At 40.7% G+C, this 72089-nt stretch overlaps 2 protein-coding genes and 1 long non-coding RNA gene across 4 annotated transcripts in view; 1 reads left to right on the top strand and 2 right to left on the bottom strand.

The window, feature by feature from the left end:
- LOC125298650 overlaps positions 1–16031 on the bottom strand; it is a 16067-nt gene extending 36 nt beyond the window's left edge. The window contains exons 1-12 of one of the 2 annotated variants that reach the window (XM_048249488.1): positions 15955–16031; positions 14721–14997; positions 3179–3371; positions 2559–2673; positions 2279–2400; positions 1951–2007; positions 1636–1847; positions 1403–1460; positions 1082–1311; positions 399–555; positions 167–278; positions 1–58 (exon numbers count right to left, since the gene is read on the bottom strand). The exon at positions 1–58 is cut by the window's left edge and continues 36 nt beyond it. In XM_048249488.1, the coding sequence (XP_048105445.1) occupies positions 1244–1311; positions 1403–1460; positions 1636–1847; positions 1951–2007; positions 2279–2400; positions 2559–2673; positions 3179–3371 (825 nt within the window). In that variant the 5' untranslated portion in view covers positions 14721–14997; positions 15955–16031 and the 3' untranslated portion in view covers positions 1–58; positions 167–278; positions 399–555; positions 1082–1243. Of the gene's footprint in view, positions 59–166; positions 279–398; positions 556–1081; positions 1312–1402; positions 1461–1635; positions 1848–1950; positions 2008–2278; positions 2401–2558; positions 2674–3178; positions 3458–14720; positions 14998–15954 lie in introns of those variants that run through there. The other variant, XM_048249490.1, reaches the window with a different exon arrangement.
- A 6850-nt stretch (positions 16032–22881) lies between these two features.
- Positions 22882–40148, top strand: LOC125298276 (E3 ubiquitin-protein ligase TRIM35-like). The gene is made up of 6 exons (XM_048248980.1): positions 22882–23331; positions 28068–28151; positions 28647–28868; positions 37970–37998; positions 38117–38211; positions 39277–40148. Exons 1-6 carry the CDS (start codon positions 22882–22884, stop codon positions 39942–39944), a joined length of 1548 nt encoding a protein of 515 aa, XP_048104937.1. The 3' UTR covers positions 39945–40148.
- Positions 40149–42359: 2211 nt separating this feature from the next.
- Positions 42360–46077, bottom strand: LOC125298660. Its single transcript, XR_007194241.1, has 3 exons — positions 46029–46077; positions 43474–43595; positions 42360–43299 (listed from the first exon to the last, which is right to left on the bottom strand). It is a non-coding gene; the product is annotated as an uncharacterized LOC125298660 (long non-coding RNA).
- Positions 46078–72089: the final 26012 nt, after the last annotated feature.

Genomic DNA, 72089 nt, shown 5'->3' with positions numbered 1-72089 from the left:
TGTGTGTGTGTGAGTGGGCTTGTATGTGTGCAGGGCCATAGCACATATGAAGAGGACACTGTGGGAGAGAAGCAGAGACAACATGTCAGCACTCACGATGAAACATTTTGCAGAGCAACTTATGCAACAGCTATTTAGGAATATTAGGAATATCAAATTCACTTACATCTAATTTTTCTTTAAGCCTCCTCCACGTCAAGGGGCGTAACGTAGCCAGTTCTTCACAATGTCACTGAAGGCCTGCTGTGTGAGCTTCCTGTCACACTGCCGAGAAGCAACTGAAAGACATGAATCCAAAATGGTTGTTTAAGGAATGATAAGATACTCATTGCATCAGTTGGGTTGAAATAACTTGTTGCCAGTTGAAAACAGCACAAGGAATATTAAGTTAAACTCACCAAACATGCAGTCTTGCAGGCGAGTGTCCCTAAATGGCAGCTTGGCCTCACTGTGTTTGTATGCTTTCCCTGCCCAACTAAATTTACAGGCCAGGCCGTTTGTTAAGGCTGCTGCCAGCATCGAGCTGGTGCCTCCCACCATGGCCAAGCGGGCAATCTATTGAGATGTGAGGAAAAATGGATTTAAGTACAATTCCAGTTTGCCTGTTGATGTAACTCAATTGGAACACTGGTGTTAAAGGTCCGACCATGCGGAACATGGATAAAAAACAGTGAAATGTTGAAATGTTGGGAAATCCATTACAGGAACATGGCTCTCCATGAGCTAGGGGAAGGTGTAACATCTGTCTTTGCATGTTTAATAACATCTAGAGGACATAAGCTTTCAGAAAATGTTTGGTTTGAGTGGTATATTGGCTTTCCCTAAATAGTAGAGACCAAAATGTAAAGTCTTTCTACTTGATTCACAAGGCGATTCCCGATAATGACCTGCGTTCTATACATTATCCCTTACTTAACATTCTGATCAATGTTCAGCATGGTCAGACCTTTCAAAAACAATTGGTTTTGTTGGATTATGGGGTAGGGGGTGGGGTGCGCAGTAAGGCCCAGTAGCACCTGGTAAGGCCCCGCTTAATATGCAGAATGTCTCATTATGCAGCTCAGTTTATCAAACAAATTACCATCTTTTGTCGGACTGCCTCTGTTTTTAAGAGGGCTTCGGCCTCATTAAAGTCCTCCTCGTTTGTGATGGGCAGCTGGACGGGGAACGGCTCTTGGCTTGTGGCTGGTCCACTAGCTGGGGTTCTACCCTCGGCCATTTCCCCCATGATGAACTGCACATCTCACGAAAGTTCCTTCACCACCACTAGCACTTCGGCAAGCATCCCTGTCATCTTTTGGATGGCGAGGTCTTAAACAAGGGTAAAAACAAATTGTCATGAGATAAAAATGTACAAAATACTTCTGTGGTTACATAGCACAACATTTTCTAATAGACTTGCCTTTCAAAAGCTGCCCGTTTTCACCTTGTGGGGCACGAAATATGAAATATACTGGCACCTGCAAAACAAAGATATTAATTTATATATTGGGAAGCATCAACAAAACTTTGAGAGGGCAGATTGTGTTGTCAGCTACCAAAGGAGGTCATTTTATGTCATGCTATGTCAGTTTCATTGTGGAATTCTGTGTCCACGGCTGTACAAAAAGTGTTGCTGGAAGTATGGCATCATACCCTCTCTCTGTGGGACCTGCAGCTGGTGGTACGGCCCAGCGCCGCCCTCCTTCTGTGGGACCTGCAGCTGGTGGTACGGCCCAGCGCCGCCCTCCTTCTGTGGGACCTGCAGCTGGTGGTACGGCCCAGCGCCGGCCCAGCGCCGCCTTCCTTCTGTGGGACCTGCAGCTGGTGGTACGGCCCAGCGCCGCCAGTGGATGCTGCCATCATTTCTGACACACACAATAAGGAATGCAAAAGTCAGTGAATTAAATTATTTTACAAAAGACGCATACAGAGGCTTATGTGACTACTGGCCATTATTTGAGAGATTACCATGGTGAAATTGTTCATGTGCTGATGCATTTGATGCACTGGCACCTGCAAACATATCTGCAAAAGGGACAAAACAGTTGTGTGAAACATGATTAGTTTTTGCACAACTCTCAACCTAAAAGCATGATCTAATTCTACAATACATTCAATTCAATGGTGTTTAGAGCCACCTGGGTTGTATGTTACAAAGAGGTAGAGTCAGTTACAGGGCAGCAAGGTTTGTATACATGATAAATGAATAGGTTAGTTAGGTGTACAGAATAGAACATGGTGTTGTATGATACAAAGAGGTAGGGTCAGTTACAGGGCAGAAATACATGTGACCTACCATTTCTTGCCAGTTGTGACCAGGATTCTGGAACTCTGACATTAGGCAGGCATAAAACCCGTGGTTTCTTCACTTCGCCAGATGGCTCATCAGAGTCAGAATCCATATACAGTGGATTTGGCCTGAATAAAAATAAACACATCAGTCCATTTTATATCAAGCCAAAGTCAAGATAAAGTAATGCTGCTGTGACCTCCTTACTATTAATTATAATAAATAATAATAGATAACTAGTTCAATTGTGAGGGGACAGAAGTAACTTCCAGTGAACATCACTTACTTTGTTTTCCTTTTCTCCCGTTCTTCTTCTTTTTCCTCCTCTGACTCAATTTCAGCGGTTGCACACATGGTGGTGTTGTACTTGTGTTCTCCTCGTCTGGCTTCTTCATATGTTTCTGGAGAATGCAGAGGAAAGCAGCACCATTTTCCCACAGTTTTCCTTAAAACTCAAGTCACTAGTACTTGAGAAGTTTCCGGTCAGCGAGCCCATTTTTGATTTCTGTCGCAAGGCGCCTGACCCCTCACTGCTCCCCGAGCGCCGCTGTTGTTGCAGGCAGCTCACTGCGCCGGGATAAGTGTGTGCTTCACCTCACTGTGTGTTCACTGTGTGCTGAGTGTGTTTCACTAATTCACGGATTGGGATAAATGCAGAGACCAAATTTCCCTCACGGGATCAAAAGAGTATATATACTTATACTTATACTTACTTATACATCTGTCATATATCTAGCAAACATCATATAGATACATTTTGGCTGTAGCAAAACCTATACATCTTATACCATACCTAAATGTATGTATATTATGTATGACAGAAAATGGGCAACTTTCAAGAGTAAATTGTAGTGTGTATCAAGTTTTCCCATTAATTTGCATATGGGTTGCACAGATCATACTCACGACATGTAATTAGTTGGCAGACATCGCTGTAGGTGATCCATGTACTATCTGGCTCCATCCTTTGTTGCAAAGCCTTTGCAAGTGGAATTTTTTTGGGTGGCCATAGCAGTGTGTTATCTCTCAGCCAGCTCTGCAGAACTATGGCCGTCCCACCATTAGGGAATTGTACTACTGAGTACAGCACCTGATCCATCTTTAAAGAAAAAATAATAAATACCCTACTCCATGTCCTCTAACAACTGAAAAGGAACTAAATTAACTAAACTAAATGGAACTACAGTAGTTATCCCAACCCCCCCCCCCCCTCCGGCCTTGAGAACCCCTACTAATACATCATCCCATGATGAAGCAGTGGTATTGCTATGCCACCATCTCCATCTGGGAAAAAAAGAAATTTTCGCTTGATACAGCTTAGTTTGCCTATCCCTGCGTTGTCTTCAAGCCTACTGACCTTGTGTGTTCCAATGTACGTTGAATCACAGGGGTACATATAGTATGGCTGTTTGTTTGAACTCAGTCCTTCAAAACAATCGGGCCCCAATAAAGCATAAATGAACGGAACTCAGTGGCTTTCCACCGATCCAGTTCAGCTAGTGCCCTTGGTTTTCTATTAAATTCACAGGGCATGTGGGAGCGCAGCTTGAGGAGTTTCTCAGAAATTGTCCCTACAGTGTGTGACGGAAGCCTCGTTGTCTTCTTCCCCTTTAACCACATATTCAAAAGTTTTCGAGTTACCCCGAGACAGCTGAGATGCATGTAGTCTATTGGAAACATCGACACCATATTAACCACCTCAGATAAAGGATGTGATAATGTGGTGCTCTTCATCAACCCTATCCTTGAAACTGCCGTCTGTCCTTAGCCTCACTTTGGTTTCTGGATATGTCATTTTGTTTCGCCATACTCCCTCTTGAAAACACTTGTCACATCCTGCATATCCATTATGTCGCTTAATCTGTTTAACGAAGGCTCTGGCTGGAGCATCACAAATAAAAGAGGAAACCAGAACTTCAAACTGCTTGTCAAGATAGATAATGCCATAGAACATTCTTAAGATCTCCAACAAATTGTTCAAGGTACTGAGAAAGACTTTTTGGCTTGCCTTCACCACAAAAGATACCAACAAGAAAAGGGGACTTAGTGTAGTCACATTTCAGACACCCAAGTATGGGCCTAGTGGCAAGGGCCTGGGGCTACTGCCCCTTTTCCCAATGCCTCATTAATGTCTGGCTGCGGCCTGTGGGACATGGACATCCATATCCAAGTGCTTTTATGTTTGTTTTCGCAAATGAGGCATAAAGTTCTTAACTATGCACTAATTTGCATACAAGTATTTCAAGGAAAGAAAGGATAAGGAGGATGGATGGATGCAGGTCTAATAATAATAATGGTAAGGGTGGGATATGTCAGACCATGTTGGATCTCATCCTGAGGGTATATGCTTTCAGAAAAGATATGGCTTAGGTGGTATCTTATTATGATGATGATTATCATTAGCTGTAGGATTAGTATTATTAATATTAGATAGATAGATAGATTGATAGATAGATATCAGTTATTAATAATACTAATACTACGGCTAATGATAATCATCATCATAATAATCAGATACTAGTATAAATACTACTAATACTAGTAAATTGTATGAGTATGATAGGCCTACTACTAATAAAATTGATAACATTATCAATTATCATTATTATTATTATTGGCCTATTTTTGTCACTCTAGGGAAGACGAGTTGAGTTGGAGGTCTGTGGGAGTGCCTGTTACTCAGCAGCTGATAGCTGTTGTTTACAGCCAATCAAATTTGCTATGTTGAAACTTTGAAGCCTTGTCATGACCCGGAAGAATTTAATTTCCTATAGACCTGCAATCATTTTAGTTTACTGATTATTGTTGGAAAAGACAATAATTTTGCAGTAGCATTAGCCGCTTCTATTTCTGTTTATATATATATTCATTCTAGTATAGGCCTACTATTTGGTATATTTTGTAAGTTAAATAACCCAAACATCGATTTGACCCGGAAGTACTTGTGGGCACACCGGTGCGGAACAGAGCATAGCCACCAGAGTCGATCAACAATTGTTGTCCGCGCATGCACATGTTTATGGTTTCCATTCAACCAAAGATTGTTAAGGCGGACAATCTTTGATTCAACTGTCATTTTATACGACCAATCACTCTTGTGGCTGCCTGCACTTTCCCTGTCGTCACGGCTGCAACTTTCACACTCGTTTGTGCTTTTTAGCGGCGTGTTCATCAGGTCCCGGGACACCCGTCTGAGCCTCCATGGACATTGTCAACAATGAATGAAAATTTGCTTATTATCAATGAGTGTTATCAATTTGAGCGAGTATGCTACACATACATTTTTTTCTAAAGATACAGGACTGCTGCAGACAATGAGCTGACAACCACCATAATGTGGTCCAAGTGACAATAGGCTACTCAAGTGAATAAAGCAATTAGTCTAATAAATAAAATATTTGTCTCAGTACATATATCTCATAAATTGGTGAGCCATAGAATATCCCACCATCAAGATTATTATATTTCAAGATTCCAATCTATCCCACCTAAATATGAAAAGTTATTTCTACTGATATGCTTCCTGGTGCCATAAAAACACAAATGGTTTCCCGTTGATATAAAGGCTGACATAAGAGACATAGGCTATGCAAGATGGGTACAAATCCCAGATTGTTCTGAAAAATAAACAAAAACAAGATATAGGATGTATAGATACAATGACAAATTCAAGGTCTCAAAGGGTTAATGCTTCTTTCCAAAAAACTCACCTGAAGTCATTATTTAAGGGGTTATTTAAAAAAAAAAATTCTGGGGGAGCATGCCCCCAGACCACTCTAACTAAGCTGAGTTAACAACCTTTTGAAGTGGTAAGGGGTATTAATAGTAGGCTAGTATTTGACAATACCCCCTTTAGGAAGCACCAAGGCTTAATAACTTCCTTTCACCTTCATTACTGTATTTGGGTGAAGTATAATTCAGATGTTTGCGTTTTTGTAGTGCAATATTGAATGTTTATGAAACACATTTGAAAAAATGTATTGACTGTTACCACATACAGTGGGTCCCATTTAGAAGTGGCCACTTCATTCGCGTTTTCCGTGATTCATGCAGCTGCGTGAAATGTATTACAACTTATCGCCACAAGGTGGCAGTTTAAGTCCGCTGTAGCATTTATAAACAGGGCAGCGGATTGCATTCAAAGGCGTTGCAGTGGCAGTGAGAACGTTACTGTAAGCAGAACGAAACTTAAGATCACCTCGTTGAAGTCATACAGTAGACTAGGCTAAATCAGAGCCTACTTTTATTTTTATCAAGCTGGGGCCAGAGATGATGGCCTTTGGCGAACAGGTTAGGCCTACTCAAAATGAGTAAAACCAAATTTACCATGCGAGCCACCAATTATAGCTTGACGAGCCGCCCAATGAGTAACACTGGTCTATATTCATACATATCAAGTATACTATTTGGTATATTTCGTACAATTAAATAACCCAAACATCGATTTGACCCGGAAGTACTTGTGGGATAAACCGGAACAAAGCCACCATGGTAGATCACAACATAGACATAATATACATAGACGCCGCATTGGCTGCTGGAAACAAGAAATGCGGCCGCCATCTTGGACCTGTCATACTCCTCATTGCGTTGCAGCAGAAAACATAAGATGACAGCACTGTGCAGCATGTTCCTGCTCAAATCGGCGGACCATACTCGGGGGGATTTACTTTTCACAAGTAAGATTTAACATTACCGTACTATTGGTTGTATTTTGTATTTTCGAACAATGTGGCCTGTATCATAGCTACATGTATGATCAAAAAAAAACCGCGTGAAAATCTGTTCGGTATTCAGTGAGATATGATTAATTAAGTGTGCTGACAGCTCATTGCACCGGCCAAACAGATTACACTGAGTGGAGTGGATGACCGGTCCAAGATGGCGGCTCCAAATCTCGTCAGCGCTAGTAGGGAGCAGCGGTCGATGCGGCGTCTATGTATATTATGTCTATGGATCACAAAGCCCGTCTACGGCAAGGGGGCAGGCGAATTCCCGGAAGTAGAAGAATCGACGTAGGCTGGAGGGACCATCTCTCTGCTAACTCCCATAGAAGTCCATTCATTCTAGGATTTCTTTGAAATACCATAACTTCATATAACATATATCCTGTGCCGATATTGTAGCTTCTGTGTAATCCACATAAACACTACAAAGGCAAAACAGACTCCACTACCTCGTCCGTAACGTTGGTTACCCGTAAGAAGAATGGTTAGCTTGTTAGGTTGGAGGGAAGCTAGCTTTGACGTAATCTCTCTTTCGCGCCATAGGGAGATAACCGTATTGTTTGGATAAGAAGCTCAGTCCACCTAACTGTCTATGACGGTAACTCATAAGCAAAACCTAGCATACACGACCCTATGTTAAGGTAAAGCATTACACAGAGGCTTATAATAATAAAAAAGTAAACCTAATTTTTAAAAAAACGGCACTAATCATTTCAATGGTTTTCGATGGATTGACCGTAGGTCGGAAAAGTGGAAAGAAGATTAGCTTCAAGGCTATAACTTTTTTGTTTTGTTTTAGCATGACTGTTTTTGAAGATGATCATGTGTGGTAGCTTCAACATTAACACGACTTGGTGAGGATGATATTAATAATAATACATAAATAAATGTTTAACTTTGATGACTGTGAAGGCGAAGGAAGTGTGAGAAGAATTTCTGTGTATCTATCATATGAGTTACAAGATTCAGTTCGATGGCTAACGTCACGAAGTTAAGTGTGAGTCTGCGCAGTACTGGGGGGACCAACTGAAAAATCGTTCTATTTGACTCAGTGCCCTCCCATTGAAAACGACGGAGTCTGTTCGTCCATTTCTTTTACTGTCTATGGTCTACGGAGAGCCTGGCCACTCCGTATTAAGTCCCATTGTACCGAATTTTGGTTGCAGTTCCACCAGATTTCCACTGGGGGCGATTGCCATGAGTGCAGAATGAATGGGAGTCAATGGAGCTAGACGGCTAAATTTGTGTCTTTCACCTGATTGTCGTTGACAAATCTCAAATTTGATTGTAGATTGTATAACTTCAACATGGGTTATAGGTCAAAAAGTTGAATGAACGAGTACTTATGTCCTTTTGATTTCTTACAGTTTGGGTCATTGTTGCCCAAAACACGCTAGCATTGTGCTAATGAGCGACATCATTGACACGTTTGAAAGGCTTTTTAGAACAATTAAGTGCCTTTAAAAATATAATACTCCACCAAGTGTATTTTCTTTGCGTCCCCTTTCGAATACAATATTCAAATTACTTGAAAAAAAAAAATATCCCGAGAAAAGTGGATTTTGAGGGGTACAGCTCCATAGACCTCCATGCATTCTGCACTTTCGTGGGACGGCCCTCATGTGGAACCACAAAAGGAACTGCAACCAGTTCAGAAACCGGAAGTTTTCCGAGAGTGGCAGTTCTCCCCTTATTAGACATTCTCTGGCGCGACAAAGAAGCTGGCCGAGGCCAATCTTTATGCAAATGATTCCGTTGAACGCTACGCGGCTATCCAATAGGAGTAGAGCACAGGGGCAACGGTGGGAAGTAATTTCACTCGTCCTTTGTTCTAGACGCAGTACTACAAAAATGCTCATGAAACTTTAGTTCCTAGTGCTAATAAAATGGAGGAAAAGTTTATTGTGGCGGTAGCTGGCTTCCCCAATCTGAGGTATGTAAACACTCGAAAAACGCCGAAGAGCCCCGTATAAGAACCCCGGTGTGATAGGCTGGTTGCGGTCATGTGACACACGCAACCAACCACGTCAGCAACGCCAGTAACGTCAACGCTGGCGTCTGGAGCATGTGTACGTAGAGAGACGAAGTGACACGAACGAACGCCGAAGCGCTCAACTCAGAGAGGTTTTGTAATTATAAAAGTATAATTTTACGCAGGAAAACGGCTGGAAGTAAGTTGATACGTTTTTTTCCATTTGGTTGCTTTTTATGTTTTTTGTTTTGGGTGTTTTTTTATAGTTTCATCAGCCAGGGCTCTTATAATATAGGCCAGGGCTCTTGTTGCGCTCGGGGCTTTTACTTTAGGGGACTTTTGCCAGTGACTGCATACACATCTTTGCAATTGCAAAATTCATTCACCTAATATATTAATGTTTTTGTGTTTTTGTTGTTCTTGTTCTTTTGTTGTTCCATCAGCCAGGGCTCTTGGCTCTTATTGCACTTGGGGCTCTTACATTTAAGTGATTGCACATGTGTTTTTGTTTTTATAGATTCATCAGCCAGGGTTCTTATAATATAGGTTAGGGCTCTTATTAGTTAACACTCTTTTGTAGGTTATGAAGACCTTTGTAATCATACTTGCAGTGTAGCCTGAGTTATTAATGAGAGATTTTATTTGTGCATATTATTACATTTCTAAGGGCTCTATTCTGGGAATTTAGCCAGTGACTGTAGGCTATACAAATCTTTACAATTGCAATTGCAAAGTGCATTCACTTTTTTTATATATATATATATATATATATATATTATATCTAATATATATAATGGTCAGACCTTATATGACACAGGATTCCACACAACTTATTGTACTGGTGTAATTCACTGTTAATTGACCTGTTTGTGCTCCTATAGGGGCCAGAATAAAATTTAAATGTCAAATTCAGTGGTTCCTCGTTTGTGTCTAAAGATCTGTTATAAAGATCTAGATCTGGTGTCTAAAGATCTGGTTTAAAGATCGGCTCAGCATACTCTTAAGCATACACTTAATTAATGAAAGGGTTGTTTTCGTCTCTAAATCATAACCAAAACTATAATGAATATGATTTTTGTGTGGCTTTTATTCTGTTCCGCTTCATCTTTAATTAATTTATATTCAGCTCTATCTTTGCAACTATGATGCAATTAATAAAACAGTAAAGAGTAAACAGTTTAGTCTGAGAGCAGCAAGAGAAAAGGACCTGCGTTGAAGAAACCTGTCACTGAAGGAGGACAGCCCACTAGGTGGAGCCCAAGAGAGAGCAGCTTCAAGTAATGTTGGAGTACATATAGGCTATTTGAGGACTTGACCTGGGTTAATCACATCCAAGCTCAAGTAAACAATGTATCACTTAAGACTTAGGAGGGAGGGGGGCGAGGTGGGGTTGTGGTGCAGCATCCATGGCTGTATAGCGTCCATACCAGCTTTTGGGGGCTGTTATTGGGCAAGGTGGATGATATGTGCCTGACGACCCTTACATACTGAGTGTGGTTTGTCCTGAATCCAGTTGCATATGCTGGAGCTGTTGCAGGTGCTGAGTCCAACTTCATGTAATTTGCTACGGAGTTTGTTCGGCAAGATTGTATTTAAAGCTGAGCTAAAATCAGCAAAAAATAAGCCTTGCATGTGTGTTCCTGTGCTCTAGATGTTCTAGCAGAGGGTGTAACACAGTCTATGCCATCCTCTGTCAACCTGTATTACCATGCAGCAGACGAGCTGGCACAATGGGTGATTGTGAAATGCCTTTGGTTGACACTACAAATGTAAGTTGAGATGATGTCATAGCATGGAGCAAATGTCAATGTAACCCCTTTCTAAAAAAGTTACAACATTGTATAAAATGTAAATAAAGACAGAATGTATATACAGTATATTACAATTACATGTAACATAGGCCTAATTGTTACAACAGAAAAATTGTAGGCTACTTATTTGGGAAATATATATAGTAGGCCTACTGTATTTGTTGGCAATTTCAGCATACCAATTTCTTGGCAAGTTGATGTTGGAGTTATTTTTAAATCCTTTCATTTGTTTCACTGTTTCAACTAGACCAAAAAAAGAACGAGGAATTACTCTCATGAAAAGTCCCAAATTTTTTTTTAAAAGATTTTGTCCAAGGTGGGTGGTCATAATTTTCATATGTACACTATGGTTTTGAATACCTTTACCAGCATTTTTCTATGAAACAAGTTCAACTGTTTCCCTTCTCTGTTTTTATTTGTGCTTTTGTGTTAATGTTAATGTACTTTTGGTGAAAGGTTACCAAGATCGCTGAAGGACCATCATGCCCTTCGTTCATTTACATGTACATGGATAAGAAGTCCATCCATTGTGCTGGTAAGCTTTTGTTAATTCTCAGGTTGCATTTATTTGGGGTGGTTGAATTAGCCTTCCGTTGTAATATAATACCTTTATTTGTCCCCCAGTGGGGCAATTAGTTTTGCAGCAGTAGGAGCACACAAAGTTACAAAAAATCAATTCATACACATAGTATAATAAATAACATGATGCACATCCTGGTCATTGGTGGGGAAACTACCTTTTCCTCCTGGCGTTTAGAAGGGAGACAGCAGAAAGAACAACGGAGTGTTTGAATCTATTTATTTTAGCAAATGGGAGTCTGAGCAAGGAACCTGATGGTAGAAACTGAAACTGTTGATGCAGAGGGTGAGACCAGTCAGACAGGCTGAGTTTGCTTTCTTAAATAGCTGTTTATTGTAGAGATCCTGTTAAGTTTCTTGTCCAAACCCAATAATAAGGAGGACAAGCTTGATGTTTTGGTTCCAGTGCTATATTTTTCAGCGTCATTATTTCATTATTGAAGGAATGCACATCAAATCTGGAGTAAAATTTGTTTAGCTCTTGTGTCAGAACCACATCTGAGGTGAACCCATCTAGTGAGACCCTTTCCTTCACATTGTCAGTCAGGCCGACCAAAGACCTAACACTGTCCCATGCTGAACCCATATTATTGTTGCTAAGCTTGTCTTCTAGTTTTCTTTTATAGGATAATTTAGCTCTCCTAGTTTCCCGTTTAATTTCCTTATGTACACACATTAACTCAGCAGAATTTCCCTGTTTAAAAGCCTGATTCTTTTTATTTTATTTAAGGTATCTGCACACCCAAGGTTAAAGGCAGAGGCCAAACTATTTCTGTCTTGTAGGTCCAGGTCACATGAAACGATTTTTGATGGACCCAACAGTCCTGGCAGCATTCAAAGAGGCCTGTGGCCAACAGCCGACAAACTTGGCACCACGAGGTAAAGAAACCTGTTTGACTTCATGAGATTCATTGGACCATGTTTTTTAAATTGTTTCTGTGATATAGATGCAAGTAGTTTTGAAAACGGCTGAAAAATGTTGTGCAGGACAAACCAGAGAAAATGCAGAGAGTGAGGATGGCACTCTGAATCTACAGGGGATGGATCCTGAGGCCATACCTTACCATGGCCTTAAAAGCATAATTTCCTCACTTGCAAAAGGTAATTTAACTAATTTCCTGATTATGTCATATCTTTTGGCTTACATCCCACACAGCGTTACAATTACAAATAACCCAACATAAATTAAAATTCAAATTAAATTTGTATTCTCATCTGTTACAGGTACAAGGTATTTCTGGAAGGATGAAAACCACCTGCCCTGGTGGCCAGAAAACTTGCCCTTTATCTCACCTAGCCAAAACTAAGCCCTTTTAATTGTGTATTTCAGGTATTATCAATAAAATTGCAGTTCTGTTGTTTTGATTGAGTAAAGATAAGTCAAACAACAACACCAAATAACAGTCCTACTGAAATTAATGGAGGTTCTTCATATATTTCATATATTTTGGCATGTTTTCAAATTTGATTTTAACATATTGCGTTTTATCTTTCCAGATTTGTTTGTTGGGACTGGGAGACAGCGCAAGTTGTCACACCAAGAACTTTTAATAATTATGCGTGCATATCAACAGCATCTCAGCAGTGAACAATAAAAGCCTGTTTGTTCAGTCTATCCTGCTAGCTTCCTGTTTAATAAACATTCCTACAGCAGTACTGAATGTAAGTCAGGTAGTCAATAAGGCAAGATAATGTGGATCTTCTAGAGTTTCTTTTGCAGGGGCTGTGGCAACACTCTCATTAAGGTGACCGTGGGTCTGCTTCAGTGACAAAGTTGACAACCTGACAAAAGTTGACAACCTGGAAAGTCAGAATCAGAAAAGAATCAGAAATAATCAGCTGTACAATGCGTTTCTCGATCATTATGGGCCTATGTGCAACAAAGCCTTATGATGCACCAAAGTCAGTAGGAAGGTGGGACATGTCTTAATGTATATTAATTGACATCTAGAGGCTATAGGCTTTCAGAAAATATATGGTTTAGGTGGTCAATTCAGCTGTCCCTTAATAGTATAGCCCAAGATGTATCAGCTGTACAATGCGTTTCTCGATCTACATTATGGGCCTATGTACGCCTTATGATATGTCAAAGTCAGTAGGAAGGTGGGACATGTCTTAATGTATATTAATTGACATCTAGAGGCTATAGGCTTTCAGAAAATATATGGTTTAGGTGGTCAATTCAGCTGTCCCTTAATAGTATAGCCCAAGATGTGTCAGCTGTACAATGCGTTTCTCGATCTACATTATGGGCCTATGTACACCTTATGATGCACCAAAGTCAGTAGGAAGGTGGGGCATGTCTTAATGTATATTAATTGACATCTAGAGGCTATAGGCTTTAAGAAAATATATGGTTTAGGTGGTCAATTCAGCTGTCCCTTAATAGTATAGCCCAAAGATGTGTCAGCTGTACAATGCGTTCTCGATCTACATTATGGGCCTATGTACACCTTATGATGCACCAAAGTCAGTAGGAAGGTGGGGCATGTCTTAATGTATACTAATTGACATCTAGGCTATAGGCTTTATATATGGTTTAGGTGGTCAATTTCCCTTAATAGTATAGCCCAAGATGTGTCAGCTATACAATGGATTTTATGGGCCTATGTACGCCTTTATGATGCACCAAAAAGTCAGTAGGAAGGTGGGGCATGTAATGTATACTAATTGACATCTAGAGGCTATAGGCTTTCAGAAAATATCTGGTTTAGGTGGTCAATTCAGCTGTCCCTTAATAGTATAGCCTAAGATGTGTCAGCTGTACAATGCTAAACTCTATCTACATTATGGGCCTATGTACGCCTTATGATGCACCAAAGTCAGTAGGAAGGTGGGGCATGTCTTAATGTATATTAACTGACATCTAGAGGCTATAGGCTTTAAGAAAATATATGGTTTAGGTGGTCAATTCAGCTGTCCCTTAATAGTATAGCCCAAGATGTGTCAGCTGTACAATGCGTTTCTCGATCTACATTATGGGCCTATGTACGCCTTATGATGCACCAAAGTCAGTAGGAAGGTGGGGCATGTCTTAATGTATACTAATTGACATCTAGAGGCTATAGGCTTTCAGAAAATATCTGGTTTAGGTGGTCAATTCAGCTGTCCCTTAATAGTATAGCCCAAGATGTGTCAGCTGTACAATGCGTTTCTCGATCTACATTATGGGCCTATGTACTTTTATGATGCACCAAAGTCAGTAGGAAGGTGGGGCATGTCTTAATGTATATTAATTGACATCTAGAGGCTATAGGCTTTCAGAAAATATATGAAAGCCACAACCATAAACATAAACAAAGCGACAACCATATCTAGCAAAATCACAGTAAAAGTAATGTAAAAGTGACGTAAAATACCTGTCAACTGTCCTCTGTATCCACCACTGCAATATACCATGATGTGAGGATGCACTCCATAACACAGCTGTTAATGGAAGCAAGGACTGAGGTGTCAAGGCCAGCATGCTTCAGCCTCTTCAGGAAGTAGACAAATGAGTAGCCAAACAAGGACAATCAAGGCCTTGCTTGCATGCTGGCTGTCTTGTAGTTTGACACCACTCTCCTTTCTGTGAGTTTTCTGCTGGAGTCATATAATGAAATACAACCCATACATCAGGATATCAGGAGCAAGGATCTGTGAAAACATAAGTAGAGGGGGGGGACATAAAGATATGTCGAGAAAACATTGCAGGACCATCCCTAAACAACACATCAGGACACCTTTCTTTCCTTTTTCATTTGATCACTACTGCAATTCATAGACATATGTTGTATACAGGTGAGACAAGGGTAAAACTGATGTGGGCATTTATTCTATTATAGAATAGGCTACTAAAATATAACTCCACAACTTCAAGTGTCAACACTGTAGTTTTGGAGGAGTATTTGTAGTTCTTATGCAGGAAAATCCGTATCTACTTTGGACATTAAAAGCTGCATACACTACGTAGTACACACATGCGTACAATGCATTATTTTGGAGATAGAAATGTTGTTGTACTTCTTTGTTTTGCCTATAACAGAATTTTTTGTCACATGAATTACCCAGACCAAAGAAACCAAGCTTATTACGTGAAACTGACCTGCTTATAATTTAATGTCAAACACCATCTCAACTAATTGAAAAGCAGGATTGTATCACCATCGCACTCATTTCGATAATTTAACCATAACGTGTCGTGAACAATGATTTATTTGGCTAATTATTACGTATTTGTCCACGTCTTTTACCATTATAAGACATTGAATTGTACTAAGAAATTGCTAATTTCAATTACCCAGAGCCAAAGAAACAAATAGCTTATTACGTGAAACTGACCTCATTGATTGTATCATCATTGCATTCATTTTGATACTTTAACCATAACGTGTCGTGAACAATGATTTATTTAGCTAATTATCACGTATTTGTCCGTCTTTTACCCTTATAAGACATTGACTAAGAAATTGCACTAATTTCGCGTGATTCTAGTTGTTTTACAGCATGAAGGAGTTTTAGTCAGGATAAGTATCCCTATATTTTGTTCAAAACAACAACAAAAAAACAACATTATTATTATTATTTACTAAATTTACGTAGTTTTTAACTTACCTTACCCCACACAGCCAGCTCTCGCTCTACGATGCGTTTCCGCTTTCTTGTGGTGGCGTGTGTCACATGACAGCAACCAGCCTATCACACTGGGGCTCTTATACGGGGCTCTTCGGCGTTTTTCGAGCGTTTACATACCTCCCAATCTGTATGACCGTCCTTGTTGTCCTACAGGGACAACGACCAACGCAATTCTGCCTGGAGGAGGGTGGCAGAGATTGTTGGAGTCCCTGGTGTGTTTTTATGAGTTTGCACTGTGTAAATTAAAATGTTAAATAAACAGATGAGTTGTAATGGTAGCAGAAAGCACCCTGTGTGCATCTGCAGACATGTGTTCTCATAGGCTAGTAGTTCGAGGGAAATAACTCATGACAGATCTGACCATTGACATGAAGGTAAAAACAATAGCTTAAAACCAATAACTAGCAGTAGTTGCACAGGCATATTCACATATTCATAGCCTACATACATTTTCATATATATATATATATATATATATATATATATATATATATATATATATATATATATATATATGTGTGTGTGTGTGTGTGTGTGTGTGTGTGTGTTTATTATTAGAGGATGTGTGTCGCACCCGGTGGAAAAGTTTGAGGGACCAATATACCAGGGACAAGAGGAAGGAGGGGGAAAGGGCTGGGGCCTCATCAGCTCGGCCATGGAGGTATATGGCTGTGATGGGGTTCCTGGCCCCATTTCTGGAGGCCAGGCTAACCACCCCCAACCTGCCCCGTCAAGTCTACCCCAACACTACCCCTGCCACACTCCCCTCAGCTGCACCCACCCCCCTAGCCGCACCTACCCTGTTGGCTGCACCCACCCCCGCAGATGCACCTATCCTGCTGGCTGCACCCACCCCCCCAGATGCACCTACCCTGCTGGCTGCACCCACTCCACCAATCAGAGAGGTGGCTGGAGACCTGGAGGAGGCAGGCCCTTCCACCTCGGATTTCAGGCCTCAGATGCGCAAGAAGAGAGCTAAGGCCATGTCAGTCTTCGAGCGTGAGCTGTTGAACAGGCTGGAAGAGGCAGGCAATGAGCCATCACCACCTCCTACTCCTCCTCCTCCTCCAGCTGCTCTCTCCTCAGCTGATGAGGACAAAAAAATTTTTCTTGAGCCTCCTGCCAGCCATACGTCGGATGAGTGTAGCAAAGAGGGCGGAGGTCAAATTTAAAATATACAGCTTGGTTTACCAGGCCGATGTAGAGGGAAGGGAGTGATTCTTTTTACATTTTTTATTTATGTTCATGTTTGTGTTTATGTTCAGGTTTATATTTATGTTTTATTAACTCTTGAGTTTGTTAATTTTGTAACTTTGTTTATTTAATTTTGTTAAATAAATATTGGAGCTGTGTGCATGACTATCATTTTTATCGTTCTTTAGTCTATAGGGTTTATGCTTGCTGTGCACATTTGCTAACCCAAGATAGACAGGTAGATGGATTAGATAGCTTTATTGTAACTGTACAAGTACAATATAATGTTGTTTGGATGAATTCTGTTGACACCCACATGAGAAAGAGAAACTTCAGAGGTAATAACTTCAGTAATAACTACACAAAAGTAAGGGGAAAAAAGATAACTGACAAGATGTGTATTGTATATACACAGAATGAATAGTTTAATGACAAAGGTGGGTTAGAACAGATGAGTTGTCTGAAGGGGTGAGGGGAGGTGTGTAGTACTTTAACATCCCTGTGAAATGGTTTAGTTTGGTTGTTCAGGGTGAAAGGGCTCTATATGTTTTTACAAACAGTATAAGGGATGAAAATGCTGTGTGAAGGTGGAGTCTGGTGTATCATATCTATGCTTTACATTTCCATGTGTTATAATCATGGAACAAGGACCTTTGCTTTTAAAGAGCAGTGTATGTAATGCTTGTGCTACTTTGGAATTACGCTTTTAAAGGACAATGTGGGTAGCTCTTAAAAGAGCCGTTGTGTTATGCAGCTGCTGGATCTGTCTATGGCTGGACCTGCCAAGGAACAGCACCCTCTCCGCTGAAATAAGAGGAGAAGTTGCCTCTCACTCTCAAGGCCTCCCGTGTGGCGTTGTTCGCAGACATCCTGGAAACTCCCCGGAGGCAACTACCATCATCAGGCCTGCGGTAACAACCTGCCCTCTGCCTTCTCCTCAGGGTCATGACGCGCAGGTAGTTGTGGAGCACGCAAGTGGCTCTGACACACGCCTCAGCAGTAGTGGGGCTGACAGCCATCATTCTTATGTACATCCTCCACTGCGAAGACAGAATGCCAAAAGCACACTCGACTACAAGCCTGGCACGACTGAGGCGGTAGTTGTATACCCTCTGCTCTCCAGGGACATGGGGGCCAGGGAAAGGGCGCATGAGGTTACGGCGGAGGGGAAATGCCTCATCACCCACAAAAACAAATGGCATTGGACCACGATGCTCAGACCCAGGGATGACCGCATCTTCAGGGAGGTCCAGGGTGCCATCTCGGAGGCCCTCACCAAAAGCCGAGTTGTAGAGGGAGCCGCCATCACTCGTCCTGCCATATCCACCGACGTCGACTACCCTGAAGAGGTAGTCAGCATCTACCACAGCCAACAGCACAATGGAGTATGTGCCCTTGTAATTGTAGTAGAGGGAGCCGGAGTTGTCTGGGGCCTCGATGACCACATGCTTCCCATCCACCGAACCATGACAGTTGGGGAAGTTCCAGCGATGGCTGAACCCTTCTGCTATGGCACGCCAGTCCTCCATGCATGGTGCAGGCAGGTACTCAGGCAGCAGGGCATCCCAGATGGCAGCTGACACCTCTTTCACCACTCTTCCTACGGTGCAGCTGCCCACCCTGTAGTTGGTGGATATTGTCCTGAACGAATCCCCTGTTGAGAGGTATCTGTGAAGATATAAAGACATATTGAGTTACATTTGCATGCAGTTTATTCAGATAGTACACATTAACTGGTAACTGTTTTAGAAATCACACGGCAGCATATTGCCCTCATAAGAAAATTTGCAAACAAAAATATAGTGGTCCTTTGATCATACTACTCATTGCTATTCATGAAACAAAGTTGCTTTGAAATCATAGTGAACGTCCACTAGCTTCTACTCAATTAAAGAAGAGTTTAAAATAAAGGGATGTATTACGATAGTAAATCAACCTGCAATAACCATTCAATAACTGTAGCCTATTATCTAAGTGCAGTAGCCTACCGTAGACAAATAGCAAGGCGCTGAGCAGGACCAATTGCCTGACGAAAACGGGTGTTCATCTTGGCAATTCGTGGTCCCACTCGCGCCAGCAAGTCGTCGAACAGCTCCTTGGACAGCCTGAAATGTTCCCTGAACATGTCATCGTCCAGCCGGAGCTCCATCACAAGGCGGTGGTACTCCCCACTCCGGATGGGGTGAACCCAGTGGCGACGTGGCTTCTTCCTCCGGAGGTAAAGCAGAGCAGCTACAACAATTCTCTGTTTTCGATTCATGGCTAAATGACTGCTGAACGAAATCCAAATTAATACACATCACTTCTCCCTCCAAATTTCAAAATTGAGAGGGAAGAAATCAGGTTGGTTTCGAGCTAATGTTTTAAAAACACAACATCCGTCGCTGGCTTAAAATCACTCCCATAGCGTAAACATGAGGAACGCCCACACACGACTGAACGTGGGGAGGCAGCGCGACATCTATGCGACACGACAAAAATGGGAAAACAAGCAGTGCTTACTTGTTGAGCCAGCGTACAAAAACAAATCTCTTTTTTTTGAAAACTGGTTCAACAATAACATTACACTTGTTAGTCAACTTTTTGATTTGAATGGTAAACTATACAAATACTCAGAATTCCTAAGAATTTATCAAATTCCAGTAACTGTAAAGGAATATGCTATTGTTTTTGATGCAATTCCCACTGGGATTATAATGTTGTTAAAGGGTAATACTCCCCCACAACCACTTACTCATCTAAACAATTTACTTGATACTACTGTGGGTCGCCTATGCTTCTCAGTAGAAAATCACAGTATCAATAGGAAGATCAGAGCGCTATTCCAGACTGAAATTGTTACTATTCCTATGTTATTCCATACTGGAATGGTATAGTAGAGAATATCCCTTGGAAGAAAGTGTGGTCCTTGCCTTTCAAATACATTGTCACTAATAAAGTGAGAGAGATTTCATTTAAACTAATACACAGGTTTTATCCAGCAAAATCCTTCCTTAAAAGATACAAGCAGGATATTGAGTCCAGCTGCTCATTTTGTAATAGCACTGATGAAAACGTGTCACATCTTTTTTGGAGTTGTACCCACACAGTGAAATTCTGGTCAGAATTCCTAAAGTTCATTCACACAGTATTAATCCCAGATTTTTCATTTTGTTTTAAGGATATTTTTTTTGGTATGTTTGACTTTGAAGCTGAATATGAAGGTAAACACTTCATTATAAATCTTTTATTTCTATATGCTAAATACCACATCCATAGGAGCAAATTCAGTGGTTCTAAACCATTTTTTTCTGTTTTTATGATTGAGTTTAGACATTACATTGATTCAATTAGGTACTCAAAAAATACTAAGGCCATGAGAACTCTGATTCTGTATGAGTCGTATGTGACCTCAAAGGGTTATTAATGTGTTTGTTTTGTTGTTTTTTTTTGTTTGTTTTTTTTTCTGCCTACCTGCCCGTCCTCCTTGGCCTAATGTGACTGTGGCTGTACCCCTGTATGTTGTGTATTTAATGTATTATTGTATGTCTTTTGTTCTGTCTATTTTGTGTTGTATTTGACTACAATGAAATAAGGAAATAAAAAAAAAAAAAAAAAATTTGTTGAGCCAGCGGTTTCACCTACACGCACACAAAGCTACCGGTATCCCACATCACTAACCAGGAAGTCCTTTCACTGACTGAACGACATACCTGCTATGCATACCTGTCAGTCGAGAGCCACTTCCTTAAATACCAATCCAGGGCACGCCCCCTAATCAATAACCTGTCAGTCAAGATGACTCAAGGGGGAAACCCATTTCACCACACAAAGGTCAGCTGTCAGTGACTTCTCCAAGCAAAAGCAGACTCTGGAAAGCTAGTGTGAAACTGCACAACCTGCTCCATCGACACGGATGCAAAAGCAGACAGCTCAGCGGACATCTCCGTTGGAAACAACGAGACAGAGTACGTACAAAAATAAAACAAAATATTATATATAGCCTATATTTGCCAGACGGAGCGGCGTGCCTACGAAGTTTAATTCTGTTCAGTTCAGAATTAGTAAAATTGTAAAGATAATGGGTTTGGTGTTGTTGTAGCACGTAAAATGCATACAAGTTACATAAGTGATCAGTGTCAAGACACAAGGTCCCCTTTGCGTTCTTTCACTTTTAATTTAGGGTGCGTTCAAACTGCCACTCTGACGCTCTGAACACTGTTCGAAATTCAGAGCGTGGATAATTATCGTGTGTAAACTTATAGACCTCTGAAGTTCGCCTACATAAAGGCCATCTTTATCCATAGGCATATACGGAGATCCGGGGGTTAATTGAAGCTACCTGCCTAAGTTGCATTGCAAGTTACAAAAGCAAGGTGTGTCGTCTTAACCAAAGGCCACAGTAGGCATATCCACTAAAAGGCAGAGGACAAAAGTGTGTAGCGCAAAACGTCTGCATTTCCGATTTATTTGTCCCCGAAAGAGAGATTTTTTCCCCAGGATGGCAAATGTTCATCACAAAAAAATTCCCCCAAACAGCTACCGCATTGGACTCCCGAACGTACGTAAATAGCGTTGCCATCTTGGTGGGGCCAACAATAACTGGAGGCCAATGGAGAAACACGTGACTCTGACTGGAAATCAAACAGGCGACAAGTGTTGCTGTCACTCCCCAATAGACAGTGAACGTGCTGACCCCAGCAATATCGCGCGGCCACGTTTACGTAGGCCACCTAATAGAACTCGTGCCCAATGGGTAGGCTACCTATCTAGCTTTCTAATATATGCCTTCACCTACCATCCTGGGAAAAAATATCGCTCACCGGATTTCCTTATGGGCAAAGATGGTAGCTTTTTCAACCTGTTCCTAATGGCCCCTAACCTGACCCTAGCCAGATGAATGTCGTTCCGCTTAGCTCCGCCTAGCTTCACTCACATCCATCTGGGACCTCTTCCATTGAGAGGGATTTCTCCAACCAACTTTATGGTTTAGCCAATCAGGACGCAGGGCGGGAGTTTCATAGATGTGACATAGTGTAGAAGCGACTGTGAGTCTGTTATTAGCGTCACGGGTTGGCTTTGATGTGAGTGGTTGAAGTAGCACGTCAATAGATGACGGACAAGTGGCTTATTCAATCATATGCAAGCATTTTTTGATTAGGCCCAGCCTTCTGAAGCAACACTTCAATGGATCGGTTCCAGATGGATGAGTGGAGCTAGGCGGAGCGAAATTCATCTGGCTATTGCCAGGTGAAATGGCCCACCCTCAGCTGTCCATAGGTTTCTGTTCTGTGAAAGTGGGAGTTGAAACACAAACTCGAGAACAGGCATTTAAGTTTGACAAGAATTTGAAATGTTTACTGGAGAAGTTAAACTGGTGATGTTTATCTCTTTTTAATCTCCTTACATTTCATATGCTTTCTTCTTTCTTCATTCTGTCATTGCATTTCTATCTAGATTTCTCCCTTTGTCATTTTAAACATCTATTTCTGAATGTGTAGTCTACTTTCTTTTTGTCTTTCTGCTCTGTAAATTTGTCTTGCCTTGTTTTCATTGATTATTTCACTTTTTCCACAATTCTGAGAGCTTCTTGCCTTCCTAGTCTCTCCATCAAATGCTTCTTTTCTCCACTGTCTCTGGGCTTCTTGGAACTTGTCTCCTCTCTCTCTCATTCTTGAGTTATCTTTCTCCTTTTGTTGTCTATCACTCTATCTCTCTTCTTGTCTGTCCCTTATGGCTGCCTCTGCCAAATCTCTGGAGGAGGACCTGTCGTGCAGCATATGCTGTGACGTCTTCCGGGAGCCCGTGCTGCTGGGCTGCGGTCACAGCTTCTGCCGGGAGTGCCTGAGCCGCCACTGGAGCTCCAGCCAGGGCCGCCGCTGCCCCGTCTGCCGACGTCCCTCGCCCCAGGAGCCCGTCCCCAACATCAGCCTGAGGAGCACCTGCGAGTCCTTCCAGCAGCAGCAGCAGCAGAAAGCCTCTGGGGAAGCCCATCAGAGGAGGCAAGGGAAAAAAGTGGAGGAAAAGGAGGAAGAGAAGGGGGAAAGGCTCTGTCTTCAGCATAACCAGAGGTTGAAATTTTACTGTGAGACAGAAGAGAAACTCATCTGCTTACAGTGTAAGAAGGGCGAGCACAGGGGTCATCTTGTGTTGTCTGTGCAAAAAGCAGTGAAGCAGCGCAAGGTCAGTGTGAGTTGTTTGACTGATTAACAGTTTTGAGTTTTGTGTGTGTGTGTGTGTGTGTTTTAATGTGTACAGAACAGTCCAAATGTTTTATCCTACATTAATTTCAAGGAATTTGCAAGTACACTGAAATGTGTAATTCTAAAACGGAGAGTTATGGCTCTTATAAATGTGCGGTGGTAGCGTTGCCTTGGATAAAAAGTCTGCTAAATTAATAAATGTAAATGTAATGAATCTCGATTAATGTCAATCACGTTGTGCCTAACAATGCCCCTTAGCTTAAATCACTGAAACCTATGGCCTCTTGGGGTTTATGTCAGACAGATTTACAGACAATATGTGAAGCATGAAAGCATGAGAAGCATTAAAAAAAATGAATATGACAGGAGTAGGATATGGATTGTATACAAGCCTTGTTGAGTTGTTGTTGATATCAGGGGCACGGTGGGAAATCATTTCAAAAGGAATCTAGCTGCAGTCTTATAAATACTGACCCTGCAAGATTCCCAGTCTTCATCAAATTCTTTTCAGAAACTCTTGTCTGATGTATGGGCAGCATTACTTTGAATGTTTTTCAACTTCCCTTCCCAACATTTCCATTATTCAAGTTGGATAATAGTACAAATTCTCCATTTTCCATTAAACAATAAACAACTGCAAATTAATGATACTTTAATTGAATTGTATAGCACAAAGACCACCCTAAACTTCAATGCATCAAAAGATAGGCCTACTAGTGCAGTGCCCATTCAAACATGCCATTCCTGAAGAACACCCGTAGCCAAATTACATGCCCACAGGTATGCCTGCTTTAGAAATAGGATGATGGGGAAACATCATTCCAGCTAAGCATTCAGTAATGAATACTGAATATTATAATATATTAGCCTATAATTAATGTGGCCTTTAATAAATGTGTAATAGCCTAAATTTAGGCATGGCTGCATGTGACATTTCTACACATCAGAATGACATAAGCCCAACAACTGTTTTGAGTTAAAGGAGAATTCTGATGTGATATTGACCTAAAGTGTGTTGAAACATGATACCGAGTGTGAACGTATGTCTCACGGATGGATTCCAGTTGCTGCTACTGGAAGAAACTGGAATCCATGCATTTCCACAGAAATATTTTTGGAATCTGATCCCTTATCATACCTGTTCATTCTTACTCGTCGCTCGACTTATCGTGACTAAATTCAAGATAGCTGCAAACGCTAAACTTCGTGAAGATACTGTCTGTATAAATTATCTTGTAAGTAAACTAGAAAAGTTCTCAATGTCTCGTTTTAAATGTCAGGGCCATAAGTGTCGTTGCTCAGTCTGCCACTTGTTATCTAGCTATGTGGCATTAGCCTATAGCACGTTTCAATTTGGGACCTTGCAGTCGGAATTGTCGTTTGTTTAGTCAAGTCTCAAGTCTCTGCTGCCTGGGCTATTTGAAGCGTCAGTTTATTGCACATACTTTTATACCCGTGTTTGTTGGCTATGCAAAATCCGCATAGGCTACTATCATCAAAGTGAGACCAGAGCCCGTCTACGGAGAGCCTCCCCCCTCTATTAATCCCATGTATACAGAATTTGGCTGCAGTTCACCAGAGTTCACCTAGATGGCGATCACGGGCGAGTCCAAAATACATGGGGTCCTATGAAGCTGATGGCTAAATTTATCGTTTTCACCTATTTAACGACTGAAACACTCAGATTTTATTTTATTTTTCACAAAATGGATATGAATTATCAATCAAAAGTGAAATAATCCGGGAGTCATGTCCTTTCGCTTTTTTACAGGTTGGGTCAGTGTTGCCCATAACACGCTAGCATTGTGCTAATGAATGACGTCATTGACACGTTTGAAAGGCTTTTTAGAACAATTAAGTGACTTTAAAAAATATAATACTCAACCAAGTGTATTTTCTTTGTCTCCCCTTTCGAATACAATATTCAAATTACTTGAAAAAACATTATATCCCGAGAAAAGTTAATTTTGAGGGGTACAGCTCCATAGACCTCCACTCATTCTGGACTATTAGACATTCTCTGGTGAGACCTACTGTAGCCACACAATAGACATGGCGTGGAGCTCCCCTGAAACTGGTCCCCTTGGAAACAGTGCAGTGCAGCGATAAACGTCCTACGTAACTAAGCATATTTTTAAATATGCATTCAAACATCTTCAAAATTGAGATTGCACACCTTTGTGCCACACGCGAGCCACATACGAAATCTTAGGTCAGTCTGACAAACGGTCAGCGAAATATATGCGTGCCACAGACATTAGGACCCACAGACACAGACGCTCTTGCTTTATAGATAGATACAAACATGCTATTCCTGTAGCCCAATTACATGCCTGCAGGTAGGCCTGCTTTAAAAATAGGATGATAGGGAAAAATATAATTCCAGGTAAGCATTCAATAATGAATACAGATAATATAATAATATAATAAATGTGAAGTGAGCAGAATTTAAGCATGGCTGCATGTGACATTTTTTACAAACCAAAATGGCCTAATCCTAACAGCTGTTTTGAGTCAAGGCTATATGCTTAGCCTATTGAATAACTTGATGATAGAGAAAACAAACCATTTTGTAGAATGATGCATCATCATATGAAATTTGCAACGGTGTGACTCAAAAACAGTCTCTGGTGGCCTATAAGTGACCTCACACTCTGTCTGCCACTCGTTGCTTGTCGCTGGTTATGCTTTGCATGTGTGGCATTCTGAGACGTTCTTTAATTCGGGACCATTATCGCTCGTTTCAATTTAGGTCAATCTAAATACAGTGCAAAATAGCCTGGGCTATTTGAAGTGTCCGTTTATTGCACATCGTTTTTTACGTCATTTTGAAGAGCCACTGCATACCTGTGTGTGTTGGCGTGTTGTTGCAAAATCCGCGGAGTCATTTTACGCAGGGCTCCAGACTAACTTTTTGCACTGGTTGCACTGGTGCGCCTTTTTTCTTAGGTGCACCAGCACAAAAGTTAGGTGCACCCAAATTTTCAACCACATCGCATTTAACACCGCAGCAGGTTCACTTTTTTCCTTAATTACTGTCCTATATAGGTTGTCCTATGACTTATGATTTACAATTCTACAAGAAATGTAACTTAATGAAGTGTTGGTGCTTTAAGTGCTTCACTGAGCTGAAATTTAAACTTAAAACATCTCAAGATGAATGCTAGCATCTTCCATAGAAATGTATTTGAGCACAATTTAGAGATGTTCCAAGTAGCCTGGGGGATTTTTATGTGATTTTGCAATGATGATTGCAATAATCATTTGACAGCCCCACAATGCAATTTACTTTTTAATTTTAGCATTTTTAAATTTTCAATAAGAACATCACTATGGTTAATGCATTAACGAAATGGTAGGCCTATTATTATAGGCTATTCCAATGACTTGCCATGCTCGATCTAAATGTGTCCATTCAATTCACCGTACACAATGACCACAGTTATACATGAAGGGACTATTCAGGCTTTAAATGTAGCAGCGATATTCGGTTTGCGCCAAATACCGGATTAAATTGATTGATGCCATCTGAATGAGTTTACAAAACTCGCGCGCAAAACGAATATTGCTGTTGAAAACCGGGTTACTCCCTGCATGTAACTGTGGTCAATGACGCACTCCTTTTCGGCGGTATCTGTATCTCTGTCATTCGGCAAGGCCTTGTATGCATTGTTTGCAATTTTAAGACGTCTTTTCATCTGCAATGACTCCTATAAAGTTGGCGCAAGTGGCATTCCTGTATGTCGGGTTTACGTTCAAACTATTTTTCTGGTGAATAATTATTTCGGACTAAACTTGGTGAAGGGAAGTTTCACTAGGCCTATCGTAGGCAACGATAAACTTGATCATCGTCTCGGGCTCGTCTGATCGGTTTGCTGCTGCCAGCCGCCGAAAGGCAGTGGGGAGAGGGGATATTTATCTCGGCCTATGTGACCACACTGTAATGCAACTACATCCACTCTGTTTATCTGACGTGTCTCTGACCTCTCTCTCTCTCTCTCTCTGCAGCACACGCATTTTCAAATTTACACACAGGCACTGAGCCACGGCCAATCAGAGGGGAGGTCCCGCCCTCCACTATCTGTGATTTGTTTAAACCACGATATTGGCCAAATATGTGTCTGTTATTGAACCAAAGGTAGAGTTTCAATGCGACACCTCTCGAATAGCTGAATGCGACCGGTGCGTGCGTTCTCGATTTTTTTAGTCGCACTTTTTAAAGATTAGGTCGGAAATGCGACCAAATTGGTCGCACTCTGGAGCCTTGATTTTATGTAAGCAAACAGCATACAGGGGGTCTTTATTGTTGAGGTCAGACATTTTAACACATCTTGCACTCGCTTAACTTTCCCGTGTAACCTACACTAATCCAGTTCTGCCAAAGCCCTGCTTCTATCCTCACTGGTAGCTTACAGTAGGCTACAGTGGTGTGTGGGAGGGGGAGTGGCTAGCGGCGAAAGCCAATGTGTGCTTCTATTACCGATATATTTAACGATATCTTTTGCATGTCTTATTCAAACGTCAAATTTGGCACTGCACTTACTCATGCGAGTCAGATTCTACAGAAGACATCTGACACTTGCCAAGTTTGAAATCAGTCTGACAAACGATCAGCGAGATATAGCGAGATATGTGTGCCACAGACATTAGGACAGACACACAGACGCTTCTTGCTTTATAGATAGATAGATAGATGTGTGTGTGTGTCCTCTTCAGGAAAGTCTGACCACTGCCTCAAAGCTTCTGAGAGAGAGACTGAATGTCCTGAGGAAAGAATCAGCTGCAACAGAACACATAAAGGTAACACATTGAAAATCAACTTTAACTTGATCCATTTCCCAAAACACTGTTCCACAATAATGGACAATAGAGTCTTTAACTGCTGCAACAGCAGTGTTAAAGCAACAGGTTAAGGTCCTCGGTAGTTTTCAGTAAGTTCATGAAATGGCTGCAGCTAACTTTCTTGATTATCAACTGTTTGCACATTAACTAGAATATATTTCTAAACCTGAGGAAATGGTCATGCTTATTTTTACCAGCACTTCGGAAAAAAAAATGAAGGTTTATTTCAGGCTGTTTTTCACATAGAGGGCAAATAACATAGAGTGTATTTAAGTAGTTACACAGAAAATGGCTGTTGACCATATTAAGCCAGAGATATTGTAGATCTACTAACTGCATCATTCACTCAAATATTTATTGTGTGTGTGTGTGTCATTAAAATGTGTAATGCCATCCAAGCTAAACAATTACCCTATTATCTTATCATTGACCCTGTTTGCTTGTTTACTTCAGGCTGTTGTGGAAATGTGTGAGAGGCAGGTTCGGCAAGACTTTGCAAAGTTCTTCGCCTTCCTGCAAGAGGAACAGAGGGCGCAACTGGAGGCTTTGTGCGATGCTGGGATATCAGAGACCCAGTTGGCAAGGGAGGCCTTCAAGACTGAGGCCTCCCTCCTCTCCGACCAAGTGCAAGAAGTAGATGAAATGGTGCAGAGGGATGACATCACTTTTCTGCAGGTGGCTATTCACCTTCTGACCGATCCTGATATAGGAAAAATGTGCTAAATTTGTCAGAAGGGGTATTGGATTAGACTGTAACTTTAAACTAAAAGTCGTGTTTGTTTGTGTTTATGTTTATATTTAAATGGGTACTTTTGTCCAAAACAACATACATTATATTTGAACCAAAGGCCAAACAAAACACACTAGAGCTCCCCCCTCCCTTCCGTTTTTCCAAGAGAAACTCCATGCATGGTTTCATTTTTGTTTTGTGGACAGGCTGCCCCCACTTTGTTTCTGCCTCCACAGGCTGCCCCCACTTTGTTTCTGCCTCCACAGGCTGCCCCCACTTTGTTTCTAGTTTTCAGAGCCTTGGCTGCCTACAGAAGCCCTTTTTTTACAGTGTACTCACAGAATGGGCAGCTTGTGGTTGTGTGGAGATAATTGCTGAATGTGACAAAAAATATTATGGTCTTGAAATAGCGTACGATCGCTGACTGTACCATTAACTAATACATATCCTCACACCCAACCCCCCGAGATGTATACATATATAATGTTTTATACCATTTAAATGATAATAATGACAAAGTAATTTTGTTTTCAAAGATTAAAGTGATGGTTCGGACTGAATTTCATCTAGGGTCCTTTGCACAATGACCATGGGCTAAACACACCCCCAGAAGCTTTTTTCACCTTGGTCGAACATTGGTCGAGTTAGCTCTATCAGTCTTCGTATCACCCGTAAAAGTCCTGGCAGAAAGCGATGCGTAAGGATGTATTAATTATTTTTTTCTGAAGTGTTTACAACTTAGTGTTAACTAATAATTGTTGCAAACTGGTACTACCAACAAAATATTAGTGCATTCCTGGAACTGGGCGTTGTTACACTACATCCTTATGCATTGCTTTCTGCAAGGACTTTTACTGGCTTTTCCCAAATCACAGAAGTGACTTCAACGCAAGCAGACAGTACAAGCTATTTTGGTAGCAACAGAGAGTAGAAGCCATCAGGCAAGTGTTAAATAAACTCCTGGAGTACTTACAAACTTTCCAATGCAATTTCGTTTTCTGAGTACAGAAACTATTTGTACTACTGTAGAAGTTTGGTAAAATTCCGAGCATTATTAGTGGGGTAATTTACGAGATACACATTTGGTTCCACTAGCACCAACGCTAAACCATTCGGCTGATACATAGACTGATAGCGCTAACTCAACCAACGTTAGACCAAGGGGAAAAGGCTTCTGGGGGTGTGTTTGGCTCGCGGTCATCGTGCAAAGGACCCTAGGGTGAAATTCACTCCGAACCATCACTTTAATTTCTTACATTTTAAGGTCTAATATAGATAATCTACATTGCAAAAGCGCAACAAAAGTCATGCAATGAAATAAAGCAGTTTGACAGAATTACTAATTAGACAGTTTACTTTCATTTGGGCAGATCTAGTTCTAAAAAGCATGTGTTACTTTTCATCATGAAAGCAGGCAGATTCCACTGTCAGTTTTGGGGGTAAGGTTATAAATCAAAGAAAAAGACATTAGTCACATTGCATTAATGCATTAATCACTGTTATTTACATTAGTCAGGAATAACGAGAGAAGTTTTTGGATGTTCATATCAAGACTTATGAGCGATAATGAGCATATAGCAATAATCAGATAATCAGCACAACCCTCCCATAGGCGGTATGCTTTCCGAACATGCAGTTACCACCTTGGTGCCCGGAAGTGTTCTGAGAGTGAAAGTTCTCAAAAAATTCTCTGGTCTCCCACAAACAGTCATGAGAGACATTTCTACTCCTCCCTTGGGTAATAGGCCACGCCTATTTTATTTTAGTCACAAAACTCACCTGACCACATTGCATCACGCCTAGGCCTATGTCACGATAGCCCCAGAGAGCCTACAAGTCGTAGCGGTCTAGACAGTACATACTCAGAGCTTGCCAATGGTAGACTTGCCCGTCTTTGTGTTACTACATGACACAGATGTGGCGCTATCATGTACTGAGTCACTGAAGATTTGGATCAATAGCATTTATTGTTATTTAAAACATTATGTTTAACATTACATTCTAACAGAGAGAAGAAGACACATTTGTAGTAGAGTAGAGCAGCTCCAAAAATAATGACACCATTTTGTCTTAATTTTCTGCGATATTTTTTTTAAGTATATTTTTTGGCCTTTTTATGCCTTTAATGACAGGACAGTGAAGAGTGACAGGAAGTGAGTGGGAGAGAGAGTCGGGGTGGGATGCGGAAAGGACCACGGGGCAGGAGTCGAACCCGGGTCGCCGGCGTATGGTGCAGGTGCCCCGGCCAGTTGCGCCACGGCCGGGGCCAATTTTCTGTGATATTGGCTGGTGGTGTTATATGCTGCACTGCAAATCACACAGCACACACACACACACAAACACCTTAACATGCTAACACATACACACAAGCACACTGGCAGTGAACTCAAGTTCGTAGAGACAGATGAGCTCACACACACACACACACACACACACACACACACATGCACACACAGGGGAGTCCTCAGGCTTCTCCTTGAAGGTATACAAGACAACCGTAAGCAAACGTTAAAGGGGTCATAGAATGCAAAACTGAGTTTACCTTGGTATAGTTGAATAATTATTATGCAAATTACATTTTTATCAGATTTTCCTAAATAGTTGATGCAAATGACAGTCAGTATAATTTTCATGTCATCAACCGTTAGAGTATAATTCAAATTTTATTGAACAAACCTCCCAATGATAACAGTATTTAAAAAAAAAAAAAAAAAAAAAAAAAACTCAAAATACACTGCACAAAATTATTATACAGAACAGAGTTTCAAGACATTTTATAGGTTGTAAAGAACTAAAAATGGTCATTTGTTGAATTTGCAGCATTAGAATGTCATATAAATTAAATCAAAAGTTATTTCAATCAAAAACACCTTAACAGGCCAAGTTACATGTCAACATAGGACCCCTTCATTGATATCACAATTCTTGCATCCATTGGACTTGTGAGTTCTTGGAGAGTTTCTGCTTTAATGTCTTTGCAGGATGTCAGAATAGCCTCCCAGAGCTGCTGCTTGGATGTGAACTGCCTCCCCCCTCATAGATCGTTGGCTTGATGATGCTCTAAAGATTCTCAATAGGGTTGAGGTCAGGGGAAGATGGGAGCCACACCATGAGTTTCTTTCCTTTTATGCCCATAGCAGCCAATGACCCAGAGGTGTTCTTTGCAGCATGAGATTGCATTGTCATGCATAAAGATGATTTTGCTACGGAAGGCACTGTTCTTCTTTTTGTAACACGGAAGAAAGTAGTCAGTCAGAAACTATACATACTTTGCCATGGTCATTTTCACACCTTCAGGGACCCTAAAGGGGCCTACCAGCTCTTTCCCCATGATTCCGGCCCAAAACATGACTCCGCCACCTCCTTGCTGATGTCTCAGCCTTTCACCAGCCATTCACCAACCATCCATTACTCCATCCATCTGGACCACCTAGGGTTGCACAGCACTCATCCGTAAACATAAATGTTTGAAAATTAGTCTTAATGTATTCCTGAGCCCACTGCAACCGTTTCTGCTTGTGAGCATTGTTTAGGGGTGGCCGAATAGTAGGCTTATGCACACTTGCAAACTTCTTGAGGATCCTACAAAATTCCCCAGAAGTAATCATTTAAGGGGTTATTTTTCAAAACATTTGTCACGGGGAGCATGCAGGCCCAAAAGTATTTTATCACATGGGGCCCACATTCTCCAGCAGCACCCAATCAATAATTAGTATTTTTGTAAAATGTGACCACCTTTTTTTGAATGTGATACCTTGACTGGTAAAGTATAGACAGCATGGTATGGACTGCGTATGGTCGTGGGCCTATTTGGAAGAAAGTCCAGTATACCTTTTCTTATTTTCATTTGTCATTTTGTCTTGATTGAGATAGAATGATAGTGAAAGAAAGAGTGTAGTGCTGGAGAAGTGGTGTGTGCTCTTCCTACACATAACAATTAAATAACTTTTTATCTTGGGTTAGGATTAAATAACAAATAATTGTGTATAGGCCAGTGTTTTTATTGAAGCAAAAAAGGAACAAAGTATCCAGTAACTAATAATAGATACTTGATTTTAATTGTAAGCATTGCTACACTTTCTGACTTAAAAGTTTTTCTTAAAAGAAAGTTAAGTAACAAAATGACAGTAATCCGTTACTTTATAATTAGTTACCCCCAACACTGAATTTCGAAAGGTTGCCGCTAGTTGCAGCTCGAAGTCGTGTTGGTATTAAAAAATATTGTGAAGATATTGAAAAAGGTATTAAATTCAATTTAAGAATTTCTGTATATACCCTGAATTAACGTAGGCCTAGGCTAAAATGGAGCAAAGCCTCCTGGGAATGAGGAATGTGTTTCTGGTTTATCCAATCTGTAACATCTACTGGCTCACCTCAAGGGTGCGTTCTCTCTCCCTTGCTGTACATATTGTACACAAATGATTGCCGTAGCAATTTTGAAAACTGTCATATATTGAAGTTTGCGGATGACACAGTTATAGTGAGCCTGTTAATAGCACAGAAACATCGCATGATCCTTGGTTGATTACTTTTTAAAATGGTGTCAGGAATCTTTTTATCCTTAAACGTTTTAAAGACAAAGGACATGTGCATTGATTTTAGAAGTGTGCAGCCTTCTCCTGATATCATAGTGATTGATGGTCAGACAGTCAAATCTGTAGAGTCTTATAAGTACTTAGGCACTTTTCTTGACAACAAGCTGACATTTGAGAAAAATACTGACTCGTTCTATAAGAAAAGCCAGCAGCATCTTTTTTGTCTTCGAAAACTCTCCAAATTCCAGGTTGACTCTTCCCTGATGACTGTTTTATCATTCTTTTATTGAGTCTGTTATTACGTTCTCCTTTATTTGTTGGTTTCAGTCCTTGAGGGTAAAAGAGGAACCTACTGAACAAGGTTGTTAGTGTTAGTAGCAAAATGATTGGGCTTGGACAAGAAACTTTACAGGATCTCTACAACAAACAGCTATTTAAGAAAGCAAACTCCATCTTGTCTGACTGTTCTCATCCTCTACATCAACAGTTTCAGTTTCTACCATCAGGTTCATTGCTCAGACTCCCATTTGCTAAAACAAATAGATTCAAACACTCCTTTGTTCCTTCTGCTGTCTCCCTTCTAAACACCAGGAGGAAAAGGTAGTTTACCCACCCATGACCATGATGTGCACCATGTTATTTATTATACTATGTGTATTTATGTATTTTTTGTAATTTTGTGTGCTCCTACTGCTGCGAAACTAATTGCCCCACTGGGGACAAATAAAGGCATTACATTACATTACATAGCCTAGGCTACCGTCGGTGCATTTTAATAGTAGTCTAATAAGCTACACCAGCTTGTCTCAAAGAGGGGAAATTGTATAGCCTATAACATTAGCTGAGTCACATATTTGGCCACATGCTGTTTATCATAGGCTCACAAAACCAAACTAGTGTAGCCTAACAAAGGCAAACACTTTAACAGAGGGAATTAATTGGGCATGAATCATTGTGCTGAACGCTATTTGTCAATGAGCAGAAACACACACGACATTCAAACTATTGATAAGATGTGCACTATGGAAACTGGTCTGTAGGCTAACATTGGACAAATAAATGACATTGACTCGCCATATCCTGACTCAGAAAAAGAAAAATCTTGCTTACTTTGCCGCAAACTCAGCAATGAAATCATAGGCCAGCTTGCAGGTAGCCTAACGTCTTTTTTATTTCATAGTTGGGCGAGCCCATTAGTCTCTCCTGTGAAATGGAGGTGCACAAATAGCCTAGTTTTTAATAGCCTATTCAACTTCGAAAAGCTTCGTTCACCCAATAAATTGTGTGCACGATTTAGTAAATGGTGCGTTCATTTTACTAAATTGTGCTCTCAATTTGGTAAAACGTGTGCACGATTTAGTAAAACGTGCGCACGTTTTACTAAAGTGTGCTCAATTTACAACAATTAAAATGAGAGCACAATTTAGTCAAATGAGCGCACGTTTTCTGGATATATACCAAAAAGTATCTTGCAAAGACACCTCCTGGGCTCCATAGATTCGGACGTGCTCAAAAAGAAAAAAAAAACTTTGGGCTAGATTTTTATAGATGGTTATGAGGAGCAATCTTAGAGAGAAATTTGATGATCATTGATCGTTGTTTTGGGACGTTAAGCCTCTTCCATAGGCGTCAGTGAAGGAGATTGAAGAAACATGCTGTCAGGTAACCGTTCATAGGCCTGATATGACTTAATGCTAAATTTTTTGAAGGTTCTTAGTGATTACGAGGAACAATATGAGAGACATTTGGTGATCACTGATCGTTGTTTTAGGACATTAAGCCACGTTAAGCTTTTTGCTTAAACTACAATAGGCGTTAATGAAGAATAAACGCTTAATGTCATCTTTGGCCAGGTGCAAGGCCCATCAGACGCAAGGCCCTGGGCGACTGCCCAAATTTTGCTGTTTTCATGAACACAAAAGTTGGGTGACCCTCCCCTCAACAAAGAATGAAAAGTCATGACCCTCCCCTATTTTCCTCCTTTCCATAAATACCGAACGGTCCCTTACCATAGCTATAAATAATGTCTCCCATCTTCTCTAATTTGCTTTCAGCCGTCCCCTTGAGCTGACCCAGGATGCTGACCAAATCACTATTAACATCTTCCCACATTCTACATTCTGCTGCACCTGGCCATCTGACCCCAGGCCTATGACAATTAATCTTCTCCCTCCTTGGCTGACTGGCCTCTATTTCTGTCTCAGTGCTAGAACTTTCCTCAACAATAGGGGTGCTGATGTCCTGCGAACTCTGGGTTTCTTCCTGTCGCTGAACTTTGTTGATTGCTGGTCAGATTGCTCAGACGACCAAAACTCAAAGGTCAATCAATGGTGGTTGTTCTCAAAGTTCCATCAAGGACAAGAGTTCCCTTGGTAAAGATGGGCTGAAGGACTGTACAAGGCTACAAAATGTCAAGTCATATACAAAAGGAAAAGCTTTAAAGCTGCATTGTGTAATTTCTTGAGTTGATTCTTAGCAAAAATAAAAAGGCCATGTTTTGGCCTCCATCTTAGAATACATTAACCAAGGAGGGACATACCTGAAATTCTAGTTCTGTCTTTCGTGTTGTGCACGCGGCTCCCGGGAAACCCCTAACGTTGAATCACATGATGATCTCTGACATTTTGTACGGAGATTAGAGATGCACCGATAGCAATTTTTGGGCCGATTCCGATTTCCGATTTTTCATGGAGTTTGACCTGCCGATACCGATTTTAGCCGATTCCGATTTAATTTCTTCTAACCATTTTACAGCACACACAAAGTTATTTTCTATATTTTCTTTAATAGAGCATGTTAATATAGAAATGTAATCAACTTATCAATAATGAAATGGCTGTTAAAAAAATTGGAACCGGTGAGCAGACAGATTCTTCTTCAACTCTAATTTCAGCTGCAGTATCAAAATTATAATGATTCCCAGTGTGGGACATTCATTTCACAGACTACTTATGGAACACCCTTTTTTTTTCTTCTCACTTCCAATATCCAACTAAAAATACAAAAACAATTTTCATGATGCATTTGAACATGCTACCATGGAAAATATTTTTTATATGCATTGATGCATTTATGGGAGGGCGAGGGGAAAGTGGGAGTAGATTATCACGCAAACACAGGGGAGGAGAAGTGCTAATAGGGATTAGGTGCTCCACCATATATGAAAACAGCGCACGTCTGTTTTGCGGTGAAAAACTTAAATCCAAATTCCGGTTAAATGCATCAATTAGGCTATATAAACTTTCAGAGATGGCTGATTCAGTATTCACAGAATCAGTTTTCTTCATTGTAGGCTACTATGTCAAAAGCAACTTTAACTTTTGTTTGCCTTTCTAATAGGCTATCGTTTATTCACTTTCACGACATCCACTTCTCAATCTGCTAGACTATTAATGCATAGCCCTAGTCTAGTAGCCTACGTGCAGTAAATAGTTTGAGTATTTTTTTTTTTAAGTGTAGTAGAACTACTAGGGCTACTGTATGTCGCTGCTTGTTGACATTTGATTATCATGTAGCCTATAATCGTTAAACTTTGATTCATTTTAATGTCGCAATCGGTTATCTCCGTTCATCTGCGCTTGTGGTTCAGCTGTTGGCACGCAATTAGCGGCAGGGATGGGCTGTGATGAGCGATGTTTATGTAGCCTAATGAAGTGACAGCTTAGTAAATTCCACGCAATATGGCAAAGCACAGCGTTCGCTGCATAGAAAAACTTAGTAGCCTATTAGCGCTTTCTTACCATGTGTTCCTATGGCTAGTGCTGTGCCTCTGACAGTTTATAAATGGGAACTATTGGGAGCTACTGTGACTTCATGATTTCCTTTTAAAAGTTTCTGATATTTAAAAGGAGATATCAATTATCAACAACGACAAGCCAGCTGGAACTTGCCGCTCTCTTTCTTTCTCTCTCATGCGCACTCCGACGCGTTCCCAATTAAATGCTGTAGCATAATGCTCAAGTTAGATCTGTAATGGAGGTAGCTTGAGGACACAAAAAATATCATCCTTATGTAACATGCTGTTTTGACATTGTAAATATTCTCTAAGAAGAGTGAAAAGCAGCCTATGATATACTAATGAAATGCCCGGCGGGCTGGATTAAAGTCCGTGGTGGGCCGTAGTTTGCCCACCTCTGCTGTAGAGGGAGCTCCGTAGAGAAAAATACGACAACAGAAGTGAAAAATTGGCAAAGAAATTACAAGTTACAGAATGGCTCTTTAACATTAATGTTAGGTAGCTGGGATGACTTTGACGATTAAAACCCATTTGAGGCAAAACAAAATGTAATTTCAGGAATGAATCTCTGTCTCTGTATGAAATCAGTATGATTATTGTTTTTTATGTTAAAAGATGTTACATTCTCTCTGAAGTCGCCTGATTTCCCTTTCATGTTGACAGCTGCTGGATTGGAAAATGCTGTATCCAGTAACCCAGCATTTTTAGAGCGTAGATGAGTTATTAATTAGTGTTGTATGTCTGAGTATTGAGTGCTTATGTTTGTGTGTTTTAGGAGTTCAAGGACTTCAACATCACGATGAGGTGGATTACAATGTTTCCTATGCTAATTCATCTATCTCTTTCATACCTTACTGTATTTCATAATATACCAACGTATGTGTGTTTTTTGTGTGTGTGTGTGTGTTCCTCCACTTCACAGTACACAGTTTTATCAAGCTATGCCTGATGTCCGCAGACAACTTGGCAACCTGAGGTTCAATGTCTGGAAGAAGATGAAGGAAGTTGCTCCCTACTGTGAGTACCCATATGTAGGCCTAACTAACAACATAATGTTTCGCTTTGGTATTTCAAAAAGATTTTGAAAGCTTAGCTGTTTAGATGAAAACGAAATCGAGTAAATTGAGTATTGAGTGTTCATGTCATTTTAAAATTATGTTTCAATGCTGCATATATAGGCCCAGCCTACAACCAAACAAGATTGTATCAGCTGAGTAGTTAGGCTGACAGACATTCCACAGTTCCACACTCTTGGATGATGTCCGTTTAGCTGTTTTATTATTTTAAGAAAAAAGACAAAAACTATATGGATGATCATTCTGGCTTTGTGAAACAGCTGATAAATAATACAAATTAAAGGAAATTTATTTTTCAGATCATGTAGAGGAAATAAATATGGAATCACTCAATCTTGAGAAAAAAAATATGGAATCACAAATCTAAAAACATCATAATTAGTATTTTGTTACACCTCCTCTGGCTTTTATGACATCTTGAATAGACTTTACTCATGTAGAACAGTATTATTCAAAGTTGACAGATCATCTTTACAGCACCATTTTCTTCTGTTTCACCCATACATTTTCAGTGGGATTGAGATCCAGTGTTTGCTGGCCATGTCATTGACTTGATATGTCTTTCATGAAGAAAGGATTTAACTTTCTTTGTTCTTTGGCAAGATAACTTATCATCTTGGGAAATTATTTTCTCATTACCAAAACTCCTTTTCGATAGAATGACAAGAGTGGTGATTTCATAAATATATGTTGAATGGTTAAAAGGCCACGGAATGAGAAGATAGGCCTTCTCAATATGGCACATTGGACATGGCACTTTGGCCCTCTACATGTGCCTGCCTACAACCAACATTGAACATTTAATGAACATTTAATTTAGATGAATTTAGTATTTTTGAGTCTTGTCATGTTAATGAAGGTATGCCATTTCAGTTTGTTAAAGTTTTAAGTGTATAATAACCTACCTGCTGCTGAAGAAGACTATTTGCTATTTGTTATTTGTCATTTACTCCTCTCCCCTTCTTCTTCCACTGACATATTTTCTGTTCCTTTTCCTTACCCAAAGACCCCGTAATCTTTGATTCCAAGACCCCTATATGTGGCATCAATGTGTCAACTGAATGGAGCATCATGGCGATTCCAGTCTCAGACCCTTCCTCTCCACAGCCTAAGCTCTTTGCATTTGTTAAGAGTTCCAAGGCTCTCACTGATGATTGTCATGTTTGGAATGTTCACATCAGTGACTACTCAGACTGGGTGGTGGGCGTGACATCAAATCAGCACATTGGCCGTGATTCCCTTGTTTTTGCCCCGTGTTGCAAGTACTGGGGTATCCAGCGGATCCGAGAACAATACCTTGCCCTCACATGCCCCCCCAGCCCTCTCAAGATAGCCTCAACCAGCCCCCTCAAGGTGCTGAGGGTCAAGCTGACTTGGGATGTTGGCCGCCATGGATGCTCTCTTGGATGTCGTGTCCGGAAGTTGACATTCTCTGATGCTCAGGATGCCAGGGGATCGGCCATTTTCAGCAGTTTGCTGCCTCACCACACAGGGGCGCTCTACCCCTTCCTGTTCCCATGTGGACAGGGGGCTAAGCTGAGCCTTGAGCCTGCTGAGGTGAGGGTGAAGGTGAGGGAGGTCCTGGGGTTCTGGGAGCGGTATAGGTATGAGGTCATCATCTTTGCATTGCTTCTTTTGGCCATATTTGTTATGTTAGCTTACTTTTCATCATAATGTTATTGTTGTCATCTTGCTTTGATGCTTCAATGTCATTCGCCTTATTCACACGGCGGCCATTACCAGGCTCAGGGGTACACTTGCCATTACACCTCAGTCCAGCAGATGGTGGTGGTAATAAACTCCGTTTGCAAACTGGCAAAAATAAGCTCACCGAAAAAGAAGGGTTCACTGGCCTGTTCTTCTTCTTCAGTGAGTGTTTTTTTTTTTAGCAGTTTGCAAACTGAGTGCATTACCACCATCTGCTGGACGGAGGTGTAATGGCAAGTGTACCCATCAGCCTCGTAATGGCCGCCGGGTGAATAAGGCGAATAGAGGCTCTCTTTCTCAAACACACACACATTCATATTTAGTCTATCAGTGCATTTTTGAATACACTGTTATCATTCTCATATCTATTCATTTTGCATGCTTCTGTAATATTTTAAATGAAAATGCACTTCCTGACTGTAATAAGCGCTTTGAAAGTATGACATAACTTAGTAATGTGTGTATATATAGCAAAGGTTTATCATACTTAAGCATCATAAAGGCATGGAGTTTAAGTATAGTGATTTATTTCATATTCACCCCATAGGATTACACTGTAGAGCAGTGGTCCCCAAACGTTTTTTTCCGAGGGCCAGCTCAGAGAGGGCCAGAGACTCGGAGTAGTTCTATATCAGTAACCAGAAATAGCTTAGTGCTGTGAACAACAGCAGACTACCTTAGTTAAATATTCTATTACATTTAATCCTAGGCTGTTGCAATTTAATACCATTGTTAGCTGTGTTTATATTGTCATCATGCCATATCCGTGTAAAATTAAATAATACTACGTTTGCATTCCCAAAAGTATTAGCAGTGAGTCCCAAAAGTATATTTTATTAAAAATGGTTGAACTCTGAATTCTGTGTCTTTGCATACACAGCTCAAGTTGTGAATATCCTACAAATAATTTAAAGTTCTCAAACTATGAGAATTTTATGAAGTGCTGAAGTGGTCTGAAATGACCACCATTCTACCTTTCAGTCACCTGATGAGAACTTTGTGAACTCTTTGTATGAACATTTGAACGAGTGAATAAAAAATAGAAATAATTATCCCAGAAAGTCTCAGAAATATGACTTGAATAGAAGTTAGTTAGTCATTAACAATTAATCAATAAACTTTTAAAATACTTTGAGCACTGATGCAGTCAGCATAGGCCTCTTACATTGTTGCAGGTAGGCCTACATTTCATTCCGTTTTCGATGGCAAACGCAAAACAGCACCAAAACAACCACCGGTGGACAAAAAGAGTATTACATGTGTACTGTTAAGACTCGCCATAGAGAATGAATGGGGGAAATTACGGAGGTTATAGTTTGACGATGTCGTACTCCTGTGCGGGCCGGATGCTATACTACGGACATGTTTTGGGGGGCCACCCAAAATGAGGTGGCGGGTGTCAGTACACGATCCGTACCGCCTGCCAGATCCGTTCTGCGCATGCGCACAATGGTTTACGACACTACATGATCGGTTCTACGCTTGCGCGATTGTCAGTATTACCTATTCAGAGAACGAGAATGTATAATAAGTCAAGTTAACATTGTTTGTAGCAGTAATAAAGTTATAATAGTTAAATGTACATGTTTTAAGGAACCAACGGAAATGTATGGAGGCTACCCAGATAGCAAAGGAGGTAGAATCAACGTTGATTGGTCAGGGTTGCGTTTCCTAGCTGCTAAGTTAGCAACTTAGCTGGTTGCAATGCAATTTCCCCATTGCCAACCAACTAACAGGTTAGCAACTATTTGGGAAACGCATCCCAGATTGGTCGGTTTCTGTCAGACGACCGAAATTCCACGATGAATCAACGGCATGAAAAAGTGAAGAATGTAAAAAAAAAAAATATATATTTGTAGTTGTAACTTCTACAGACCAAAACCCTGGATGAGATGTACGAAACAGCTTTCTAGTTTACACTTAAGCTAGGTTACACAATTCACAGCTCTCATTAGCCTACATGCCGTCTCCTCACGCTAACTGTTAAGTCTTTGTTTTCACATGTAACATTGTTATAATTTAATAATGAAATAATGAAATATGAACTGATCTGGGAACTGGATACTTTCATTTAGTGGCCCATAACGTTTGCATGCATCCACGCAAGACACCTGCGTACGCGTTTCAGGAGGCAACACTGCATCAAAACGAGAGCACACATTCAAATTCACACATGGAATGATCATCAAATGACTCATTCCTTTACTGTGAACTTGCTAGCCTATGTATTTGCCTGTGTAGACTTGCAAAGATGAGTATGGTCACCTACATTTAAATGACTGCTGCCTATTACAACCATGAATAAATGCATTGAGAGAATGAGCCCTATAGGAGGAGAGGGGGGGGGGGGCAACAAGTAAACTAACTTGCTGTGTTGAGACAAGAACATGGACTCAATGACCGTTAATATAATTTTATTGCATGCATAAATAACAAATCCTTCAAGGCCATAGAGCATATGGGTGTTCATCCTTTTGAAGATGCTCTGCAACTTCTGACTATAAACACACTAATAGGCACATAAGTATGATCTTATATAAATAACACTTCATTTTAATTCATGTAACATGAAAAAATACATCAGGTATTGTATGCAATTTCAAGCCCATAACATTTTCTAATGTTTTCACAACTATAACATTAAGCAAACATCTCACGATTGCTGCCCATTGCATGAGTACACTGTACAAAGAAATAGTCTATAAAAGGTTTTTGCTGTAAATATGTCATCACTGGACATTTTTTGAAAGTGTTAAAATACCGTCACCCTACCTGACAGTCATGAGTACTTTGGTGGTTTGGTGCATGGCTATTAGACTAATGGCCTCCTTACACCAAACAACTTTGACAAGATTTGAGAAAAGATTCTTTAAAGATTGGAGTCTTTTGAGTAAAGCTTGAATGGGGGGCATTAGTTAAAATACTACAATCTTTTAAGAATCTTTCCCAAATCTTGACTAACTTGTTTGTTGTAAGGTGGCCATTAGATGTTTCCCCTCCCACTCAAGCAATTAGGACGCCTTTCACACTGCTCCTGCTTGACCTATCCCTTCTGGCAATTTCCAATCAGAGCCATGCAAACATTTTTATCTGACAGAATAGTGTGCGTGCCTCTCTCTACAAACCATGTGCAGTGGCAGAGTCATAAGCCTCAAAAACATGGCCAAACTTAAATGTCTAATGTCAAAACATGATTTAGATAACTTATTGATGCATTCATCTCCAGTAGGGTTGACTACTGCAATGGGCTTTTCCATTTGGTGTCACTGGGCCGAGTCATCATCTACTTCTTTGGCTTCATGTTCTGAGTCCTTGGGCTTTTCTGTGAAAGAGAATCACCTGGAGTTGACCATTTTTAATGCACTTTATTTACACCGATGTATTATAAGTCTTTATGCAGTGGTTTGACACTGACTAAAATAGGAGAAATATGTCACCCTATAAGGACTTTCCAACTTTTTCCAGCTAAGGGTTACATTAAACATAAAAAACATACGACATGAACTGTGCCATCTGACAATTTGGGGTGGCATTTTGTCATTCTATGTTGTTGAGTGATTTGTGTGTCCTGGGGGGGCTTGGTGGACTTGGTTGCACTGCACCTTCTGGTGGTTTGAACTGTTAAATGAGAGTGTGAGGGAGAAATAGGACAGACAAAATAATTTATTAGAATAATATTACTACAGCACTAAAACAGAGTATCATCATTATAATCATCATCATCATTCATACACTGTAATACTGATTAGAAAAACAAAAGGGCAAACGCTAAGAATCTTTAGGTCATAATCCAATAAATACTCTGATGCATCTGTGATTAAAGAGAAACTATGCAGTTTTGGCCATTTCTTTGCTGTTTTCTCACTTTTTGCTCGCAGGTTTCTTTACAGAGCTCCCCCTACAGCCTCAGAGTATATGATTTACGACACTCCTCAATCGGTCAGTCTGTCGTTTTCCTCCTCCCTGTTCCTCCGACAACAGTTACTCGCTTTCTACTTCTTTTTACTGGCTGTCACGACGAATGTCTGAGAAACTCCATCGCTACCTTGTTCTAGGCGGTACATTCTCATTTTTACATTTTAGTAGAACTAAAGCACTCATTTTCAGGTGCTTGTTGACAGCCATGTCAAAGAACAGGAAACTGGTTTGCCGACTACAAGTGAGCTTGTGCTCAGAGCACATACAACCTATTTTATCAACTCACAGCTTTTCTCTGCTTCACTGAAATCACTCCTGGCACTGTCTTGTTAGACAGCCAGGGATGTGCACTGGTGAAATAACGTTAGCATGGAAAATAGTCTCTCCAGACATATTTCTTCTCATATTTCCACCCAGATGAAATTTAATGCCACTCTTCGAAAATTAGCTAAATTTAATACATTTTAAGACCTTAAAAAATGTATATTTTATTTAAGACGTTTTAATACTTTTTAAGGATCCGTGGAGACCCTCTATTGCTTCTAGTGGTCATACCTTATTTTTAGGATCAGTTGAATTGTTTTGAGATTTTTTTTGTAACATGTTAGATATTCATGACATACCTTCTTTGTGATCACTGCAAACCATATTTTTTATTTTTCCTCTTTAGCATTATAAACAATAAATGAAACTGGAAACAATTGAACCAGGAGACTTTGTCACAAGACAAAACAGATGTCTCAAAGCCCATTAGATTAACATGAGCCTACTGCGGTTTAGATTTGTATGGCAGCAACATTATAGACAAATAGACTAGGCTAGCTAACGTTACACTGACACAACGTAACTTAATGCTCTGAATTCGCAGCCAACATGAAATCCATAACTTTTTGATCACCAAGTTGACATTTCCAGGTCAACCACAAATAATTCCGCTTCTTTTTAATATCATCCAGTAACTAATTCAATCACGGAAAGCGCGAATGAAGTGGACACTTCTAAAAGGGACCCACGGTACAGTAGCTGAAGGTCTGTGGCTAAAGCAGCCATAATGAAAGTGTTATCATTGTTTGGATACTTCACACACACGTGCTTTTTAACCGCATAGACTACAACTACCAAGCTGGAATCAAAGCACATCGACTCCCCTCTCACACCCTAAACACGCACTTCAAACAAACAAAAAAGCGCCTCAGTCTCACGGTATAGGCAAAACTGTATCGGACCGGTGTAACGTTGGTAGGCTACTAAATCATCCATCACAAAGAATGATTTGTGTAGGTAGGTACAGCCCTGCCCTGGATACATCTCTCAACGCGCGCTCTAAAACATTTGGTTTAAATGGAGATGTAGATCATCACGGGTGCGTTAATAAATCTACATTGTGGTGAGTTGACACAAATTATTCACTTTGAGTCTTTGGCGAATTTATGTAGTTTCAGTCCTAGTTACTTTACTTTGAGCCATGAATCACCTTAGCTTCGCTAGCGGCGGTCATAATAATGTCCAGTGAATTAATTTCGGCACAGGTGGACTCCAATCAAGTCCACCAAGGACCAAGAACCATTGATAGAAGTAGGATGCACTAGATCTAAATTACAAGCGTCATGACAAAGGGTCTGAATACTTACAGTATGTAAATTAAATATTTCAGTCTTTTATTATTTATAAATTTACAAAACACTCCACACTTTCTGTGGAGTATTGTGTGTAGATTGAGATGAGAGAATTTAACTCATTTTAAGATGAGTCTGAAACTTACAATGTGGAAAAAGTGAAGCACTGTGAATACTTTCCTTATGCACTGCAAATATCCAAAGCCAATTTGGGAAAAGGCTCTTGAGATATAAAAGTGCATCTAAAATAAATAGAATATTGTGGAAAAGTGTGTTGGTTCAAGTAAAACAAACAAAACAAAAAAACATGTTATAAAATTAACAAATCTATCGTTCTGTGTCATTGTTGGCAAAATGATCGGAGGGCTCAGAAGCCCCTAGCATTTTGGGGTGCCCAAAATTTCTAGCGACGCCCCCGACCTTGGTATTTTAAAAATTCAGACTACGACCTTGTCTAGAACATGTGCTGAATAACAGGTCTCTTAACTAGCGTTAACCAGTAAAAAAAAGTACTTACCGCACATATTTCCATGTCCTTTGGTGAAGTTAATCGTGGTCTATAGTGGCATCAACCTGATAAATAAATGCACATTATTTACCTTAACCTTAGCCCATAAACCTTCAGATGAAACACAGCAACCTAACTAATCCAACACTTAATATTTAGTAAGCTAGCTAAATATTAAGTGTTGGATAAGTTAAGATAGGTTGCTGTGTTGGCATGAATGAATACTAGCAAATGCTCAATGTGGTCCCTATTTAAATTACCGTTACTGTTACGTTAATGATTAGCATGATTATTTCTACCCAAACGGCTAACGATAGCTAACGTTCACTGTTAACAATTGCCATATAGTGACATTACGTTTAACCAACAATAGCAACATTTCTAAAGACAAAGATACATTGAACATCTGAACGCTGTACTCTTACCTGCGCAATCTGTGAACATAATTAAAAGTAAGTGTAGTCAAAATATATTTTTCTGCGAAGTTGGTCTCGTCAAATGTGCCGCTTCTTGGCCGTCAACTGTTTCAAGACATGCGTGGTACAGATATTACAGAGGAATCGTTACGTCTTCTACTACGTAATTATGCGCATGCGCAGAACGGATCTGGCAGGCGGTACGGATCGTGTACTGACAGCGGGCCGTAGTTTGGGGACCACTGCTTTAGAGGTTACACCGCACATGCGGAGCAGTTTGTTACTAAGGCAGACCTAGCGTTCATGGGCTTCGGAAAAAACATTTTCCGAGTGAAAACGTCATCATTCCGCATCAGCACGTCACTTTATGTGGGAATCAAAGGTTGGAAACGGGCTAGATTATTATTTTTTTTTTTATTGCAAAATGGTATAATACAAAGTGGTACAAATGGTATAAAATACAGTTAAATGTGTACAGTGAAGGAACAATGCATGAACATAAACAAACATTACCAGGGGGTACAGCATACAATAGACAGTACTTATAAATCATATACAGTGTAGTTAGGTAAGAAATATGTTAAATAATACATAGATAGAGCGAGAGTTTTGAGGGCTTTGCCGTTTTTAGAGAATAAGATGCTCTTGATGTATTGCCTGGATTCTCGTTCAAATGCTATAAAGGACGGTTTGGAACTAGAAAATTAAATTTTGTGAATATGTGCTTTAGCTAGTATTAAAAGTAGATTGATAATATAGAATTGGTTGGATTTGGATGTCGGGTATGAAGAGAAGCCAAACAGTACATCTTTAAGAGATAGAGAGGAGAAAGAGAAATCAAAGAGAATATGTTGAGAAATGAAAGCACTGAGGTCTTGCCAAAAGGTACAAGAGTGGGGACAGGACCAGAGTAAATGTTCAAGATTCTCAGGAGCCTGTTGACAGAAAGAGCAGTCTGTAGTTAACCTGACTCTCGCCAGATGAATTTCGTTCCGCCTAGCTCAGGGGTCGGCAACCTTTTTTGCCTGGAGAGCCACTTTTACCAAACTTATTTCTTTTTAATCTCAGAAGAGCCACATAAAGACGGTTACAAGAAGAAGTTTGGATATTTAATGTACAGTTACTTTCATTCAACAGAGGATTTTTAATACATTTTGTACTAGTTTTAAAAGTAATGTGCAAGTAACTTGAAATGTAAAGTGGAATGACATTAGTAGGCTATAGGCCTTAGGCTTCCCATGTAGGCTAAACACCACCCCCTATTTTCCCACTGTCCTTTGGTATGCAAAGTAACATCATAGTTCACAACACAACACTCAATTTTCATTGATATGTCATTGGCGAAATTGAACACCAGAGATTAGATTTGGTGATGGCCTTGGAGTCTGGCTGGCTCATATTCAGTGAGGTGAAGTTTCATACAAGAATTGAGGCTGTCATCATTTGGGGCAACTCCACGCAAAACTGTCATATATCCAAAACGCCAACTAAATAGCCTACCATGGCATTGTGTTGGCGTTATGGATGTGACAGTTTTGCGCGGAATTGCCCTTAAACGTGAGCGCAGGTTTGTCTTTACATTTTTCATTTGTGAGAACGATTTCTCACATGCAGGAATAGGGTTAACACAGCAATACTAACTCGTTACAGTGTGCGATATATAATGGGCAGTTCATTTCGTGTTTTCAGAATCAGTTTTCGGATGGAAACTTTCCCATTTCAGCCCGCTTGTGTTCGCGCTTGCAAGCTGTGGTCGCTGACGTTTCCTTTTTGACATTTTCCTTATCTAGCCTACAGAAGGCGCACACATCAACAATAACAATTAAAGACAAGTGTTCTCCTTGACTGAAATGGAGGGAAATCGGTGATTTTGTTTGATATTGATATGGCAACGAACCGCGAATGTAACAGTATTGTGCAGGCTACGGTTACGGAGTCAAGTGAGGTGGGAAGTTATATAAATTACTCAGATAGACCATCAAACTAAAATAAGATACATTTTAATTAAATAGGCCTACTTATTATTATTTTCAAAAGCTGAGCCGCATCAGAGGGATCAAAGAGCCGCATGCGGCTCCGGAGCCGCAGGTTGCCGACCCCTGGCCTAGCTCCACTCATCCATCTGGGATCGATCCATTGGAGTGGTGCTTCAGAAGGCTGGGCCTTATTAAAAATCCTTGCATAAGATTGGATAAGCCACTTGTTCGTCATCTATTGACGTGCTACCTCAACCACTCACATCGAAGCCAACCCGTGAGGCTGAGAACAGCCGGTAACACTTTATTTGAAGGGGTCTACACAAGGGTGACCTGTAACCGTCATAAGAATGACATGACACATATCATGCACATTAATGACACATTATTGATGTTTATGACTTTTCATAATGTGTCATTCGGTTTTTGGAATGTAAAGTTGACATTGTTTGGGTGTCATCATTATAACAACTTGACATTAGCCAAGATGACATTATTTGACGGTGACAACTTGACATTAGCCAAGAAAATGTAACCCGTTAGCCAAGAAAGAAATGCAAAGTGTTTGGCATGATATTGTCATGACAATTTGACATATAACTGTGTTTGGCCTGACTCATCTTCTAGGTTTGTGAAGTGATGGACCGGAATAATTGACTGTCATGACACCATTATAATTTGGATATACTCAACATATTGAACGTGCATTGCAGACATACAAAAAACAAATATAGCGTCTCAGGGGGAATCGAACCCCTCAGTCCATCAAAACACACCTTACAATGATTGAATGGTACCACTGGTTAGGAATCCGCCATCATAATGGTGTGTTGGGTAGACTCGGGCATGATTTGAAAAAGCTGCAGAAATGATGGCAATGAAATGGTGCTTAAGGACTAGTATGTGAATAGTTTAATGCATGTTCCTTAGGTTAGCTGGCATGGTAACATGTCCATGTATTATGGTTTTGCAAAATTCATTGCTGAAATAAACTCTTTTAAGTCATGACTGAGTATGGTATTTCTTGTTATTATAGTTGAAATTAGAGTCAATGTTGCAGAAATGTAAAATGTACAGATATAGGACCTACATGATAGTGTAAAGGCACTTAATGACATGTTCAGGAAACATCTCATATGGTTCACTGTACTTTAGGTCAAAGGTAAGTATTCGTGACACTGTCAGGAAACTATTTTGGTGTGTAATAGTTCTTTGTGACAGCTTAATGACAAGTCAAAACTGTACCACTGTAGTTGAGGTCAAGAAAAGTATTCATGACCAATTTATAATGGTGTCATGACAGCCAATTGACAACCATTGTCACTTCACAAACCTAGAAGATAAGTCAGGCCAAACACAGTTATATGAACTTGTTCATGTAATAATTAAACAATTATGTCAAGTTGTCATGAAATTATCATGCCAAGGAAAGTATTCATGACAGTTATAGAAGATAAGTCAGGCCAAACACAGTTATATGTCAAGTTGTCATGACGATATCATGCCAAACACCTTGCATTTCTTTCCTGTGTAGAAGTTCAGTGTAGGACATTAAATCTCCACTGGAGTTGAGCAGCTGAGTAACTAGATAAATACCATGACCAAACCAGTTTTCTAAAAATAATGTTTTGTGTTTGCATAGCAAGTCTCTATTATTCCAGATATAATATCTGTGTGGTGAAAAGTTGTGTTTATATATCATGCTCCAGGAGAGAAGCATCTGTTTATGAAAATTAGAAAGACTTTTTTCAATATTATTGAAAAAGAATACAAGAATATTTTCAATATTATAATTACACAATAAAAGAAATTCAAGGCCACCAAGTTTAGAGAATAAGTAGTGAGGAATGAAGTTCCATATAGAATTAGGGTTCATGAGAAATTGCTTAATCCAATTTATCTTGAAGGTATTATTTAAAGTAGGCCTAGAGAAATCAAGAAAGTGAAGGCCACTGTGTGTATAGGAGTTCAATAAAACTGTTTTTTTAAGTGGTGAATTCTATTTTTCCATGTAAAATTGTAAATAATTTTGTGAATGGACATAGATGTTTGTTTGTTTACGTCAAAAGATAGGGCTGCATATGTCAGACGGGATAAGCCTTCTGCTTTGGACAACAAAATTCTCTCTTTAATGGAGAGGTTTCTCTGAAGCCACTGATTAAATCTTTTCTGTGTTTTTTCAGGATTAAAGTTCAGAGAGCATCTAGTGTCTTGTTTACTGTTGATAGTTAGACCAGTGACAGTTTCTTTAACAGGGATGTTACAAATGAATGGACTATTATACGTTTTAAGGGGGAGAAGCTCACATTTATTTATATTTAAGTATAGCCCAGAGGCCTAAAAGAATAATTTAATTTTATTTATAGCTATTGGAACCTGTGAGGCATCCTTTAAAGCAGTGTTTCCCTGGGGACCCATGTGGTGAAAATTAATCCAAGACAACTGGTGTGAGACTGCAGCTTTATTCACGACGCCGGGAGCATGTTACCCACATGAAATGTCAAAGTAACAAGCCCACACATCTGTGGGTGAAGCCAACTCTTATACCTTACCCCACACCCATGGAAAATCACAAGTTGTCACCCTCCATTAATCACTTAACCTTCTGGTATTTTAACAGAGATAAGAAATGTTTACAACCCCACTTAACCATCTGGTGTTTTGACAAAGATAAGAAATGTTTATGACCCCCCATCCTGAGGGTTACCCACAATTCGCTGACACAAGGGTTAATTTAACTAAACATTCTAACATAGGAGTTTCCGAAAACACAAGGGTCAGAGTAAGGAGATGACAATTAGATTTCACTACATGTATGTAAGGTATACTAAACATTCAATGAGAGACATATAAAATTTATCCCACACCCACTTTTTAAAAATGACACACTATCGCGACCCAATTCACTTCAGATTTAACACGCAACCACCAATATTGCCCAAAACGTCGATGTTTTAGGCCACAGGTTCTAAAACTTTTCTATAACCATTCTAACGTGCCATATCTAAGTGGTTGGATAGATATCTAGCGCCTACTACTATTATGGGGTTTGGTGATGCACTGACTCCTCCGTTTTGGCGTGCTACGCATTCATCATGCAGTCATCACTTTTCAGCATATAGTAGCCTAAGCTGCTCCTGTATTTCTAAAGATAGATGTTGTTGTAGCCTATGTTGCGTTGCAGACAAATGGATCCATAACACCGTGGAGAATGTAAACAGCAAATAACTTAAGTCGTTATATTGTAGCCTATTTATTGGTGTTGTGTTTATGTTGTAAGAATATGAAATTATTAAATACCAGAACAAGAGGCTTTTGCGAAATAGCCGAAAGATGAACGATAATGCGCCATACTTTAGTCTATTAGGCTAAAGTTTGCGAGATGGAAAGAAGAAAATAGCGTTTAACTGTCCATTCGCTCTGGCATCCCCTCTGCGACGTGTTCGCCCCCAGTTTCAGAGCTATTCTAAATGCAAAAATGCACAGAGGGATGACAAAACCGTGACTGTTAACAAAGCTAGGCCTATTACACAACATAAATTGTCATTAGGCTTTGCCGGCGACCCAAATAAAATCTCCTGCGACCCACCTGTGGGTCGCGACCCAGTCTTTGGGAACCAATGCTTTAAAGCAACGCCAAAGAACTTTCCCTCCGTCGCACACATGCTATTTGTTTATCCAGCACCGGCCTTGCAAATAACGATGTCCACAGACAAGGTAGAATATGTTGCCCGATTTATGAAAAAAAAAAAATAGCCTATGATGTATTGCAACATCAGATGCAAGTCAAATTTGTAGTTTCTTATGTCTCATTCTATTGAACTATAGCCTAGATCCGCTACCCGATCTGGCAAACTTACATAGTGCGGTTATAGCCGATAGAAGGCCGCGAAGCAAATGCAGATGCCGTTCACCCTGTTACAAGTTGATGAACGACTGAAATGATTTTGGAAACATTATTTTAAGGTACAAAAAACTCTTTGGTGTTGCTTTAAGAACAGGGTAGTATCATCCGCCAGCTGACTAATGATGATTTCCTTCCCAGCAATTTAGATACCTTGTAAGGGGCTAATTTTAATAAAATCGGAGAGTAGCTGAGCACAGATCAGGAACAAGTAGGGGGAGAGTGGACAACCCTGTCTGACACCACGATTCACCTCAAACCTAGGAGAGGTCCCAGAATATAATTGAATAGACTCACAAAAATAAGGACCGAAGCCAAATTTATCTAGGGCCTGAAAAATGAATTTGTGCTCGACTGTGTCAAAGGCCTTACAGAAATCTAGAAATAGAATATAAGCCTCGTTGTTGCAAAGGTCATTGTAGTCTAAGGTCCAGTACAAGCCTGATTTTGTTAGAAATGTGTCTGTCTTAAGAAACCAGATTGGGTTTCATCAATTATCTGATCCAGAGTTAACTTTATTCTTTTGGCAAAAATCTGAGGTAGAATTTTGTAGTCATTATTGAGCAGACAAATTGGTCTCCAATTATCAATGAGTAGTGAATCTTTCTTAGGTTTTGGAATTGACCTGTCGCTAAGCGCCACACTTAGAACGCTGATGAGCCAATGACAGTCCAGCCCAAAGATTCTAGAACAGAGCAAGATAGATCAGTCAAAGATTGTTAAGGCGGAGCAAGATACTTCGTCGTAGTTCATGTCTATGGGCGCGAAATGGGGATCGAATCCTGTCTGCATAAAGAGGCGTCGATGGCGATTGACGAAGCGTCACGCTGCAATCGGCCAACAGCAGCTGCATAAATAACCGGCGCACACCTGATATAAGGTTGATTTTCTCCAGACTGGAATGCTCAAAAATGCTAAAAATGTAGGCCTACCTGAAATGTTCAGAAGGGTTTGAGGATCATGAAAACGTGCCCGAAATTCACATTCCTAACTCTATAGAACCAAGACCTTAGCATATGTGGTGAAATTCTGAGCTATGCCCATAGACTTCAATGGAGCAGTCGCTGCCTCTGCTCTGCATAAAGGGGGATTTTGACCCCCCCTCGTGCAATCCGGGTTCCCGGAAGTGGCTCCTGATGAAACATCTTGCTCCGCCTTAACAATCTTTGGATCAGTTACGTCATAGGCATGAAGTACGCTCTGAGCCCGACAGGGCGCCATTTTGGTAAGCTCAGCGCAACATTTCATATACAGATCCAATTCTATGAGCCCACCTGAACAGCTGTTTTTAACGTTGCCAGCTGTTTGTTTTTTTTACTCGGTAATGAACTGCAAGAACTGACAGTGTGAAAGGCCTGATTTATCTTTTTCCAAGTTTACACTGAATAAGGAGAGGTAAATAGGCCTATTATTTAGACAGAAGTAGCTATTGCACTGGTAAATAGATCACATAAATTCCCATTTAGAGACTGTATAGCCTACTGATAAGCTAGCTAGCAGGCAAACTAACTTAGCTAACTTATATTATCACCATTGTTCCTTTTTCTACTTGTAGGCTATACGTTAACCCTTTGTTCACGGCCTGCTTAAACACAGCATAGGCATAGGCTATTATTATCAATCACTAATAAGGTCAAGATTTCACTCAAGCGTCTGATGTAACTTAAATAAATGCAAATAGTTGGCCTAGGCTAAACACAACCGTGCTTGACACTAATTATTATCGTTTCCATGCAGTCAAAAACTCCCAAATTGTCCTGCTTGCCTATGTGAAATGCATATGACCACAGACGTTCGTTTTCAAAAATCATTAGCCTATATACAGGCTGGAGCCAAATTAAAACATGTCTTTGTAAATGGCTTTGTAAATTAGGCTACGTTTAATTAAAAAGTGTTTCTTGCGTGCGTTCATTCTCTCATTCCCTCTCCAAAATGTTCCTGTTCTAGGCTGGCCAAGTGCATGAACCCAGCATCGGTGCGCGCGTCACATGAAACACAATTGAGACAATAGATTGACCATATTGTACAACTGCAAAGCCTTATCATAGGCATGTTATATTCATGACATGAAAAGTGGAACTTATAGAACGAAAATGAGAAATTGCGCAGTCGGCTAAACGTTTTAAACTTGCGCAAAACTGATGAACCCAGCATCGGTGCGTCGCATAAATTAAAACACAAATTGAAGCCGCACAGCTTGACCATTGGACAATCCTACCACAAAACCTTTCCATAGGCATGCAACGTTTATGACATAAAAAGTGGAATATGAACGCATTTCATCACACCTGACAAATAAACAGGGCTGTGGCCGCGATTTGACTGATTTATTGAGCTCTCAGCGCAGTGCTGACTTGCGCGTCTTTGATGAGCGTAGGCCTATACGAAGGAAAGCCCTCTAATCGGACGGGCAAGACTGACAAGGAGGCCAGCCCGTGGCTACGCGTAGCCTATGTCAAACAGGTGCTTTCTCTTCGACCTCCACAAATTAAGCTACAGTTAATTCCGTAGTCGTTTGAATAAGTTTGCGATTGACAACGCGACTGACAACGTTGTGATAAATAGGCATTCTAACTTTTGCAAAGTCAACTTGATTGCATCAATTTTGAACTCTGTTCTAGAATCTTTGGTCCAGCCTCAACGGGACTCGGACATCAGCTCGGACAACTCCATAGGAAACAACAGGGAGCAGGCATAAAATGACAAATTAATGGTTATTTATGGAGTTTATTAACTCAAAAAACCCCGACGGATAACCATGGTCAAACGTTTTGCATGGGGGACGTGTAATACTGATAGCCGGTACCCCGAGAGGCTAGAAAACGGGGTATATTTTCATCAACAGTAGCCTACAGGACGTCTCTCGCGGTTGCAACAACTCGATGTAGGCTACTAAGCCAACAACGTGGGCACAGGTTCCCTGTTAAATCCCAAGATGAAAATGCTCATTAACCAACTACTATATTCTTACTACATCAAATATTAACGTAACCTAACATATCTTAGTATCAATCTTCCACTAGCTAGCTAGCTAGCATTTACGTCAGTGGTTTTTGCACGTGATTTGCACAGCTACTCGCTACAACCATAGACATAATATACATAGACGCCGCATCGACCGCTACTCCCTACTACCGCTGACGAGATTTGGAGCCGTCAAACATGTAGCTATGATACAGGACACATGATTTAGCGTATTTTGATATTCATAGTGGGTTTAACAGTAATAGAATATTCTGATATATGATATAAAGTGACCTGACGTCCGATATCAAAACTGGGAACATAATCCATGTTTGACAGCGTAGACAAAACTAGTTTGATACAAGTTTAATGAGTTAAATATAGTTAACAGTTGACAGAAAAGTTCCATCAACAGCATTATTCACAGAAAGGTTTCATAAATATTTAAGTGAGATCAGTGCCATTCAGACATCTGAGGGGTATTCCAAGTAGGCCTATGTGGTTTAGTGACAAACTTGGGTAAATTGACAGAATAAGTTGTAAACCTCCCAGTAGAAAAGCTGTATGATACAGGAAACATGGTTGTGTGTATTTTAATATTAATAGTGGGCTTATTAGTAATAGAATATTCTGATATATGATAATATTATAAAGTGATGACATCCAATATAAACACTGGGAACATAACTAATCCATGTTTGACAGCATAGACAGAAACTGGTTTCAAAGTCAAAGTCAAAGTCAGCTTTATTGTCAATTTCTTCACATGTTCCAGACATACAAAGAGATCGAAATTACGTTTCTCACTATCCCACGGTGAAGACAAGACATATTTTACCAATTTTAAGTCCACAGACAAACATAACATTCAAGTAAACAAAAAAGTAAGTAAATAAGTAAATAAGAGGGCACATATAATAATGAAAAAATAAGAGCAGCAAAATTTTGTTGAAATTGTGCATAGACAGTCAATAAAAAACTAGTGCAAAGTCAGGCCAATAAGAGGCTTGGGTAGTTCTGTTTGACCTGAGTAATGAAGAAAGTGGCATAGTGGTGCAAGTTATGTAAGAGCAGCAGAAGTGTTGTGTTTTCAGGACAACAACACCAAGTTGTAAAGTGTACAAGTGTGCAAGTGTTCAAGTGTGCAAGTGGAGTAGTGCAGGCGGCCATTGTGGGTCCAATGTCCAGGATGTTATGTAGCTGAGGGTGGAGGGGGGGGCAGGAGGGAGAGTTCAGCATCCTTACAGCTTGGTGTATGAAGCTGTTGGTGAGTCTGGTAGTGGGGAGCGCAGGCTTCTGTACCTCTTCCCAGAGGGCAGTAGATCAAACAGATTGTGGCCGGGGTGACTTGCATCACTCACAATTTTGGTCGCCTTCTTGGGGTGAGGTGGGTGGTGTAAATGTCCTTCAGGGGAGGGAGTGAAGCACCAATGATCCTTCCAGCTGTGTTCACTATGCGCTGCAGGGCTTTCCTGTTGTATTCAGTGCAGCTTCCGCCCCACACAGCGATACAGCTGGAGAGGATGCTCTCAATGGTGCCTCGGTAGAATGTGGTCATGATGGCTGGTGGAGCACTTGCTCGCCTGAGTTTCCGCAGGAAGTACAGGCGGCGCTGAGCTCTCTTAGCCCAGTGATGCAGTGTTGGTGGTCCAGGAGAGGTCTTGGCTGATGTGCACCCCAGGAATTTGGTGCTGCTCGCTCTCTCCACCACAGCACTGTCGATGGTCAGTGGCAGGTGTTGGGTGTGACCTCTCCGAAGTCAACAACAATCTCTTTGGTCTTGCTGGCGTTCAGCAGGAGGTTGTTGTCCCTGCACCACGTGGTCAGATGGTCGACCTCCAACCTGTATTGAGTCTCGTTAAGCCCTTGGTGATGAGACCCACCAGAGTTGTGTCGTCAGCAAATTTCACTATGTGATTGTTGCTGTAGGTTGCAGTGCAGTCATCGTCAGCAGGGTGAAGAGCAGCGGACTGAGCACGCAGCCTTGGGGGCCCCCTGTGCTCAGTGTGATGCTGCTTGAGGTATTGTTGCCAACCGCATTACTACTTGGGGCCTCTGACAGAGGAAGTCCAGTAGCCAGTTGCAGAGGTAGGTACTGAGTCCCAGTTTGTCGAGTTTGCAGATGAGTTGTTGTGGTATTATGGTGTTGAATGCAGAACTGAAGTCTATAAACAGCAATCTCACATATGAGTCTCTTTTTTCCAGGTGGGTGAGGGCTGGGTGGAGGGCAGGGCAGAGCAGATTGCATCCTCTGTAGACCGCTTGGCTCGGTATGCAAACTGGAAGGGGTCCAGGGTGGGGGGGAGAATGGCTTTGATATGTGACATGACAAGCCGCTCAAAGCACTTCATGATGATGGGTGTCAGTGCCACAGGGCGGTAGTCATTGAAGCAGGATGGAGCAGTTTTCTTCGGCACAGGTATGATGGTGGCATCTTTCAAAGCTGCCACCATCATACCTGTGCCGAAGAAAACTGCTCCATCCTGCTTCAATGACTACCGCCCTGTGGCACTGATACAAGTTTTAATGAGTTAAATTGACAGAAAAAAAAACATTAACATTTTCAGTTCAGTGCCATCAAAAACTAGACTAACTAACTAAAATATGACCGCCGCTCAGTCCTGTACATCCGTTCCGCGAAAATAAATCACACTTCAATTTGTCTCCATATTTTACTCCATCCCCCACTCTTGAAACTTTTGTGTATGCTTGTTTGGCATGCCTGAGTGTGTGTGTGCGGCTGCACAGAGAGTAGCCTACTGGTGCTGAAAAGGTGAATAGATTGTAGAATAGCCAAAGAAGATGTAGCATTGTTAGAAAACCTTTAACATCTCTAAACAATCACAAGTAGGGCAGTTCATCACAGTTCATCCATTGCAACTGGATTGATGAAAGGTCACTTACACCTGTAGGCTACATTGTATTTGGGAAAAGCAAAAGGTATCAGCATAATGTTATTTATTTATTTATTTATAAACAAAAACATCTCTGTCAGTTCCGTGCCGTTTTCAACAGCTATCAAAAACAAAGGTCATTTTTGGATGGATGGATTTTTTGTGAATGTTTCTTCTTCTACATAAGATTTTAGTCATCTTTAGTTCATGTAATACTTTATTGTCAATGCACAAATTAAGTAACAGTAGTCTGAAACGTTATTGTTAATGCACAAATTAAGTAACAGTAGTCTGAAACTAAATGCTGTTTTACATCTAGTGGTGCAAATAACTGACATGTCCAAATGGGCCTTGATGAAATGCGTCGCTAGACTGTTCATACACATTTTAACGGGCCAAAGTTGAAGAGCTGTTGTCCGTTATTGTTCGTGCAAATATAGGCTGCATTGTGTAACTGAGGTCCATGGCTAGTCTGGCTTTCACCAGACCAACCTCAATCTTTTAAGAAATCAAAAAATAAATACCGGGCAGATCAGGCTGGGTTCACCAAGCCTAGTCCATAGGCACCCGATATTGTTCACGCTCTGGCTATTCTAAATGCAAAAATGCATCAGGGAGTTATGACAAAACTGTAACTAACACACTAGATCCTAATAGACAGCTGTTAGCTTCCCTAAGCTACAGGTAGGCTTATAAGGTAGGCCTATTTACAACATAAATTGTCAATAGGCTATGCTGGCAACACAAAATAAAATCTCCTTTGAAACCAATGGCTTACGCCTTACAGTATCAAGCGGACTTAAACTGCCATATCGTGGGCGAAAAGTTGTAATAAAATTCACGCAGCTCCATGAGTCAAGGAAAGCGCGAATGAAGTAGCCACTTCTAAATGGGACCCACTACACAGTAGCTTAAGGTGTGTTGCTAAAGCAGCCATAATGAAATGAAGGTGTCGTTGTTTGGATACTTCACACACACACTTTTTAATTTCACAGACTACAACTACCAAGCTGGAATCAAAGCACATCGATTCCCCTCTCACACCCTGCACGCACTTAAAACAAAATAAACAGGCGTCTCAGTCTCACGCATGTATAGGCAAAACTGTATCAGACCGGTGTAACGTTGGTAAATCTTCCATTGCACAGAATGATTTTTGTAGCACATGCAACAAATGACAGTCGAAAGATACAATTACAGTGCTGCTATCAATTTGCTTGGTATAACCGCATTTATAGTTTTCTACAAATGCAATCAATCAAATTGGCCTCCATCATCACTCAACCAACGCTAACGGTAACATTACCTAGGTCCTTATTGATATTATAAGATTAGCGCACCTGCAGTAAAACCAAGCATGTCCGATAAACATCCTCAGATTTATTTCGGCTTCAAGAAGAAATGGGAATTACATTTCATGTGAACATCAACCTATCCTTATTAGACGTTCTCTGCGGTAAACTATAGTCCTTGTAGGAAGCGTCCATTGTTATTCCAACCCACGTTTAACTTCCAACAAAATTACGTCTCACTGCAACGATCGCCATCTAGTGGACAAGCGACTACTTATCGCCAATACTGGAAATGCAGCCATGATGATGATGATGAATATATATTTTGGCTTTCTTTTAATCCTACTGAATTTGTAATTATGCATCGGCCGTTCTAATACCGATAGTATGTGGGTGCCTGTGTGTGTGTGCATGTGTATATGTGTGCACCGCCATCTACAGGCCAATGAGTGTACAGTCACTAAATGTACACATAATCTATTTTTTTAAGACCCCCCCATGGATGAAATTCTACGAAACTTGGCAAACCCCTAGAGAATGCCAGGTCAATCATACAAATAAAATTTGGTGCAGTTCTGAACATCTTAACTGAAGATAGGGGCGATTAAAGCAGAATAATATTGCATTTTAATTTTTTACCGGGGGGGGGGTGCAAATCACAAATGAGTGATTATGGGCCAGATTGATGTGGGCCCTTGAGACCAACATACCATAAAAGATTCTTCATCCTCGGTGCCACGGTTCAGGTAGTTATTTAGGAAAAACTGCTTTTTTTTTTGGTTCGGGGCCCAGCACGGGGAGTGGACCCGAGGGGCGAAACGAAATTTTTCCGTAAAAGTCTAGTGGGGCTACATACCCACCAAATTTCATGTGTCCCAGTGGTTCGGTGTCCCGGGTATCGTTGACCAAAAATTCAGGAAGTAGATGACGGGGAAAAAAAAAAAAAAAAAAAACAATCCCTATATGACCGCTTCGCTAGCGGCGGTCATAATAAAGTTTGATGAACAGACATTGGTGTGGCATAAGTAAAGGAAATGGAGTAACTGGGTTCAATATCAACAGCATTTGTTAGACAAGTTCTATAAATATTGTAAAGTGCAAGTTTGCATGTTTGTTTCTGATCCTTAAAAAACAGACATTGGTTTGGCATAGTAAGTGTAACAGTTCATCAATTCAAGACAAAAAGGTGATATGACTTGTCACTTGTACAGTGTCAATGGGTTCATCAACAGCATCTGTTATTTACAGTTCACAGAAAGGTTTCAGCCCCAATGAAGAGATTAAATAAAAAGGAATTAAGAAACATTTTAGAAACTGGTAAGATCAGCCCCGTTCATTGCAATCAGTAAAGAATCGGGGAGTGTATCCACAGGCTCAGTGAGACAGAGGTTACGGTCATGCAGTTGGTTCTATGATTTCGACAACTGGTGCATGTAATTTTGTATGTTCCCACCTTGCTAAAATTGCTTGGGTACACTTTGGCTAAGAAAAAAAGTGCTTCAGACAGCAGTACATAGTGAAACTGGGTAAACTCCATAAAAGAGGACTGAGTCAACCAGACGATGGGAAAATGGGACACAGAGTGGTGAATGCAGGTGATGAAGGTGGAGCTCATAAATCAAATATTCAGTCACAGTGTAGCAGATGCCCTGCAATACTGCAATGAAGAGCTGCACCTTCCTCAGTTCCAGGGATGTGAGGAGACTGACAGTGTTGGGCAAGCTAATTCGAAATTGTAGTGAGCTAAACTATCAGTTACTCTGCCATGAATAAAACACTACACAATACTACCACCCAGTCAAATGTATTAGTAACAAACACAGCAGTAGGCTAGTTCTCTACATAGGAAGCTACTTTAAATTGTGCCAATTACACATGACAAGAAAAGTGTAGCTTGTGTGGCAAAGCTACTTGATAAATAAAGTTAAGCTATTGAAAAGTTACTTTATTCAGGAAATAGTGAAGCTAGGCTACCAACACGCTTAGGCTACAAGTAGCAGCTAGCGATTGCCCAATAATAGGCTACAGTCTGTGCCACTTGTGTAAAATTCGCCGGCCAAATCTAGTATGATTTATTTCTACAATAGCCATGTGTCAGTTGTAATCTAAGTCAGTGTTATGGAATATGACTTATCAAGTCTCAGTTCATAGCCGGATGAACACAGAGTAAACATAGCCTAGCTAGCTGGCTATGATTCTCATACAGTAAAATCAAAGATCCTTGCTCATTCTCAACTCTCTGGTAATATTCTATTCACAAAATACGGTAATGTTAAATCTTACTTGTGAAAAGTAAATCCCCCGAGCCCTGTTTGCGATGGTCCGCCAATTTGAGTAGGAACATGCTGCACAGGGCTGCCATCTTGTGTCTTCTGCTGCAACGCAACGAGGAGTATGACCGGTCCAAGATGGCGGCCGCATTTCTCGTTTCCACAGCGTCTATAAGCGCTTTCAAACATACGTGTAAGACCGGAGGTTCTGCTGATGTTAAACGGTGGGGCCGTATATCTGAACGACATAACCGGTCATATGGAAGTCCGAATTCACCCGGTGTTTATACTACTCCCCCCCTAGTATTTCCTCCGGACATTATGTAAATGTGCTGTGTCTGAACGAGCTGTCCAGAAAATCTCCGACCTGGAAAGATGCAGACATCACGGAGCTACTGTCCATGAGGGCATACAACATTTTGATAGAACACCTGAAGGGAACGTTAGAGACACGTTAGCCTCCAACTGCATGGCAAGGACAAACGAATTCAGAAGACTGGATCATCATAAGCAGAAGAAATAAACCATGAAAAAACGAACAACTTCACTGTTATTAATGTTAGTATTTTGTTTGTTGCTTAAAAACGTTGTATGATCTTGAAGTCTTGAGTTAGCCTACTGAATTGGCTGGTAGCCTACCATCAAGTTTGTGCATGCTCTCTCTCTCCAACGCAAACCAGATTTGGGGTTCTATAGCTAATTCTGGTACATAACGTTGAAAACAGATAAATGTGTTTATTTGAAGCACACATACAAATACTGTAGGCTAGGTCAATTTCAAGTGCGCCCTTACGTGACTAGCCTACTTCAAGTATTAGCCTATGGCCCTATGCACAATAGATTTATCTTCTTTAGCCTACATAATGCATAGGCTACATTTTGTAAACAAAAAGCAGCTGTGACAGGCAGCGGCCGCATATATTCTGCGTCATATCTCGCATCTTGTGAACTCTACAAGCCCCCACCCCTCACTCGACAACCACACGGAGATTCTGTAATGTGCGTGTATGTCGTTCACACATACGTCCGTATAAGGTCAGTATTAGGTCCGCAGGTTAGCATCATATCTGAATCATCCGCAGGGTAGGACCTCCGTTTGACAAACCTCCTCATATACTCCGGAGGTTATATCTGAAAGCGCTTACAAGTGCTTTCAGACATACGTGTAAGACCGGAGGTTCTGCCGATGTTAAACGGTGGGGCCGTATATCTGAACGACATAACCGGTCATATGGAAGTCCGAATTTACTCGTTGTTTATACTACTCCCCCCCTAGTATTTTCTCCGGACATTATGTAAATGTGCTGTGTCTGAATGAGGAGTAGAACATGCGGTTAAAATTCACACCTAGTGAGAGGGCGTGTTGGTGACGTTTCTTTCGTGCGTCCATGTGGTTAGATCTGACTTAAATGCCAGTGTTATGATGGAGTGGCATAGTGCTGTCCAGAAAATCTCCGACCTGGAAAGATGCAGACATCACGGAGCTACTGTCCATGAGGGCATACAACATTTTGATAGAACACCTGAAGGGAACGTTAGAGACACGTTAGCCTACAACTGCATGGCAAGGACAAACAAATTCAGAAGACTGAATCATCATAAGCAGAAGGCGCTGAAAAGGCAGTAGCCTACAGCGACGTCGTTGACAACAATAACAGGAGTATTTAATAAATTGTTAGCCAACACGGTTTTCTGTTCATTGGTAGCCTTATGACCTGCTGAGCTCGCTGATATTTGCTGAGCATATATGCATAGAGAAAATGAAAACGAAGAAAACCCAACTTTGTTCCAAGCTCCTTACCTAAATGCGACACATGGGGAGAGGATGCTTTTGGAAAAAATAAACCATGAAAAAACGAACAACTTCACTGTTCTTAATGTTAGTATTTTGTTTGTTGCTTAAAATGATATGATCTTGAAGTCTTGAGTTAGCCTACTGAATTGGCTGGTAGCCTACCATAAAGTTTGTGCATGCTCTCTCTCTCTCCAACGCAAACCAGATTTGGGGTTTATAGCTAATTCTGGTACATAACGTTGAAAACAGATAAATGTGTTTATTTGAAGCACACATACAAATACTGTAGGCTAGGTCAATTTCAAGTGTGCACTTACGTGACTAGCCTACTTCAAGTATTAGCCTATGCACAATAGATTTCTCTTCTTTAGCCTACATAATGCATAGGCAACACTTTGTAAACAAAAAGCAGCTGTGACAGGCAGCGGCCGCATATATTCTGCGTCAAATCTCGCATCTTGTGAACTCTACAAGCCCCCACCCCTCACTCGACAACCACACGGAGATTCTGTAATGTGCGTGTATATCGTTCACACATACGTCCGTATAAGGTCAGTATTAGGTCCGCAGGTTAGCATCATATCTGAATCATCCGAAGGGTAGGACCTCCGTTTGACAAACCTCCTCATATACTCTGGAGGTTATATCTGAAAGCGCTTTATGTATATTATGTCTATGGCCACAACTGCTTGTCACCTTGTATGTATTCTAAAGTTTTGAATACACCCCTCCATAGCATAATTAAGTCCCTTTTGATAGCTTCTGGAGGAAAGTAAATCCTTTTATCGATCAAAACGTCCTCAAAGCCTGCTTTCATATACTGTCAGCTGCCATTGTCCACAATGTATTTCTAATCAAATCTGGTTTGTTTGTCCGAGTTTTCACACGGTAACAATGGGGGGCAGGGCTTAGCGACAGGTCAATTAGGGTTAATAAATCTTGGGATAGAGTAGGTGGGAGGGTTTGATTTTTAATGCTTTCCGTGTACAGACCGTGGAGGAGAGGGACTCGTTGTTCCGCAAAGGCAATATCAAATTCTGAAGATAGCCCATCAACTCCTGGAGATTTGTTGAGTTTAAGACATTCAATAGCAAGTAGGATTTCATCAATTGTTAATGGAGCGTCACAGAGATCTTTCTTGTCATCTAGAATTGATTTTGTATTAGAGAGATGTTTTAAAAAGTTGTTGGCATCAGTCTCATTATAATCTGACTTATAAAGCTATCTTGCGTGGGTCGTCAGTGATAACACCGTTAATATTGAGTTTCCTGATATAATTTAATTTGTTCCTGGATCTTTCTAATTGGAAGAAGTAAGTAGTATTCTGCTCTCCTTCCTCCAGCCATTTGCTTCTTGATCTCACAAAGGCCCCTTCAGCTTTCTCTCTGGATATTTCATTTAGTTCATCTTGCTGTAAATTTAGAATTTCCCTGTCACTTTTGGATAAATCTTCAGGCTTAATTTGAGTAAGGGCAGTTATTTTAGTAATAATTCTAGTTTCTTCTTTCTTTCTCTGGCTAAAGTGGATCCACATTCTCTTAGGAATTTTGAAACCTCAAATTTAAAGAGTTCCCAATTTCTGCAAAAGTTGTTATCTATAAGGGCCCTGTTTGAGAAACATTATATAATTTCCTGGATCTTCTCGATTACTGAAGCATGCTTTAGGAGAGAGTTATTGAGTTTCCAATAAGAGCCTCTAAATTTCTGAGTGTAGTTAGCCTTAAAGGATATTTGGAGTGACACAGCTTTATGGTCTGTTAGGGGCGTTGTAATGATATTGCAAGTAATGTTACTCCTATCAAAGCGGTCAGAGATTAACCAGTAATCTATGCGTGACATAGATGTGTACGCTTTATTGCTCCAAGTATAGAGTTTAGTGTTGTGATTTTTCTCTCTCCATATATCAATCAAATTGAAATTTTGCATGAAAGTAATCAGGCCGGAGACTTACCTATACTTGGTGGCCATCTGTCTAATGAACTATTTAAGGTAATGTTGAAATCTCCGCCTATTACAAGCAATAAATTGGGATATTTAGATATCCAGTATAGGAGGCGGGCTTCCAGGACATCAAATAAAAAGTCATTATCCCGTATAGAGTTATACCCGTATATATTGGCAAGAAGAAGAGAGCAATGTTATCAATACAAAGAATCAGTATCAGGTAGTGACCATGAGGGTCACTTTCTGAGTGCAAGACAAAACCATTAAAGTTGTTCTTAAGAGTTGCAACCCCTGCGGATCTTTCTGACCCATGTGAAAACCATATTTCATTTCCCCATTGGGATTTCCAAAAGGAAATATCAGATTACTGCTGTTTTCCAAAGAGAAATAAAGCTTTTCGTTTAACATTTTCTCGTAACCCCCTGGCAATGAGAGAAACAACTGATAGTATAAGTATAGTATAAGTATACATAATCTTTTGATCCCATGAGGGAAATTTGGTCTCTGCACACTCAGCACACAGTGAACACACAGTGAAGTGAAGTACACACTAATCCCGGCGCAGTGAGCTGCCTGCAACAACAGCGGCGCTCGGGGAGCAGTGAGGGGTTAGGTCAAGGGCACTTCAGCCGTTCCTACTGGTCGGGGTCCGGTTACAAGTCCGAAGCGCTAACCAGTAGGCCATGGCTGCCCCTGATAAGGACAGTATAACGAGTGAGAGGCGAGTAGAAACTAAAACCAATGTAAACAATTTCCACCCCCCCAGCAGAACAAACATGTTGAAGTATGAACATTTATTTGATTTAAATTGTACCTAAGAACTGTTATGCTATGAGTGCATGTATGTATAGTGTTGTGTACATCTGCTCGTGATATGTACGTCTGTGTGAGCGCAGATAGTCTCCCTGTGTATGTGAATATGCGGCGCAGAGTGGCTACATAGCTGAATAGCTACATAGCTAACCGCTACTTAACCGGTGCAAACCATTATGAGGGGCTTGCAGTGTCCATTTCGGCAGGTGCTTCTAAGAGCTGCTGGATGAATCTCTTTTCCTTCTATTATCACGCGGGTCCCGACTGTTAACTTATATTTTCCCTCCTTATGTTTGACCTTTGACCCGGAGAGCGGATGCGCTGTGTGTTTTGTGGGATATGAGTTAGTTGGACCAGTCGCAGGTGAAATGGTAGCTACAGAGTTGCTCTGTACTGAACTGGAATAAAGGTTAAAGTTATATAAACGTAGTGTTTATTGAGTCTAACACCGACAAAGTGGGCTCTCTTTCCTTCCTTCTTGGCAGCCTCGATCATTGGCCACAGTTTGGCTCGCAGAGCTTTGTCAGCTGCAGTAAGGTCTTCTGTGAAACAAAGTTTGTTCTCTGTGAGAAAACTACAGCCCTTAGCCTTCCTCCACACCAGGTCCCGTTTAGATCGGTTCGAGAAGCGGACGATGGTCGTTCTCGGTCTTTTTTCCTTGTCATTATATCGACCCAGACGATGAACAATGTCCACATTTTTCTTTAACATTTTCCCGAGACTCTCCGACAACAGCACTGCAGATGTCGATAACTTTCTCTTTGATGTTTTCATGCATGCTTTCTGGGATACCATGCAGCCTTAAGTTCCATCTCCGTTGATACCTTTCGGCTTCATTGACTTGCAGCTCTAACTCCGAGAGCCGTTGAACGTTGATTTTGCATGTATTCTTCACTGATACCATGTCGGTTTTCAAATCACCAATTTCAGTAAATACGAAGTCAATTGACTTTTTTAAGGCATCGATACTGACGGTGTTATGATTGATCATGCTCTCTAAGTTATCAGCACACTCATTTATTATAGCTGCAATGTTATATTTGAGTCTCTTCCCATCTGGTCTGGCGGGAGTGTCAGGGTCGTTGTCTGGGATGGGTAACAGCTCCGGACTCTTGTTGCGGGTGCTGGAGCAGGTGTAGTTATGCTCAGAAACAGTGGCAGCATATGGAGTTTGGTTACCGTTTGTAGTCTTCGGGCTCTATCTTGCACACCAGCGCAATTGACTTTGTATACTCGCGCTTTTGTCTTTCCTATTTTGCAGTCAGCACATATTGGAATTTTCCCTCCACAGGTACATGTGCGCCCACGGGGGCGTTTCAGCGAAAAGAGGAGGCGTGTTCTGGCGCAAAACGGTCCCTGTTGATATTTTGCAGTTTCAGAAAACAATTCCGCCACAGACCAGGAACCTCCTGGTCTAAAATCAGTGGCGCAAATTCAGATGCTGTTTTAAGGGTGCATGCATGGCCACAGGCCTGCAGAAATTAATGCTATGCATACCGATCTACAGACACCCTGTGCACAGATGGAAACATTCAAAGCCTTGATAATATTTGTCCTTTTCCCGGTTTTGTTCGTGCATTGGTCAACTAAAAATGTAGTAGTACATCTACATGCAATATCTTTACAACAACAACGCCTAATTACGACCTATTAATTTGAACAACTTTATACAGCCCTATAAAAGCTAAAGTTACCTTTAGTTTTGTTTCAATTTACCGTTGTGTATGGCTTTAAACATCGTGTGCGCTTTAACAGCCTATAAGCATTATTCCAGCTGCGCTAATGTTTTGACAAGCACCACAATTTTGCCTACCTTGTTGTAGCCCATCTGAAATAACTCCAAACTTTGCTATGTTCCCTCCATCCTTTTGTTGTTTTCAAAAAACGTTTTATATCCATGATGGCCTTGAAGTCTTGAGTTTGTGAATTCGCTTAAATAAGCTTATTATATGCTGTTAACCAGCAACCCTAGACAGTAAAAGAAAGCAGCAAGTAACCTTGGCTACAATTTCTGTAGTTGCTGCGTCCATTCATTGTTATTCTCTCTCCTGCTCAAACAAAAGTTGTGCGTGCATTGATGATAACGTGTTTACAAACTCTACTTTACATAAAATAAATATTGTAAATAGCCTACTGTCATGCAGTTAATGGAATACTGTGCAGAGTTGGAAAGTTAGGTGAACTTGGAAACTGTTTCTCGTTGTTGAGTTGCCTGTTGGTAAGGTACAGCCATCAGGCATGGGGGACTCGAGTCACATGACTTAACTCGAGTCACATTTTTTAAGACTTGAGACTTGCTTGATCAACATGTATAAAAGACTCGACTTGACTTTGACTTGCTATTCATGACTTGAGACTTGACTTAGACTTGAGACAAATGACTTGAAATGACTTGACTTTTTATTTTTTTATAGATATTAAGGAATTAACTTTACGATTTTAGAAAATCTGCGTACAGTGGGTCCCAGTTAAAAATTGACACTTCATTCACGATCATGGTGAATGGTGAAATGTAAGTACAACTGCAGCCGCTTGGGGGCAGCATAGTCCGCTGTGGAGTTCCACGGTCGAACCAGACGGCGCATTCGACAGCAAGGGCTGTGATTGGCCGAGTTTTCAGTGCGTTTCTCTGTGTTTTTAGCAGCCCCTGCAACATGCTAGTCCACTGTAGCCTAAGCCTTGTACATAATGTTAAACAGTTTTGGATTCAGTGGCAAGATTTCTTGATTGTACAGTGTCTGTCTCTCAGTAATGTTTTAAAATGAGAGCTTCGTCAGCTGGCAGTAGGCTACTTTGTCGGTAGTCATGAGAAGTTCGCTTGCTAACAGAACATAAATATGCTGCCCAGAAACCTTGTGAATAGTTCTGATTTTTTTTACTACACTAACGAGGTTGAAATATAGACTTTGCCTACAGCATCTCCTTAACAGTAATGTTAACAAAATGACAGCATTCATGTGACAAAGAAAAACGAATTCGGTCACTCAAGACTGTGCCACAGCAACCAGTGTAGGCTACAGTCCTACCCAATAGGCCTACTCGGAAGCAGATAGCGTTGTTCTGACGGTCGAAAGTGGGTTAATGCACGATTTCCAGAATAGGTCTGCAACTTTCAGGTAGTTCTGAGTTCGAATCTAGGCAGGAGCAGAGCCATATAAAGGCCTATTGTTATCATTTTTTGCAAGGTGTTGCTCCTGGCAATACTTGTTTATAAGACATTTGGTGATTAATTGATAGCTGTTTATGGGACACGTTAAACGTTCTATAATGAGCGCATCCGGGGAGTAAAACGACTGTTACGCGCTGTTACAACTGTAGGCTACAATGATTGCAATACAAAAATATGCGCGTGTTACTTTAGTTAGTTTTGTGATGTTTTGCACTTTTGCCTCATGTGTTTTCAGGTTTGAGGGTTTTTTTTGGCAAGATTGACCTTGGTTAGACTCTGCATATGTTATTTCTCCGTATGGAAAATAAAGTCGATTTTCGACACACGTCTGTCATTAGTTCAATAACAAGTGTTGCTTGTTAAAACATGTGACTAGTGAAACTCAAATGATTTTAGAAATATTTAGCCAAAGCCAAAAAAAAAGTTAGAGAGAGGGAGAGACGCCGGTGCAGCTCAGATGTCTTCTTAATTTTCTTTATTCTTCAGTAAAAGGTGCAGAACATTAATAAACTTTGACTAACGTTTCGATGTTCGTTAGTCAAAAACATCGATACATCGAAATGTTAGTCAAAGTTTATTAATGTTCTGCACCTTTTACTGAAGAATAAAGAAAATTAAGAAGACATCTGAGCTGCACCGGGCGCCTCTCCAATCTAAAATATCTGTCCTGGCCTGGTTGCAACGGATTGTGGTCAAACGACAGAAGCGCTGGAGAACCCTCCTTTGTCTACCAAAAGTGTTACTTTGTGCCCTCGCTCCCCCACTGCTTGTGAAAGAAGGGGTGGGGAGGGGCTTAACGCGGAAAAAGCTTAATGTCACAAAACGGCAACGAGTCGTTTTAGGCTACAGGCCTTCATAATGGTAGGCTACAGGAAGTGGGGGGAGGGTATGGGATGACCATCTATCGTCTTTCCAGGCACACAGCTCGTTATATAGCCTATCGACTGCCTTAACAGATAGGCTTTGCTCTTGGGTTTGGCCTTACAGGGAACTCAATGCTCTTGTTGCTTGCAGTTTGTTAAATAAAGCGATGCAGATTACATTATTTATTTCTGATTAATTGCGTCTTTTGATATATTTTGCAACATTTGCTTGTTAGGCTGGGCTACTGTCAATGTCCTGTACAGGTCAATGCTCAACAATTGCTGGTGTAGGCCTAGGCTATTAATCAATTAGGGACTGTTCGTTATTTATTTAATTAAGGGGCTACCGGAGGAGTTTTGGGAGCGTTAGTCAAAAAAGACGTGACCTCGCCAGCAAGAATTTTTTCTATGACCCTCCAAAGTGATTGAGAAACGCATGACCCTCCCCAGTCCCAACAATTTATTGATGCCTTAGGCTACTGGGTCAATTTGGGAGCTTGCATGCTACGACTCCTTCCTTGAAATGCCTTGAAAAGGCTGTCGCTTGCACAATTTCACAAATAATCACCGGACCTAAACAAACCTGTCAACTTTTTCCGGGTTTATCGCATTATTTTAACTTTTTTTCCTCGCTGTCTTAGGAGGAGCTGCAGGGCCGTCGCAAGTGGATGCGAGGCCCCTGTCTTAACTTGACAGATGCAAGGCCCTTTTCACTTACGTGCATGAAATCATGCGATTGCTTACTTTACACATAGCCAAGGCTACCGTCGGTGTATTTTAATAGTAGCCTAGTCTAATAAGCTACACCAGCTTGCCTTTAAGAGGGGAAATTCAATTGTATAGCCTATAACATTAGCTGAGTCACATATTTGGCCATATGGTGTTTATCACAGGCTACATCACGAAACCAAATAGTGTAACAAAGGCGAACACTTTAACAGGGGGAATTAATTGGGCATGAATCATTGTGCTGAACGGTATTTGTCAATGAGCAGAAACACACACGACATTCAAACTATTGATAAGATGTACTGGTCTGTATATATAGGCTAACATTGGACAAATAAATGACACTGACTCGCCATATCCTGACTCAGGAAAAAAAACATTTTCTTGCTTTGCCGCAAACTCAGCAATGAAATCATAGGTCAGTTTGCAGGTAGCCTAACGTCTTTTTCATAGAAGGGAGAGCCCAGTCTCTCTTGTGACATGGAGGTGCGCAAATCTTTTAATAGCCTGTTCAACTTCGAAAAGCTTCGTTCACCCGATGCCAGTCACTGATCGCAATTTCAAAGTTCGGAAAGCTTCATCTTTTTTAAGTTTTAAGTGCAGTGGCCCCTATCTGCCCCTTTGGAATTATATCTCTCGAGCCTATTATAAGGTCCAGTGTGTTATGTCCTGGGATTCGGATGTGCTCAAAAAGAAAAGAAAAAACACTTTTTTATAGATGGTTATGAGGAGCAATGTGAGAGAGAAATTTGATGATCATTGATCGTTGTTTTGGGACGTTAAGCCTTTTCCATAGGCCAGTGAAGGAGATTGAAGAATGACCATTTTTTATACTTAAAAATATTTCTTAACTACAAAACTCTGTCATTCAGACTCAACCCTCTTGTTGTTTTATTATCTTTTCGTTGTCGCTTTGAACGTTGGCAAGCAGGCATGTTGTGGTTGCAATTTACAGTAGGCCTACAACATGCTGTTAGGCTGGGCTACTGTCAATGTACTTGTACAGGTAAATGTTCAACAATTGCTGGTGTACAGGTTATA

This window comes from Alosa alosa, chromosome 7, assembly GCF_017589495.1.
Source record: "Alosa alosa isolate M-15738 ecotype Scorff River chromosome 7, AALO_Geno_1.1, whole genome shotgun sequence".
In the NCBI taxonomy this organism is placed as follows: domain Eukaryota; kingdom Metazoa; phylum Chordata; class Actinopteri; order Clupeiformes; family Clupeidae; genus Alosa; species Alosa alosa.
The sequence above is the reverse complement of the archived record's forward strand: the minus strand, read 5'-3'. Positions and strand labels throughout refer to the sequence as shown.

Excerpts from the sequence above, each read along its gene's own strand:
- LOC125298276 (XM_048248980.1), top strand. The coding sequence starts at position 22,882 with ATGGCTGCCTCTGCCAAATCTCTGGAGGAGGACCTGTCGTGCAGCATA. Across the intron at positions 28,152-28,646 it reads CTGCAACAGAACACATAAAG|GCTGTTGTGGAAATGTGTGA; the intron begins GTAACACATTGA and ends TGTTTACTTCAG. Across the intron at positions 38,212-39,276 it reads GAAGGAAGTTGCTCCCTACT|ACCCCGTAATCTTTGATTCC; the intron begins GTGAGTACCCAT and ends CCTTACCCAAAG.